Raw genomic sequence first — 72,089 nt, forward strand, 5'->3', positions numbered from 1 at the left:
ATAAGCAAAAAAATCACTTTTATCACTATTTCAAAGGTTCATAAATTATGATTTGTCATTGAATGTTTGTGAAAAATATTGCATTTATTAAAATGAAATTAATTTCAAATGAAAGAGATAAATCTACTGAATGGCAATGACTATTTTTTTATTAGTGTGTATTGAATAACAATAAAACGACACATATATAATAATTGGTTACATAAATACATTACATATGAATGAATAGGTGTCAGTTTTTCATTGTCAGAATATAAGAATGATGTGGGTAAAAATTTTCTGGGCCGCACACCCGTACCCTTTTCCTTGTTAAGTTACCCACCCCACCCCCTGTGAGTAGTTGTCAAAATATTTAAATGTTGTTTTATTAAAGAAGGGAACATGCTTGTATGTGTAGAATACTGTATGAAGAAGTAGTTTGCAGACATATATTCTATGTGAAGAATACTGTGCACAGAAGCATTTAGGCTTTTAACATAGTTTCAGGGACATGCGTGTAGTATTTCCATTATTGAAATTAAATATTACGATGTAGGATATCATGACTAAAAAGTATCTTGATAGGTAATGTTCTATATTATGACTTTAGCTTGCAATATCAAAATATTGAAAAATAGAGTTTTTTCTTATTAAATAATTAAGATCAGAATACTTAACGGAAATGTTTAAAAGATGACCCCTGGGTAAATAGAATACGTATTGCTTAATCAAAATAATATTACACAATTTTTCAGGGCGCAAAAAAAATTTGTTTTATTGACTTTGAAACAGACATTCAATATTTCGGACATTGTAAAATTTGGCTTAAGACATATATCTAGTACTCTGTTCGACTAAAACCTCTTGTAACTTAGATGTTTACAAGTGGATGTAAACCTAAAGCGTATTTGTTTTGTTTAAGGTGCGTTTTTATTTTGGATGAAATTTATATTATTCATTTTCTTAAAGTGCTTATTTCTAAGATAAAGGTATTTTTGTAATAGGCAAATTTGTATCAAGACAAAGTTTTTAACTAATTTATTTATGTTTGGAGTATATTAATGAATGCAAGGCTGCTCAAAATTGGTGCCCTTATTAATATTTTATTTATGTTTAAATAATACACGGATTTATATATTATCTTTACTATTATAACTTTTATCATTTTTTGTATTTATTGACTGGTGACAAGAGTAAAGGATGAATACTTGAAGTCAACTTGGTTTGTAACAGACCCAACTCCCCAACGTCGAGTTTCTTGACATCGCATAGTAATACACGTGAAAGCAAACTTCCCTAAAGAAAGCAAAATGGAAGCCAGATAAACGGAAACAATAAATTACGTAAAGACCCCAAACACAGTTTATATGTTGCTTTAGCATGTCAGGTTACAGATCAAGTTCGAATTGTGTTCTGGTCCGTTGATTATTTGCTGTTATGGTCGTTGGACTTGGATAATTAGTGCAAATACTCATATTTCTGCATTGTTTTTGTCAAAAACTCTTTTGCACATTTGTTTAGATTTTAAAAAGCGCATTCGACACAGTATGGAGGTCGGGGCTATGAAACAAATGCAGAAATATACCGTGAAAGGAAAATTGTTTAAGGTTCAGCTATAGTCAATATTTAGGACATTCTTTTATGATTTTTTTTATTCATAGTTTTAATAATACATTAAATTTAGCACTGAAACATTGCTATATCCATTTTAATATGCATATGACACACAAGCACAAGTCAAACTTAGGAAAACATGTTTTATAATTTCTATATAACATTAACAACAAAAATGTAAACAACATATTTTAGAATAAATCTGCGTCTGAAATTCATATAGTTCTTTTACTAAATGAATAATACGGTGCAAGCTAGCAATAATTTGTGACAAATTGCTAGATTTGAATGAAAACTTTAATATTTTATGTTTATTTGTGTTGATATTTAGCTTGATCATGGTAAAAAATATCTCAATTCATCTAAATTTAAAGAAATGGCAATTATTTCAAGACAATTAATGCTAGCTTGCACTGCATTATACATTTAGGAACAGAACTATATGAATTTCAGACTTCCAAACACAAAACATTAACGTAGAAATAATGAAAAGATTATAATAAAAATAATAAATCATGAGTAGATGTGGTGTTTTTTTTTTCGAATTTAATACAATTAGATGGAACCAAAAAGCGGCTAAACAAACAAAAAATAATAAAATAAAAGCACAATTCAGATACAAAAAACCCCAAAAAAACGATGATACCACAATTGACATCAGTTCAATCCTCTGCAAATTTTGCGAAAGAGCCTACAGAAGTTATCTGTATACATTCTACTGATGAAATAAATGGGTTCGTCATACCATACACTGTAGTAGAGGTTTCTTATTAAGAACTTGACAGACAATTATTTAACAATAACAAAAACATTCATTATACGTCTTGATATTACCATCGAAGAGGCTTATGGTGCCAAATATGGAATCTATGCTAATAAGACAAGACCAATCTACAAAGAGTAATCAAGGGAACCAAGGCTATAGCGGTAATCAAAAGAATGTAATCCAGGAACAAAGACCAGACATGGAAAACCGACATACACAACAAAGAACATGAAGTAATTAAAATCAAAGTAAGGAAAGCTAATGAGCAATTCGGACCCCACTAAAAACTGGGAGTATGGACCAGGTGCACCGGTAGAGTAAGCGTCCTCTGCTTTTCTAGAAATTTGTATGTAAGTACTTGAATTGACAACAATCAAAGCAACTTTTACAATTATTGATCAAGTTTGGAAATACTTTTTCGAAAGATGACATGGATATAGGCCAATTGAAAAAAATGGAAACTGCATAGATATTGTTAATGCGTTACCGACAAAATAAGCTATGAGAAAACATCTCAGGGTTTGGATAAAGAAGAAGAAAACATCTAAAAGATTTACTTTAAATGACTATAGCCGACACCAACAACAAAGAAAAAGATCTATCAATCTATCAATTGAGACAAATAACCTAATTCATGTCATGAATATGTCTTCTGGGTTTTACCTATTTTAGATTCATAAGGAAGACAGGCACAAAACTGCCATCGTCACTAAATGTGGACCATTCAAATATGTCCGTTTCAACTTTGGTTTATGCCATTGTCCAGCATTTTTTTCCAGAAGGTAATGCAACTCAACAAAAAAAAACAAACAAACAAGCAAACAAACAAAAGAAGTGATCATTACTTCAGAAGGAAGTTGTTTATTACGTCAAATTTATATCAGAACACGGGATATCAACAAACATCATAACATTTAATCTGTCAATAATAGCCGACACCAACAACCAAGAATAAAAGTACAGTCATTTATAGGTTTTACAAACTATCACTGATATCATACTCCAAATTTGGCCAATATTGCTTAATTATTACTTAAATTAAGTACAAAGTCAGAAAATTTGAATTGACTGATACTCATCAACAAGCATTTGTGTGTTATTTATTTGTGTGTGTGTTTTTTGATTTTTGTTTGAAGGTTTTGTATTGTCTTGTTTTTGTTTTTGTTTTTTATTTTATTTTTTTTTTTTGGTTTTGTTGTTTTGTTGTTTGTTTTGTTTTGCTTTTTGTTATTGTTGGATTCGAATTCGCTATCCTTTTCAGTGGATGTATACTAGTTTTTTCACACCAAAAATGGCCATGGAGGTTATGCCCGTAAAATGAAGGATACATTTAGAGATTTAAAGCATTCTTTCTTAATTAAGAGCTTAGAAATTTTTCACACTAAGGTGTATCACCAGTTACTATTGATGTCTTTTTCATTGACGTTCTACTCGTGGGTAATTTTTTTGTCTTTCCGTTCAATGGGCAAGTTCCAAAATTACTACAACTTTTTTGATTGATGAATGTGGCATATCTTGTAACCGGCTTTATCCATTTGCAAGCAAAATTTTCAAATTCTTTATTATTTGTAACGGACACTTTACCCTGTAGTTTTCGGTTAAAGAGCCAAAATAGGAACAACAATGGTTACGGATCAGTTGTTAGGTTGATTTCAAACGTAAGATAGAACTTACAAATTATTTAACATAAATACAACCTTAGTCAGAATTTACTACGAATATAGTACAGGAAAATATCCTGCCAAAATTTGTACACCATTTTACACTATAAACTGTAAAAGCTTGTCTCAAGATATGCAGCATTTACAAATATTGCAGGGATTATTAAAGGGTGTTTTAGATACATCCAGGCTACTCAAGATCAAATATAAATAAGGTTATGAATCATTCCCTGCATGATTATTAGATGGAATCATACTTAGTTATGAGAACCTTGTTATGAGATGTAATGCGTGGTACAAAACCTACCATAACCATAACGTACGAGTTCAAAAATAACAACTCCTCACTCAGTGGCCGATAAATAACAACCCCAAATGAATACATAATATCAAAGTACTCCAGCAATAATAGAGGTTGTCGGGCATGCTACATGTATTGTCTTACTTCGTACTATCCTTACTTTAATTTAATAGTTTAAACATATTTATTTGCTCAAGAATACAAGCAAGGAGCTTGGACTCAAGTTATAACAACATTATAGAGGTCTTCTCCCATACAAATACAAAAGATTACATGATTACAAAGAATGCATAATGACGTCAATTAGATATAACTAAAAAAACAATAGAAAAGGAACAGGTAATGCAAATTAACATGAACGATATGAAATTAAAACAAGGAAATGGAATACAAGGGGAATCTGGCAAAAGAGCGGGGTGGGAGAAACCTGAGATATAGTCATTTCATATATACATGTACACGCAGTATTATTCAAACCTTTTTAGTTTATTTCATAAAATGATGAACACAGGCAACAAATACTCGTGTTTTCAGCGCATGTGAGGTTTTCGTCACCAGCCAACAGAAATTCTATTGTTACGTTATAACAGCCTAGCAGTGCCAACAGAGAATTTCTATGTTCATTAGACAAATTGCATTCCATAAAATATCTTCGAAAGGATGTCCACAACTACAAGAAGGGGTTGGCACTACATTTATACGATATAAGTAAGCATTTAGATAACTGCACATGTTTCTTAGCCTGGTATGTATAACATTAACTTTCCTTTCATGAAAATTGAAGTACTCAGTCTCTTACTGTTGAATAGAAAAAAATTGACATTTCGGTACCAGTTAATCTGAAGTGGGATATGGTATAATCCGCACTGTTGCGTAAATTATACCATGAAGTATAGTTATTAAGTCTGGACATAAGATCACATAAGATAAGTATTGTGGACACAGTTGGTTATAAATAGAGTAAAATATGTTAAGACGTTTGAATCGTCTTCTATCTTCCAATAACTCCCAACCTGTTTCATAGTAAATCGATTCCCTACTGGCACAAATAGGTAATCCTGTTACAATACGATCAGCTGTAAGTTGCAATTTTTATAAATTGTTTTTAACATCAAGACCACGCCCGTCCCAGACTTCCGAAGTTAGATAAATTTTAGCAAAATATTTTCTACAAAGAACATATCTAAGTTTTCTAAGAACTGATATTGTTTTGCCAGCAGATTGCATAATATTGTTTAAATAGGTTGAAGATCACGTTGTAATATTCTCTAGGTCTAAATTCATTACACCTTTGATTGTAGAATACGATAGTTCAGAGTATGATAGTGATGTTTCACCCACAAAAAGTATGGTAAAATTGATGAAGTCATCAGCTAAGTCATTAATATAAACAAGAAAAAGCAAATGGCCAAGAGCGGAGCCTTGTTGTACTCCAGCATTTGTTTGTTTCAGAGGAGATTTATCAATTTATAATTTATAAAAGAAACTTTGCTCTCTGTTCGATAGGTCCAATTATAGAGGAACTGAATTCAGTCCTCTTACGTTGAAAGAGTACTTTAAATGTGATTTTATATCCGTCGACGGATGATATACTCACAAAGGATTTTCATAACATGAAAAAGCTTGCTGCAAAATATCACATTGTAGTTATCGATGACACCAATACAAAGTCCCGTGTTAACTTTATAAGAATACACCGTTAAGCATGGGCAAAATGTAGTTTTAGGGGCATCTGAGAAAACTACTGATTCAGTCGGATATAAAGACTTGGATACATAGTTCAGTTGTGCAAGTTTTAAAATTGTATTGCGTCTTTTTTGCAGTTGATATTCTTTTTTTCAATTATTAAACATGAGTAAATACAAAGGATGTGTAGCACTCGCCAGAGCCTATATATTTGAAAAGCATGTTAGAAACTGCAACTATCTCCTACACAGCCGCAAGAAAATGGTTCCATTGGCATACCCGTTAATACTTTGATCCAAAAAAAAAAAAAAATATCTCAAGCGCCGGATCCCAAAATGGATTAGACCGTGGACTAAGTCTATTATTTTTTGCATATTTGGTTCATTGTATTCTGCTGTCACTATGGTTTATTCCATTTAAAAAAAATTAAATAAAAATAAATCCCTACCTACCGACTAGACAACATTTTAGAATGGTGATCGGAAACATGACATTATTTTTTCGGCCTTGGAGATTTCTCATCAATTGACTGGAGTGCACCATTAAGTTGACCTACCTTGCTGTCTTTCATGCACTTGGAAGTGTTTATTTATCGCAAAAAGTATTTTGCTGGGTCAAAGATTCTGTAAATGTTGTAGGCTGTACAATATACAGCGTACAGATTACAAATTGGATCGCTAGGTCACGTAATAATGCATTTAATGAATTTAATAAATGAACGTGTATGACGGGTATGACAATATGCCCGGGGACTATGTAAACGCTGCAATGCTTTACACCGTACATGAGAGATCCCAAATGATAGCCAAAGGCGTTAAGAAACTCCTCTGCCCGTCATGTAATACAAATACCACATATAAATGCAAGCCGGGTCTAACAGTATTGAGTATATATGTAAGCACGAAAACGAAAATTAAACCAAGTATACGAACACTCAGCTGATGGTTGGCGTCACTCATATCGTATAAATGATTGGCTAATACTGTGTTACGATTAGGAATAAAAAAAAACGAATAAAATTTTTAAGAAATCATAACATCTCAGAACTGTTGAAATACAACTCAGAAGTGCTCTATTATCACGTGAAATGTCAAATCACAACAAACGTAATAATTCGCCTCCGAGCGATCGCTCAACTTGGGCCTAGTGGTGTTACAACTGAATGTAACAAATAACTCTGGGACAAACTAAGACTTGATCAAGGAAACAGGTAAAACAACATTAATAGCACAAATTAAATTAAAGGACACACACATAAACTAAAGACTATATACGAGCAAATGACTGCACTAAAATCTGGGAGTGTGTATCACGTGCATTGGTAGGGTAGATTGTATGAAATTTGGTAAATATTAATTCCTAAGGTAAATGTACCCGACTTGCTAAACATTCGTTAAACATCTTTTATGTATGTTTTAATAAATACATGTCATGTGTATATCTATAATTCATAATTATTTAACATTTAGGACAAAGTCTTCTTGCAAACTATTAAAAAAAGCATTCATTTCCAACGTTGGAAATATCTAGTAAATTGTTATGAATTATTCTAAAAAAAAAATAGTACTCATGAGCAAAAATAAAAACCACTGGATGGTAATATGTTCGAGAATGGTAGTTTTGTGAGCTAGAACTTTAAGCATTCTAGGCCGAAAGCATCAACACAATTTAGTGGGATTATTATTATGTAGATCATGATACCATTCATTCTTATATATGTGCATTGGCACATTCACCCAACACTCGGTGGTAAGTCTGTATACTTAGTTCGTGATGTAATCATTCAATATTCTAAGCGAGCGAGTTCTTCTGCTCGTTTTCATTTGAAGGGCGAGGATGTGATATTCTTTCGTTCAAATATTCAGCAGACTGCAGGCAGAACAACCACCTTCTATTTTCAAATATTTACGCTAACGAGAAAATATGATTCGAATGTAAATACGAAATATTCAAAATAGGGTAAATGTATGTTTTTTTTTTATTTTGATAGAAGGAAAAAGTGTTAGTTTAAAAAGTATTAACTTTCCAATCCCCCCCAAAAAATATTAATAGTACAAAGATTGTTTTTTTTTTAAAGCCGACGCAGAAAAAAAAATTATTTTTTTTTCTTATAATTTTCTACATTTCATATCAAACAGCATTTGGACAATGGGGAAACAGAATTACGATCAGATGACTTGCGTTTTATTGAATAGAACACCCAGGCGCTGTTCAACATACTACATAGGTCAAAGTTAATACCGTTTTGAACTTAAACGTCTCAAATTGGTATCATTCGATAGATAATTTATTGTTTTACATGAATAAACTGCAAAAAAAATTTCAAGAACGAATTTTTAAAAAAATGTTAAAAATATCATCCCTACCCGTACAAAGCTGGTCTCAATATCAAACAGAATTCTCATTCAGATCATACCGACAGTGTAGAACTCATATTTTAGGCATTCATAATTAAGTTGAAGATGTACCAAACATATTCAATTCTATTCGATCAATTCAAGCGCAAAGATTTTCCTTTTAGGGAGACAATTACTATAAAGTCGGAAGAAAGGGAATTTTCAGAATTACAGAATGTTCTTCTATATCACCTGTTGTTTTGTCTTTTTTCAGAATACCGTAGTTTAAACAAGCTTCTGTGTTATATGGTTCATAAATATAATGACTTAGCTTTAGAATGGGACTAAGTAATAATTAGGTAAAAAAATGCCACCCGAACCAAAATGTTAATTTTTAGCGTATAATCGATGTAAAAAAAACAAGTTGGATACTGTTGTTTTAATTATCGATGTATTCAACAAATACCTGCTCATTTTTTCTTCCATTTCATCGGTAATTGGCATTTTTTTCAAGTACCCTACTTCTAAATATAAATTGTGATAATATTGAACAGAAAAGACCAAATAAGCCATTTTTACTGATGTATAAATACTCTAGGGGTTTTGACATTGAAAAAATATATCAATTAAAGCGAAATATCTGCGAGGATGGGATATACATTATTCCTTTTACCCCCAAAATCCTATGTTACCGCCATTATTTTCGGTACTATTGTAAAGCTGAGACATTATGCTACATGAAGAAGCATACATATTTAAGTTTACTTCGTTCTGAAGAAGAAAATACTCAATAAAATAGATTTTTGCTTCAACCAGGTATAAAAAAAAGTAACCGAAAAATACCAAAATGCTTCAGTTTATATAATTGACGACAAAAATATTTGTAAATGGGAGGTAAAAGGGTACCTGAAATTCATAATTTGGTTGATTCTTTTGATTTCCGCTAGAACCTTGGTTCCCTTGTTTACTTTTGAACAAATCGGTTTTCTTGGTGCAGATGCAGGTTTGTATAATGTATATATATAATTGATAGAAAAATAAATGACCAGAAAATCATGAAATATCCCCTGATTTTAACTGATAATGGTGTCAAAAATAGCATCAATCAATTTCCTTTTATATCATAGCCCTGACCTCCATACTGTGTGGAATGCACTTTTAAAGTCTACAAACGTGCAAAAAGTGTTTTTTTCCAAAACTGATTTATTCAACGGGTCACAGTTTTCCTTTCCTCGTTTGTCTACCCCGGACTTGACTTTTTATGAGCAACTCGGTGGGTGTTTCTAGAAAAGCAGAGGCCGCTTACCCTACCGGTGCACCTGGTCCATGCTCCCAGTTTTTAGTGGAGTCCGAGTTGCTCATTTGCTTTTCTTATTTTGTATGTATGATTTTAGTTACTTTATGTACTTTGTTGTGTATATCTGTTTCCCATCCCTGGTCTTTGTCTCTGGATTGCATTCTTTTGATTACCGCCATAACTTTGGTTCCCTTGAGTATTATTTTATTACATTGATCACTTCTATCACTTCTCAAATAAACAACACATATCTTATTGATATCCAAAAGTGATATTTATCATGGAAAGAAGTTGAACCTAAAATATTACTGTATACTTGAATAATTATGAAAACGACCACAAGTATTTCCCTTGGGTTCTGACAAATAGAAGGGCCAATATCAAAACTTATACATATAGGCAAATTTCTCATTAGGATATGTTAGTAAAAACACTAAGAATGCAAATTTGTGAAAAATCAGATGGTTGAAAAAGACAAAAATAGTAGCAAAAGTTGTTGACAATGCATTTTCGACATATTTGTTGTTAATTGAAAACTTTAATTCGGGAATTTCCAAAGTAGCACCTTTACAACTATTACAGAGTAAGGTTATTAAGTAAGAATACATATTTTTGATAGTGTAAGATGACTGATAGTATGCTTTTTCACTAGAAAAAGTAACTTCTCTTGTTAATAACATCAAACATATGAACATTACACCATATACAGTTTATATAGCCACACATGTAGTGTAGCCTAGTGGATCTGACAGACGTACTAACGCTGCCATAAAACACATTATAATTAATTTCCAGAAATCAAAACGGTATTAACTTTGACCTATGTAGTATGTTGAACAGCGCCTGGGTGTTCTATTCAATAAAACGCAAGTCATCTGATCGTAATTCTGTTTCCCCATTGTCCAAATGCTTTTTGATATGAAATGTAGAAAATTATAAGAAAAAAAATTGTTTTTTTCTGCGTCGGCTTTTAAAAAAAAACAATCTTTGTACTATTAATATTTTTTTTTGGGAGGGGGGGGGTTGGAAAGGTAATACTTTTTAAACTAACACTTTTTCTTTCTATCAAAATAAAAAAAAACATACATTTACCCTATTTTGAATATTTCATATTTACATTCGAATCATATTTTCTCGTTAGCGTAAATATTTGAAAATAGAAGGTGGTTGTTCTGCCTGCAGTCTGCTGAATATTTGAACGAAAGAATATCACATCCTCGCCCTTCAAATGAAAACGAGCAGAAGAACTCGCTCGCTTAGAATATTGAATGATTACATCACGAACTAAGTATACAGTCTTACCACCGAGTGTTGGGTGAATGTGCCAGTGCACATATATAAGAATGAATGGTATCATGATCTACATAATAATAATCCCACTAAATTGTGTTGATGCTTTCGGCCTAGAATGCTTAAAGTTCTAGCTCACAAAACTACCATACTCGAACATATTACCATCCAGTGGTTTTTATTTTTGCTCATGAGTACTATTTTTTTAGAATAATTCATAACAATTTATTAGATATTTCCAACGTTGGAAATGAATGCTTTTTTTAATAGTTTGCAAGAAGACTTTGTCCTAAATGTTAAATAATTATGAATTATAGATATACACATGACATGTATTTATTAAAACATACATAAAAGATGTTTAACGAATGTTTAGCAAGTCGGGTACATTTACCTTAGGAATTAATATTTACCAAATTTCATACAATCTACCCTACCAATGCACGTAATACATACTCCCAGATTTTAGTGCAGTCATTTGCTCATATATAGTCTTTAGTTTATGTGTGTGTCCTTTAATTTAATTTGTGCTATTAATGTTGTTTTACCTGTTTCCTTGATCAAGTCTTAGTTTGTCCCAGGGTTATTTGTTACATTCAGTTGTAACACCACTAGGCCCAAGTTGAGCGATCGCTCGGAGGCGAATTATTACGTTTGTTGTGATTTGACATTTCACGTGATAATAGAGCACTTCTGAGTTGTATTTCAACAGTTCTGAGATGTTATGATTTCTTAAAAATTTTATTCGTTTTTTTAATCCTAATCGTAACACAGTATTAGCCAATCGTTTATACGATATGAGTGACGCCAACCATCAGCTGAGTGTTCGTATACTTGGTTTAATTTTCGTTTTCGTGCTTACATATATACTCAATACTGTTAGACCCGGCTTGCATTTATATGTGGTATTTGTATTACATGACGGGCAGAGGGGTTTCTTAACGCCTTTGGCTATCATTTGGGATCTCTCATAGACGGTGTAAAGCATTGCAGCGTTTACATAGTCCCCGGGCATATTGTCATACCCGTGCATGTGGGTCACGGTGTATTCGGGGAAATTAGTTGTCATGTGATCACGTTCATTTATTAAATTCATTAAATGCATTATTACGTGACCTAGCGATCCAATTTGTAATCTGTACGCTGTATATTGTACAGCCTACAACATTTACAGAATCTTTGACCCAGCAAAATACTTTTTGCGATAAATAAACACTTCCAAGTGCATGAAAGACAGCAAGGTAGGTCAACTTAATGGTGCACTCCAGTCAATTGATGAGAAATCTCCAAGGCCGAAAAAATAATGTCATGTTTCCGATCACCATTCTAAAATGTTGTCTAGTCGGTAGGTAGGGATTTATTTTTATTTAATTTTTTTAAATGGAATAAGCCATAGTGACAGCAGAATACAATGAACCAAATATGCAAAAAATAATAGACTTAGTCCACGGCCTAATCCATTTTGGGATCCGGCGCTTGAGATATTTTTTGTTTTTGTTTTTGTTTTTGTTTTTGTTTTTTGTTTTTGTTTTTTGTTTTGGTTTTGACGGCGGTGGTCAAAACAAAATATATTTAATTCAAGTGCCGAATCCCACAAGGGATTATCCACTACCAAGAGCACACTCACGGCACGTGTGTTGACAATAGAATCTAAATATAAACAACCAATATTTCTCTTTGTTTTCCCATCAAGGAGAGAAAAAAAAATCTATGGCTTTGTTTACTACTTTTCTTCTGCGAGACAATCGGCAGACTTTATCTTTTTTTTTTCTCAAAATAACAAATAAAAACTTTGGGGTAGGGGTCTGAAGGAGGGTCGGTAGGGTAACTGGAAACATAAGATATATTTAGGTTTAATAGGATGGTCCATTAATTACTCCAGCAGTTCCAGAGGTTGTCTAGCAAGCTGTTGAGGAATCTGTTGAGTTGGGGTAGTCCAATTAGCTGCTCATTACTTTAACATGAAGTTTCAGGCACTCTTTATTATACATATAGACATTATTTACACGTAAAAGTACAGTGTACATGTAAGTACATTCTCGAGGAGCTCCAACGATTTTTAGTTTTGCTATACATGTACATGTCAGACTGCATGTACTGACAACTCTTAATATGATTTTTATTATACCATTTTCTGTTTATGACTTCATGCCAATAAAGTAAAGTTTGTACATGTACATAAAAATATACTTTTAATCACATTCATACTTAAATATTTATTAAAAATGGGGTTTCATTAAGTATCAAGACATTAACACTACACACGTAGAAATAACCAAGTTTTGTTAAACTGCGAAGAATATTTACAGGATTAAATGAAACAGAGATTCTAGAGTTAATGACAGTGTTGTGTAGTTCTAAATGTACATACTTTTTGTTTGTTTGTTTGTTGGGGTTTAACATCCGAGCTGCAATATTTCAGCTATATTCAGACGATGAACATGAAATGGATGATAAAATGAACATGAAATGATGATGAAATGAAAAAGGGATGGGACACAAGGACAATGGGGTCGACAAATTTTGATTGTCACTTGAAATAGGGAGAGGTGGGTAGGGTCGGGCAATTTAGCCTCCTGTGGCGGAGCCCTATGGTTCCTACTCCGGGAGAATACCACAGTAGGGTTCTTTAACGTGCGAGGAACGTGGCATCTTTCCCAACACGGTGCATCACTATGGTTTTCGGTCAGGTTTTCCGTATTATAGCCTGACAACCCCAGCATGTAACACGCCAGGGGTACCCCATTCCACCACCTGGGGCACACATCCCAGTTGCTCTGTGGGCAGAGCGCCCTAGCCCCCGGCTAGGGTTCTGAGCACTATTTAGTCGCCTTTTACGACAAGCTTAGTGCTGCTGCAGGCCTATTCTTTTAACACCCGGACCTGCACGGGGCGAATGTACATACTAAGTCTTGTTATGTTGGTTCTGACACTAAACACTGACAGTGCATCTGGATATATTTTATACAGCTGCAAAACAAGTGCTATAGTATAGGAAACATTTTTCATGCTATTTAGAAGTTGATAAAATTGTTTGATACAAAATTTAGTTGAAATATTGATTTTTAAGTGTTAAGTGTGAGCCAGTATCGATGGATTTAGCCTTAAAGTCCTTCATATACCGGTATTGTAATTTTGATTCATAAGAATTTTGAATGTTTTCTATTGAGTACATGACTCTAAGAGGACAAACTCTACAGTTCTGCAGTTTTATTCTGTTTTGATATAGAGAACTGTTTAACTAGAACTGATGTAAAAACAAAGACCTTATATAATTCTTAGCAAGTCACACACACTGGCTACTAATTTGGTCCCAAGGAAGAGTAAATGACAGGCTTTTTAAGGATTAGAAATGGAGCATGCCAAACCCGGAATCTGCCCTTATATATATAATAGTGTCACCGCCAAAAAAATGAGGTCGTATATTGGTATGGTGCTGACAGTGGTGTCATCGTCGGCGGCGTCCATGATATCAAAAAATGCAAACACATTCATGACAAAACGTATGTATGTTCAAATTTGCTCTTCGTGCAATATCAGTCTGTGTCCACGCTTGTTTTTAGAACTTTTAAAACTAAATTGTATATATTGTGCCCCAATAAGTCCCCATACAAAACTTTATATCCGACTGAGCCTGATCAGTAGGTTTCCCAAATGCCCTTTTACAAACATCGATAAGACACATCAGGTTTTTAGAAACTGCGTTGTCCCATGCTTTACCGGCTGTCCTTATAAAGTTAACACGTGACTTTGAATTAGCATCATCTATAAAAACAGTATGAACTTTCGCTGCCAGTAACTTTATGTTGTGTTAATCCATTGTGGGTACATTGCCCGTGTGTCCTCCGTCAATGGATATAAAATCGCATTTTATATCTGGATTTTCCCGTTAAAATTTTGGCACGGTAATTCTCGAATCTCCACGAATCAAATGTAGCTTTACGTTTGGAAATAATTTCTTAATAAATTTTTCTCTCTCCAACATCACAAGATCGAGATGGACAAAGATCAAATGAAACAATATCTATTTGTCCACGGAAAATTAGTGTTCACTTTAAAGTTGAGTGTTAAACCCAGTTTCACATATGTGTTTTATCTCGTTTCTCCTGGAGATCAGATGATCAAAATAGACCTGTATTTGTGGCTTTCTTTGAAAGTTTTTCTTCGATAGTCCATCGTGACTATATGTCCCTCAATACCAATCTTTTTTAACATTTATATTGATAATTTTTTGATGATTTTATTGTGGAACTCGACAAATTTTCTTTATTATCAGATTAGAAAAAATCCATTTATTGTAAATACATGGTTTTTTAACCGATAATTTTTTTTAATTTCCTTATCACTTGGTCAATATTTACAGAAAATTTATTTTTCAGCAAATGGCTAATTTTTTCCTTTAGAGGCCAAACATTTTAGAATGTATTACCTGTATATTGATGTCAACTCTATGCAATAAAATAAGGTATATTCTTATTTGAATAAAACTAGTTTGGTACTTGTACCATTAGACTTGTTGTATCAGACAGCAGATAAACTTTTAGAAAGTTTTGCAACCATGATCAGTGATGAATTGTTAAAGATAGTTTAAATAGCACTTAAAATGATTGCTTTACTAAATTACCTTAACTGATTTGTTCAACGTGTCATGGTTTTCCTTTCCTCTTGCGTGTATCCCGGACTTGACTTTTTATAAGCAATTGGGCAGGTGTTTCTATATTATGTTGATACATGGAAAGTTGTTCTAAGTGATACGAATATTACATGGGTAGCATCATATGTTGATACAATGATTAAAAAATGCATGAACAGAACACATTTCATAATTATTTTAGTTTTATGGTGTAAGTCTGGAGACAAGAAAACTCTGAAAGATTGATCATTTTAGCGCCGAATGCTAATTCATTTCAGAGTAATTTTCTTACACAACCCACATTTTCTCAGGAAATAACCGTAATTAAATAATAACCGGCGTTAGAAAAACCGTAAATCCAGCTTTGGAACCGTAAACCTATGTTAGGGATAAGATACGGTGTAATTAACTGGTGTCAATATTCAGCTTGGAACATGTATCTTGATTTATTTTAATTTGAATAATTGAAAAACTGTCCAAGTTATTCAATACCCGCTTACCCTGCATGTTACATTCAGCAACAAAAATATGTGTATCTCAGACCTAAATCGAAAACTGGATCTATCGCAACGTCCAGTTTTGTACTTACATGTAAATTTCACACGACTATAAAATAAACAAAACGGCAGTATGGTGGAATATCCTTTAATTAAGTAACATGCCTCAGTTTGAAAGTAGAACAGGGCAGAACTTTACACATACAAGAACTGCTGCCAATTCAAAACAACTATTAAATACAAACAAATATGAAAGATGGAATTTTAGACAATCTGTTCAGAAAACAAAGGTGTGCTTCATTGATTTCCATTAAAATTTTGTCTGCATATGGTATTAGTCATACGACACAGATGTATTATTGATATGAGATAAATAAACTTCGTTGTTAGTACAGTATATTTAAGTTACCCCGTTTTACAAATGATATAGAACATGTCCCGACATAGTATACTATCCCCCCTGAAATAACTCTCAGAATACAAAATAGTCTGAGTGTGATCCCTTATGTGAGGACGGTTATAAATGTTCAGCACTGGCTAGAATGAAAGGTAACAATCATAATTTGTGTCCATACAAGGCAGAATAAGGTTAAGATTATGTATCTTTCAAAATGATACATGTATCGGTATATACGGCGAGTTACATTTTATGCTGTACATATATTACAAGGACAAATAGGGAACCAAGATTCTAGCGGAAATCTAAAGAATGTAATCCAGGGACAAAGACCAGACATGGAATACAGACAAACACAACATAGAACATAAAACAACAAAAAACAACACATACAAAGTAACATAAGTAAATGAGCAACTCGGACTCCACTAAAGACTGGGAGCAAGGATCAGGTGCACCTGTAGGGTAAACGTCCTCTGATTCTCTAGAAACACCCAACGAGTTGCTCATAAAAAGTCAAGTCCGGGGTAGAAGAAGGAGAGAAGGAAAACTATGACGTTTTGAACAAATCAGTTTTCATGGTGCAAATGGATACACCGTAACGACCCACAAGTTCACGATGACGACTATAAAACTTCTGTAGTGATGACTTCAATCTTGTAGCAACATAACCCTGTTCCAGAAGCCTAATTGTAAGAAGTCTAGTGCAATACAAAAAGTCTGCGTAGTTACGGCAAGCTCTGGTATAACGTATGAGTTGTGGTATGGAAACTCAATACGCAGGTGCTGAAGGGATGTTGCCGCACATAAAAGTAAAGTTGACAATACGGAATTGTTTGTCGTATAATTTGGTAAATAGTTTTACTTTACCATCGATCTCTAAGTATAGGTCAAGATATGAGGCTGACGTAATAGTGTCTGTAGTATCGTTTTTCTCAAATTCATTGGGGTAGATGCGATGTATCGGTAATCCCCGAAACTAGGATTGTTTAACAAAAATGTGTCATCTATGAAGCGAAAACTGAGATTAAAGGATCTAGCCAAACGATGTTCTTTCTTTCGGATCAGATCAACTATCGAGTCAGCCTCATAAGAGTGAAGGAATAGGTCAGCAAGTAGAGGAGCACAATTTGTTCCCACTGTAATGCCGACCGTTTGTTGAAAAACGCGTCCACTACACTGGACAAATTCCAGCATTCTGAAAACATCTTCTTTTGTAAATTTGGATGTTGATTTGGAAGTATTTTTTTACAAAGTATGGGGAATCTCTACCAAGAACTACATAAAACGCGGTGGAAAACGCGGATAATATCTCTACCAGCATAAACGACCGCGAATGAGGTAACATCGATAATCTAGTTTAAGTTAAGCTGTTTTAAGTAAAGTTTAAACAAAGTAAGTTCATTTTTTCTCGATTTTGAGAAGATATGGATTCTTTTTGGTATCATAGGACAGGGCTTATGGTAATTCTTAGTAATGTATAATGGAACATAACTTGTCGTCTAAACACCCCAAGCAGCTTGAGTTTTAGTTTTGAATGAAAGCTTTTCAGCCATAGAGAATAATAATGCATCTGTTTATTAACCCTAAAGAAGTTTGTTTCTCATGAACATTTGGTTCGACGCCCATTACTCTTAAAAAGAAACATCTGTTTCCATGAAATTGTTACTTGTGATCAGATTCCAGAAATGTAATATTCGCAGTTATTTACGCCTACGAATGTCTGGTCTGAATATTTTAGGTCTCACATGGGCAAAACATCGACTGCTTGGCCCTATAACTAGCCCATTTCCTCTAACTTTGATGCTACAGATCTTCGCCAGGTGTAGCGTGTTCTACTTCTTTTTCTCTTTTCAGGTGGTGTCCAGTGAAGTCCAATCTTCGGTGTTCTGTTCTGTGGCATTCTCATTACATGTCCAAGCCATCTCATTCTTATTTGCTTGATTTCTAATGCAATGCTCTTACTGTTGCATTTTTGAACAGGTCTTTGTTGCGGTTTATTTATCTAAAGCAGTTGTTGTGAAATGCCTTTACTTTTCTCATATAACTGTCAATAACACAATATTCGGACCCATACAGGAGAACTGATTTGACATAACTTGGAAGTTTGTCCTTAGGTTGTAGTTGTTTGACTTCCAGATGGCAAAGGCTGGGTGTGCTTTATTGAGCCTTGCTTCTATGTATTTCCCAGTTCCTTTATCTTTACTATATAACACTTCCCAGGTTAGTACAATCATCAACTTTTTCTAGAAGCTCTTTACTTAAGATGACAGGTCTGCTTGTGTATTGATTGTCATCACCTTGGTCTTCTTGGTGTTGATATTAACCCCATTTTGTTTGGATAAAATATTTAGTTTATCTGTGGGTAATGTTTCCTGAGACCTCTGCAATGTCATCTGCAAAGCCCAGGTCTTCTACGTCGCTAAAAATTGTCCATTGGATATTTCTCTTTTTGTCGTGTGTTGTTTGCTTTTGGGTCCAATCAATGAACATTACGAAGATAATATGTGATAATATACATCCTTGTCTATCTTGAGGAATCTATTGTTATATTGTCTTTTCACTACATTATACTACATTAAAGTTTGAGTGGTATATAAGTAAGTACATATATTTACTGGTATTCCATATGATCTTACGATGTTGTACAATGTTTCCCTTGAAGTCTTTGAAGTTGATTACCTCATGTCGATTTGCTTAATTCTGGTTGGTCCAACACGAGGGTTATATTTTGCTCTATCACATGCCTCAGTTTTTTTGTTTTTTGTTTTTTGTCTATTACCCTCTCCTGAAGAGCTAAAACGGTACGGTTCCTGTAAATATTAGGCACCAGTTCAATATTAGCAATTTATCATATATAACAGATATATAACATCGATAAATAAATGTAATTCAGCAGACGTATATTTTTGTAGTTACTATGGATCTGTACCTAAAAATTTCAAAATTGCAAGGAGGAATTGAGGTTGGAACTGGAAAAGAAAGTGTTCTTATGAGTATTTATATCACTATCATTCTCTTAGCTATAAGTTATTTATATAATAACACATGCCTTACAATACACTTTCAATAATATTACGAATGGAAATAATCTAGTCTATGCATCCCCTTCCTCTCCTAAATTCAGCATGTTCCGCTTTCAAGTCCATATCACCCATTTTATCTATTCTGTTCAGAAGTATTTTACAGAAAACCTTACTGGGGACTGAAAAGAGTGTTATTGCTCTCTAGTTGTCATAGATTTGGAGTTCTCCTTTTTCGGAAGTTTAAGTTCTTTACTCCAGTCATGCGGAATGGTTTCATTTTCTCAGGTGTACAAGAATATGTTCAGTAGTATTTTTATGATTTTATAGCACCTCAGCATGGATGGATGGAGTCATATTTGCTAGAGATTTACCATTCTACAGTAATTTGATGGAGTTCTGTACTTCCTCTAGAGTTGGCGGATCTATGTCTATTTCTAAATGTTCTTCAGCAATCCGGGATTAGCTGGTTCATTATATTTTGGACAATTCAATACCTCCTGGAAGTATATTATTGATCATTTATCCATGTGAAGCAGCTCCTTCGGCTAACATGTTAACATACTTGTCTTTTGTCACTTTTAGCGCTTCTTTTGTCCGCTTTAATTGTCTTTTTCTTTGTACACAGTTTGTAGTTGTTCTTGCACTCGTCGATATTTTTTTTGCTTAAAGGTCTTCATTTTCTCCCATGTACCAGAGGTTGGCCATTCTTTGATCTTTTTTTTGTTCTGTAACCAACAGTTTATCAGAGGTGTCTTCGTGCGCTTTAAATCTGTTTTTCAATTCCGGGTTGAATGACTTTTGGATGTCTGGGATCTTTAATTTCTCTATATTAAGCCTGTGATTTGCTTCTTGTTGTAAGGATTACTGCGAAGCTTAAGTTTTATAGTCACTGTTGAAACATGCTTCTCCATATATTTTAACATCTTGTAAAGAATTACGCATTTCTTTTTACAGTAACATGAATGGTTGATCTGATAAGATGTCCTGCCATCTGGGGATTTCCAAGTTTGATTTTTTTTTTATCTTCAAAGTTAAAATTTCCGATCTAACAGATGGAATTATCAACTCAATTATCAACACTGTTCGATTCTATAAAAATTTTTTTTTTTTTTTTTTTTTTTTTTTTTTTTGCTCACTTAAAAGGCATGCGGAGCGAGATAATTTTATACGTGAATTTTTTAAGTTGGGATTTATAAATATTTATTTATTTCAAAATTCTTCCAAATACAATTTCAGTTATTTTCATACCTTTCATTGCCAAATCACCTTGTTCCCAAAGAATTATCTGGGGGTCTTAGACAATATAAACAAATGGGTAAAAATGACGGCTTTTTGTCATTCACCAGTGTCAGAGCTTATAATCCTCCTAAGATGACAAATTCGAATGAAATCACCATAACTGGAAATGATGTCTTAGTTGTAAGTTGGTAATTCAACATTTTCTATTTTTTTTCTGTTTCTTCGTATGCTCATTTGAATTCTGAGATACAAATTTAATGACGACAACACACAAAAAATGCATTACGCAAGAATTAGGAACATTAGCCAATTTTCAAACAAAGCATGAAATCTGATTATCTGAAAACTTCCCATTTTTTTCTGTTTCTGCATCGTTAAAACCTTATAACTCTGATGTAAAGATATATACTCAACAGAAATCTTAAGCATATCTAATGTGCAGCTTTGTTTTTGGTATGGCGTTTATGTGCACCATATCTTGTTCTTTTGTCTATTTCTATGCAACCCTTTTTCTCTTATGGAATAACAGGTGATGCAATCATATTTGACAGACAAAACTCAGTGCGTTTCCATTGGATCTGTGCAATCAGATGACGTCAAACTTTGTTACGGTGTACCAGAGGACTCTGTTTTAGGACCTAAGCTTTTCTGCATGTTCGCAAAACCGGTCAGGTAAATTTGCAGGCGATACGTTATGTCATAACGCTTATATGCGGAAGATACTCAAGTTTATCAGATAATTAAACCTCGATCTCGCTTATCATCTTGAGAACTGCTTATCATATTGGATATCAGTGCATGTATGAGTACCAACATTCTTAAATCTAAGCTTTTCTGCATGTTCGCAAAACTGGTCAGTGAAATTTGCAGGCGATACGTTATGTCATACCACTTATATGCGGAAGATACTAAAGTTTATCAGATAATTAAACCTCTCTGGGACTGATCCGATCTCACTTATCGTCTTTAGAACTAATTATCGGACATCAGTACATGGATGAGTACCAACATGCTTAAATCTAAGCTTTTCTGCATTTTCGCAAAACTTGTCGGTGAAATTTGCAGGCGACATATATCACGTTATTACCTACCACTTATATGTGGAAGATACTCAAGTTAATCAGATAATTAAACCTCTCTGAGACTGGTCTGATCTCGCTTATCGTCTTTAGAACTGCTTATCGGACATCAGTGCATGGATGAGTACCAACATGGTTAAATCCGCATTGATGAGTACCAACATGCTTAAATCAAACCATGTCAGAACAGAACTGTTCGTCTTTTCATCAAAGCAATACATGGAAAAGTTCAGTAATTTCCAGCTTTCATTCGACGGAACAGTATTAACTAATATCTCTTGTGTAAAAATCTAGGTGTTTATTTTGACAAAAGTACACTCAGCATGGACCAACAAGCATCTTCTGTAGCAAAGTCATGTTTTCATCAAATCATCAAACTTACGTCCTGAAATGAAACACTTTTACGCCTTCCAAATGACATTCACACAAAACGCTATGGTGAAAGACGTTTTGACAAAGCTGAACTTACACTAGCGAACAACTTACTGCCGTACATGTGGAATGAACAGTCTTTAGACATTTAAAAAAAAGAATCTTAAAACTCATCTTTTTATAATCGCTTTTGCTTACTTTTTGTAAATTTTTAATACACTTGAAACCATTTTTGTAATATTTCAGTGTCAGTTTCAGTGTTAAAGTTTTGTCAATATACGAGCATACTCTTAGATTTCATATACATGTATCTATGCTTTCATTTTTTTTTCACTTTTTTACTGATTGTTCACTTTCAAAATTTTATACTTTCTTAATTGCTTTAGAATTTTTCTTTAAAAATTAATAGAGTATATACACGAGTTTAAAGGCAATTTCATAGTTCCATTGTAATTTAGTTTTGCTATTTTAAATTCTTTGTCATTGCTATATTTGTATTGAACATCTGTTAATTATTAGTTTATATATTTTACATAGTTTTTTCTTGTATATTTTAGTTCGTATTTGTATCAAGTCAAGCGCTTAGGGTAATTGTTTATATCATATAATAACACTACATACTTATATTGTCTAATAATAATAATAATAATAATAATAATAATAATAATAATAATATTTTGCAGGGATATGGGTAATATTTTTAGTATTTTAGGACAAACGGTGTCTTTATTTCGTCACCAGCGTCAAAGACGCAAAAATCTGCAAGGAAAGGTAGTTGAGCTATGGAGCAAAATTCGTTTATCATTAAAATGATAAAAGAAAGAAAAGCTTCACCAAGCGCAGCATGATACGACTGCAACATGTTGAACTAAGTTCAATAGACAATATAAGTTTTTGACACACGTAAACGTAGGGACTAACAGTTTATTATGGACACAACTATTGGTTATGAGAAAATTGCACAATACTTTGTATATCAATTGTAGTTCTGATTCTTCGTGTTTATCAAAAATAATCTGTAAAAAATGAATAAAAAGGTGAACCCATTTACCAGAAATGCTTAATGGTAGAGCAAATTTATGGGCATATTCTATTAAACCCTTGCAAAGAGGAACAATTTAAAAAAAATAATAGGATAAGATCGATCTAGATTTAAAACAAAAATACCGTCTTTTTTGTCCCTTTGACCCCATATAAGTTAAAAAGGGTAAGGGATATTCCAAAACTTATTGAAAAACGCAAGTAAGAATTTTCGTGAGAAATCTAATAAAAAACTCTCTGTTCAGAATTATATGAAAATATCTACATATATTTGCAAAATATAGGTGTTTAATTCCACTGAATAAATAAGTCTATTCTGCTTATAAAAGTCATGCTATTTTCGCTATTCTTTGCTAAATTTTCAAATAATCTTGTCAAAGACCAAAAAAAAAAGTTACACTCTGGGTATGCTTTGCTAATGAAAAAGGTGATCGATTGCATCCCAAGTACAAATGTTTACTTCAAAGTACAAAAAGTTACAGTCAGGAGTGTAACTATACTAAACGTATCAGACGGGCGGACAGACAGACTGATCATTACAGACTACAGAGTATTCGCCACAAATCGAAATATTTCATGCAGGGCGGATCCAAATATTAAACAAAACGGAAGGGGCTGTTCCGATTATCAAGAAAGTGGTTCCGGGCTATTATTTGTTCATTTATGGTCAAATCTTACACAAGATAGTAAACAAAATGGGGGTCAGAACAGCAGTATTTATAAAAAAAAATACCTTCCTTTTAATTAGACTGACATTGCGAGAAGGAATTAGTATGGCCACAGAAGATATTTTATCTTGTCTCCCTCTGAACAAAAAAAAAAGATCATAACCTTGATTTACATATTTTGGTACGGTTATCGCCTTGTGACATCGGAAAGAGATCCCACATCAAAATATGATTTTACTTAGACGATGGCATAGTAATTTTTGAAATGCGGATTCGGGCGGGTGTGGCGGGCGTGTGCCCCCTATAATTTGCACAGCATGGGTTGTCAAGGGTAGATTTAGGTTCACTTGAAACTTTAATTTCTCGCTAATTTTACCGCAAAAGATATCTACAATGCTTCCACTCATGAAGAATATTTCAAAAATATAACCTCAAAAAATTGTACGCCTCGCTCCGCGCTGCGAAATTTTAACATTGGTGTCTGTGTGACAATTGAAACACAGTAGGTATATAGAAAAGCTGGTTCCTCTTTTGTTTAATATTTTGCAATTTAGCTAGTTGATAGGTACATATATCTTATAGCAACATTACGGATTTCAACGACTCTGGCTTTAAGTTTGAATAATTTCGCAGACAGTTTAAATTCAACCCAAAGGTCGAAAAATTGAATTTCGACTTGAAATTTTAGAAACTGACTAAATTAAGGCCAACTAATAGTTTGTAATTCAAATTACAAAGCAGGACAGTTTTGTGTTTATTCATCTAGGTGTAACCAAGGATTTACATATATTTAATCCTTGGTGTAACAAGTAAACGGTCAAGAAACTCGCACTCTGGTGCGATGTCCCGTGTGTGTGATTTATTTGAAGATAATTAAATGTCGGTCGTATAATCAGATTGGTGACTTTTAATCAAAAGACTTCACAACATCAAACTTCTGTTTAGATAGTTAAATAGATCCGGAAAAATAATGTATCGTCTCCGTGGAAGTCGAAATCTTATTACAAATTTGACACTTCCGGTAATCAAACATCGTTTACAAAAAAACTGAAAAAGATACCGTAAAACCATTTGCTTGCTAACGTAGGTAGGGTACTGTCTAATTTTTAGTATTAGAGTACTCAAACATTAATATGAGACTTGTGAAACCTGAAACGCTCCCGAAGAAATTGTATTTGTATCATTTGTATATATTTGTAAAACATGAATTTCTCACAATTTCCACAAATTGCACAATACTAACGTACACGAGGCGCGTCCGTTACGATTCTGTGTGTTATTGACTGAAACTGGATGTGTGGACAATTAACCTTTAGAGGCTCCCTGTGCACGAAAGTGTGAACGGGCAGCAACTGCCTTTTATTATTCTAAAATAGATTACTGTACAATCATTTGCTTGCTAACATAGGTCAGAGTTGGAAATTGTAGCCCACGCGAGACTATCGGGCGGCCAAATATTAAATTTTAACGGCCCGTTGGTCGGGCTATTTTTACAGGTGATTAGGATTTCTCTTTTCTATTTTTTTCTATTTTTGTAACGAGTTCTCAGTATTACCTCATTCATAACGGAGCTTAAGAATCAAACTGATCAAGTAACGTTACATGATCACATGTTTTGACTCGATCTCTGCAGGGAGCGGGATAAACTCTTGTACGAGTCAAATCAGATCCCATTGGCAGAGTTTTATTGAATCAACCAATAGCGATCACACTTATAAAACAAAAATATTGACAGAAAGGAAACAATGTATTTGTTTTTGTTGAATTTGAAAAGTTGTGTTTTTACAACAATATTTTGGATTTCTCTCCCCAAAAAAGCGACCTTGATTCCAAGGAAAAGATTATATTGTATGATTCAATCTAAGCCAAAACGATTAATTGTTCCAAGCTTTAAAACAGTTTCAAATGGTTCATTTGTGACAACTCGCATGGAAAGTTATATTGTCAACTATGCCGTTCAGCTGTCTGGAGATGAGTCTAAGGATATTGACAGTGACTGAGTTTTTCAATTTGTTTAAAAGTAAAGTAACAATACATGAAATCAAAATTTAATTTTCATTTACTTAAAGCTGAACTTTTTAGATTGCATGCTGAATTACATTGTAGAACAAAATCTACCTGCTGTATGAAATGCTCTTTAAAGTCACCAGTAGTTTCTCAATTACATATGCACTTGTTGCAGTGTGTTTTCATCAAGTGATAAATCATACATGTAAGTCATACATATTACAGAACATCTTTAGGTTTATCAAATTATACTAATTTGTCACGCTAACACTTTAAACATCAAAATACATTAGAATCTGAAAAGGAAAATTGATTTGTATTTTATTGCATAAATTTTCGGGGCTTGTAAATTTTAATCAGGACAGGTAACTTTTTCATGTAGCCAGGCCTGTGGTCTGGTAGATATTTTCTATGAGATTCCTACCCTGCATAGGTAAGGCACTGTCTATTTTTTTTTTAGTAATATAGTGTGGGCATGTACATTGGCCATAGAAGCGAGCACTAAGAGATTCAACATTTTTTTACCTTTACTGTAAACTTTACAAGCAGTTCCTACTGTACCACTAAGTATGGAATGATAACTATTCTCCAAGGATGGTGGGAATATTTTACACAGAAAAACTATCCTTTGAATTGAACAATACAGTCAGGGCTATATTTTTGTCAATGAAGCCACAACAGTGGCTGAAATTTACCTAGGCATCACATGAAATCTTCGTTGTTAAGCAGTCATATTTTACAGTAGCACTCACAAGCATCCGCGATCAAGAACATAGTCAATTGGAAGGAGTGAAACGTGAAATGGAAACAATTAAAAATAAACATTCATAGTTTACTACTAAGGCCAGCATGCAAGAGAAATTTCGCATCTTTAATTTCATTTAGAAGTCCATATAATAAGTTTGCACTATTTGATGACTTGTTTCATCGGCTGGTTTGATCATGTGGTGACAGTCAAACATGTACAGTTGTCAGCTATCTCATACAAATTAATTTCTCAGGTGACATTAGAAGAAAAGTTGCTGAAGATGAAAGGGGCGCCATTCGGCAAACAGTTTTACTAATTTTAACGTGGGTTACTTCACAAAAGTATCCCTTATATAGACATCATTCTTTCCTATAGTTCCTGAGTTGCAAAAAAGTTCAGATTATCTTTAGTTTTTTCTGTATCTGTCTCTTTTGTTAATTAGTACCTTTGTGTCACCCTTCACCAAATGAGCATTGTGTCAAATTTTGGTATATTCTTTGATTTGTCAGTTTATTTCATGATGTAGATGTTAAACAGCCTTAGATGATATTAAAGAGACAAAGGTTCTTATCCAGAAATGTAACATTATTTCTGTGAAAATGTAATGCCAAACTGGAAATATGATGCAGAATGTATATGAGGATAACAGGTTTTGTTTTATAATTTACCATTTAAATAATGAAAATGTCTACTTCACTAAATAGTACTGATACTGCTACTGGTAAACTGGAAGTTGTTCTGAAAATGGATCCCTATAGGAAGAATGTTTTAAAATTTTAAGCTGCTATGATGAGTAGTTGCTGGTATTTAAACTTACAAAAATATAAAGTCAAAAGAAAGAAAACTAAGTCCTCATTAAATGAGCAGTAAAAAATGAATCCAACTACATAGCATAACTATAGGGAATATATGTTAAAATATCAAGCTTCTGTTATGAGTAGTTGCCAGACAAAAATTTTAACTTTCAAAATATAAAGTCAAAAATAAACAAAGTCCTTGGTAAAAAGGAAGTTGTTGTCAATTTTTTTAGAAAATATATCCTACCATATGACATACCTACACAAATAGTGTGTTAAAATTTCAAGACACTGTGATGAGTAGTTGCAGAGAAAAGTGCAATGAAACTTTCAGCTTTCAAAATAAGATAAATAAAAATTAACAAAAGTTCTCATGAATCAGGAAGTTGTCGAATTTTTCTGAAAATAGATCCTACTCTATGGCATAACTACAGGAAGAATTTACTAAAATTTTTAACTGCTATGATGAGTTGTTGCTGAGAAAACTGTGACAAAATTTCAACTTTCAAAATATGAGATAAAAAATAAACAAAGTTCTGGGTAAACAGAAAGTTGTTGTCAATTTTAAAAAAAAAATAAATACTACCAAATGGCATAAGATTTCAAGCTGCTGTACTGAGTAGTTGCTTAGAAAACTGTGATGGAAAAAGTGTTACAGAAACACAGACAAGGGTAAAAATTTATACTCCCAATCCTTCGGAATAGGGGTTTAAAAATTACTTTCCCTAGTTTAATGTTATACAATCCATTTTTTTATAATTTAAAAAGTGAACAGAGCAATTTATGAAGGCCTTCATTGATTCAGTACTTCAGTACTTTGATTTTCTAAGGCAGATTAGGTTCTTGACGCAAGTGGAATATCAAAGATAGAGATGCTTGTGCATGCAACCTCTCCCAACCTTTCCGTGAATATTTCATGAAGCGGGAAAAAATTAAAGGGATGCATTGAAAACGACTATATTTTCAATAATAAAACCACTGTATATTTTAAATAATAAAAATAATTCTTATCTATTTTTGTTTATTGATCCAGATTAGTGTAAATTCTGATTTTCTTGCTGTGCGACTTCTATATTATGGTTGTTTCTGCTGACTACCGAACTTAGGGTTAGGCTGATAGCTATCACTAGGGACCATCTCAATATTGCTATTTTCACATACATACACATTACTGTTGAGCTGACTGTGCTATCTATTAACATTAATACGAGACAGGTAAAACCTGAAGTGCTTCCAAAGGAACATAAATTCTTGCCACCATTCATTTTGAAAGCCATTTTTTGTTATTCTAATAACCTTCCAATACGGTTTAAATCTTCCTGATGTACAGCATATACATTTTTGTACACTCTGATTTGTTACACTCCAAAATGTCTTTAGGTCAAATTGTCCAACAATGGTAAAATTTATGGTACCTACACATAATATGAGGAAGACTTTTGCAATAGCTGGGATTGAAGCATTTAGTAGGTTTCCTGTTACATGTAAATAAAATGAATTTCATGTCATTTACCATTTTTGCTGAATTTGATTTAGGATAATTTCATCTGTGGGAGCCAGCAAAAGATATTCTAAATAGACATGATTTTATCAGTCAAACAGTTCTGGGATCAGCAATGAATGTTTGTTTTACCACAACCAGAAGTACATGTAGTTTTTTTTTAAGTTTCTGAGTTCCGGGTCTGTTAAACATGTTGTTTGTCTAACAGGTGTTTTGAGTACATTTTAAAGCTTCAAAAGATAGAGATGTAGCATTTTGCTTTTACGAAAGTTTCTGAAGTGGTCAGTACTATTAATTTTTTAACAAATAAATTTCTATACGTTTAAGAGCGAGGGCTCTCTTATATACTATGAAACGTATTTCAAGATTTCTTTTATTTAATTTTGTATTGTTTCATTTATTTCGATTTTATTTTGTTGTGATTCAATTCATTCTGTTCTTTTTGGTTTCTCTATCATTTTGCAATTTGTAAGTACCCATGAAAACTTATTATGTCATGGTTGTTAATATCCAGGCTATGATTGTTGACTGCTTTGGTCATCCCTATCTTGGAAAAAGCTCTGATTTGATTTGTATTTAATCATCGAAGTTAGCAAACACTGTATTTTACCAGACTGGTTTGGTTCTCAGTAGCATTTATAAAGTATATGCAAATGAAGCTGCCACAACAATTATGCTAGGGTTTTGAAACAAGATAAAATACATTTTGTTTACATGTACATTAAATTTGTCTATTTTAAATGATGTTCCTTCATTTCAAAATGATTCACAACATGAAAATTTGTAGAATTATTTTAAATCCACTGGGTGTGAATCACAACCAGTGCTGCGGTTTTGCATTTAATAGGAATTCTTCCAGCTCTGCCTTAACAGTAAATCAAAGTAGTTACATTATTGTACATGTAGCTTATTCATTCCCAGTCTCTATACATCAGAGACTAATCTGGAGGGAGAAATGAGCAACTACTCCTTGTTTATGCTCAATTCTCCGTTTGTTTTTGCAAGTGAGAAGTTCATATATGTGTAGATACATAAAAATGTCAATATTGTTATTTTTCAACTGAACTAACTAATACTTCTCCTTGTCATGATTGTCAAGATTAGGACCTGATACATGTACGTGTTAATTTCCAGATCATTGATGGTTATCAATAAAAAATAGTAAAATCAATATCTCCTCCCTTACATGTACTTGCTTATATGTACAATACACAATGTGTGGAAATGTCACCAAAACAGGGGTTGTCATGTAAAAGTGATTGAAACCTAAATAAACATGAAATCTTTATTGCCATACATTTGTACAGGAAAAATGAATTCTGAATCACAGCAGCTTTGTTAACAAATATGTAAAAAAATTTACAAGTACTCAAAATCAAATCCATAAAATATTTATGCACACAACTCCAGTTTTTTTTTTTGATTTATTTGTTTTATGTCATTTAAAATATTTTAAGGCTTATGACCCATTATATTAATAGTACTTGCAAGGTTTTAAATTAGTGGTGGTCAGAGATCCAGGATCCTATATTTCTTACCTCGAATTCCTGTCCTTTAACCTTTTTTAATTGACACTTTATTGTTCACTAGATTTTTCTCAAGTTGCTCTCTGATTTGAAATATTCAAAAGACCTGGAACGTCTATTCTTGAAAGTGAATTCGGACCTCTGAATTGTTTACCAGTAAATTGCATAACACAATATGTTGATTCTTTTCTAGACATGGCTGCTTCAAGAGATAGGAGGAGTAATGCAGGAAACAAAATGTCACGTTTATTGGAGGCAGAGGATGAAGATGAATTTTATCAGACTACCTATGGAGGGTTTAATGAGGTATTTAGTAATATATATTTATAATGCATGTACATTGTACTTTGTACATTTATTATTTGACAATACTAAAGTATTTTTTTATTTCCCTTCACTTACCTTATATATATTTTATTAGTCCACTACTGGCAACTTTCTCTAAAGGGTACTTTAGGTTTGCACCCCATCTGTCAGTCTATGTGTCTGTCGGTCTTCCACATTTTTTGTCGTGCTTGCAGATATACATTTGATATTTGGTACATAAAGTTGATTGAAATTAAGGGGAAGTACTTGCTAGATGCAAGATAAAATTCAATTTGCCTATAAAATTCCCTTGCTAAAATTTGCTTGTGGAATTCTATATGTACAAATGTATTATAAGTTCATAGTAACCCGAGAAACTTAGATTTAGGGAGTGTAAATTTTTAGTTCTTGCTAAATTTAGCTAATGGAAAAAATTCTTAAAAAACTTTATGAAAAAAATTTATGGAAAAAACTCAGTTTTCTGCACTTTTTCTGTCGTCATCTTGCATGTATATTTGATATGTTGTACATGACAAGTTACTAATCAAGTTTCAATTTTGTTCTGGGTTGTTGATTTTTTTAATGAGATATGGTCATTGGGTTTTGAAAAGTTATGCAGACTCAGTTACTCAACAAGTTATGTATAAAGTTTGTATTCTGTTCTCTTCAGGTAGGGTACTTTGTACTGTCAGGCAATACTTTCAGAATGCTTGTTGGTTTAATTTAAAGTTTGTTTTACATGTACATGATGTAAATTTGTCAAAATTCTCATAATTACCTTGTCAGTTCAAATTCTCAGGAACTACTGAACCAATAAGGGTAACTTCTCTGCAGCCTCTCAACAGAATTTTATGAAGCTGTTTTGTGGATGTGATCGATACTGCAAGTGAATCCAGTTTGCGTGATGGGGGAGACATATATGTTTTTGCAGACAAAAGCAAACTTTTATTTTTTAATACTACAAACTTGTAATAAGTCCTATCTTTTAAAAAAGATAACAGACGCAGTAAATTTTGTTCTTTTTACTCATATATTTCTACATTTCATTCAGGAAATAACGCATGGTATGCAATTTCAGTTTTCAGTGCAGTAAGGTAAAAAGCGAAATTATACTGATTGCTTCGGAAAAAACACAGAGCATGACAATGTGTACATGTATTTCATCCCCATGATTTTCCCCCTCAGATAAATTTTGAATTTAGGGTATGTACACATTATCAACTTTCTAGATACTTGTGTTATTATTAGCTCAACTTGCCGAAGGCCAATTGAGCTTTGGCCATAACTTGGCGTCCGTCAACGTCATCTGTTGTCAAATTGTTAACTACTTGACCAATTGGAACCAAACTTAGTATGAATGTTCTTAAGGGGTATTTGTTACAATCCTTGTGTGGGGAATTTTTATCTGGCAAAAAAACATGGCCGCCATTATTAAATATAGATCAAAGGGGTCAAATTGTAGAACTATTCAAATAACTCAAAAACAGTTGGATTTAGCTAAAATCTGCTTGGATGTAAAATTGTTCAGCATGATGAGATGGACCTATGCCCAAAGTTTCAGAAAGATCCATTGGCGAATGAATGAGTTATGGGTCCTGAAATGGAATTTTTCCCCTAAGTTTACATTCCCAATCTTTTCCTCTAAAACTACTGGATGGATTGATACAAAACTTTGCATAAATGTTATGTAGAACATGTTTAACAATATATATGTGGGGATTTCTAAGATCTTGTGAAAAAAATGGCCACCATTACTAAAATTAGACCATATGGGTCAAATTTTAGCAGAACTATGCAAATAACTCAAAAACAGTTTGGTTTAGCTAAATTCTGGTAGGGGTAAAATTGTTCAGCATGATGGGATGGACCTGTGCTGAAATTTTCAGAAAGATCTGTTGATCCCATCATGCTAAACAATTTTAATGAAAACATGGCCACCACTAATAAAAATTGACGACTTGTTGAAATAACTTGAAAACCAAAGGGTTTAGCCTAATTTTCTAGGGGGTAAAATTGATCAACATGGTGAGACCAGCCGATGCTGAAATTTTCATAAAGATCTGTTGCTCAATGTTGGAGTTATTGGCCTTGAAGAGAAAAAATGACAATACTGATAAAAATTACTGATACACAATTTTTTTATACTCCAGTAAACAAAGTGTTAGGAATATATCGGATTTACTCACTCTGTATGTCTATCTGTCAGTTTGTCTGCCATATTTGTTGTAACACAACTCCACTCCATTAATTTTGATGAGATTTTATGGCCATTGGGATTGTAAGACACAAGTCTATGCATGCAACTGCATGGAGGACAGAATTTATTGTCATATACCTGCAAAGGGAGGTAATTCAAAAATCTTGCATTATTGTTCCCATAGACTTCTATAGTGAAATGCATATTTTAGGGTTTTTAAAAAGGTATATAAATTGATTCAATAAAACTCCTCAGATCCTGCTAGACGGATTCTGTTTAAATTTTAAAGGATTATAAGTCACTATTTGTTGTTATGTTGCACTGTCATTTTGATTCAACAAAATTTCCATGAGTTATAGGACTTTGTTGAAATTATACATGGTACACTATAGAAACTAATATTGTAGGATTGTCTCATTTGTAGTTTATATTGCACGTTATTTTGATTTAAAAAATTTTACAGAAGTTATGGAAATTTTGCACTTTAACATTTTGAGGGTCTTTGGGACATTGCTACAAGTTGCTTGTATAAATTGCATTTTGTCTTACCAGTCTATGGGGGCCAAATATAAACTTCATCATGTCTGGTTGGATTTGGAAAGTTTTACCAATAATCCTCATGAATCTTACTGCTTTCAAGTTATAAGAAACCAAAGGGGGTCACATCCAAAAAATTTGTCTCTTTACTTTTTGGTCTGATATTTAGCCAACCTGGCTGAAGGCCATGTGAGCTACTGATATCACTGTGTCCATCGTCGTTAACAATTTTTCTAAATACTTTTACTCTAACACTACTTGACTAATTCGATGCAAACTTGATAGGAATGGTCATTTGGTTATCCTACATAGAACTGATGTGGGAATTTTTGATCCATTAAAAAACATAGCCACTGTTACTAATATTAGAACATAAAGGTCAGACAGAAGTTTTTCACATACATCTACAAAATGATCAGGTATAGCCAAATTCTGATTAGGTTAAATTATTTAGCATGAGATCTATCTGTGTTAAAATTTGCATGTAAATTTGTTTAGGTCTCACTAAACACTTCTAAAGTTTCCATTACTTTACATGGTAAAAAAGTAATTTTGAAAGTTTCACTGTGAATTCCCAGGACAAATGACATCTTAAAGTTGCATACCATTGCAAAGCTTGAAAAATATGGCTTTCAAATTCATTATGCTAATGGAACAATGATTGTAGAAATTCTTCACAAAATGTGCTTGAATAACTGAAAATGCACATTTTTACCTTTTCTGCTAACTGACATCATGGAGGCAAATTACTCAGACTTGTAAGCAATATTCATACACTTTTGTAGTAAGTTACAAATATGATTTTAAAGTACGCATTCTCAGCTTTATTTTGACTATTTTTGATCAAAATACACACAAATTATGCACTTAAAATGCATAGTTCTAGGTTCAGTGTGTTTTTGGTACTACTTACGGGGTTGGCCACTTGACCCAGAAGTGGTTAGTGAGACCTCAGCCATGTTTTCGATATCTTTTTGCTTCTTTATTGTTATTACTTTAAAAAGTTTTCTCGTCATAAACCAAGGACTGAATTTAATGAAATTTGATATAATTGTTCTTTAGATATGAGCTTTAGGAATTTTTATCCAAGAAAAAACATGACAGCTTTTACAAAAAAATAGCATGTTGCTTATCGGAACAGGTGAGCAGTTTGGTGTTTTTTTTGCTATTTTTAATGTATTTCTTTCAAATATTGTCTCCTCTGACACTACATGTACTTGACCAATTGGAACCAAACTTGGGATGAATGTTCCTTGGGGAATCCTGCATAAAACTGGTGAAGGGATTTTTGATCTGTCAAAAAACATGGCTGTCGTTACTAAAAATAGAACATAGGGGTTAGACGCATATTAAATCTTCAAAACCATTAAGTTTAGCCAAATTCTTTCAGTTGCTAAAATGATTCTTATTATAAGGCTTACAAAAGACTCCTAGGGATCAAAGTTGTCAGGCAAGTCCTTGTAAGAGTTATTGCCCTTGAAAGATGAAAAATGATTTTTTTTTTTACAGTTTTCAGCCAATATCTTGAAAACTATAATAGATTGAAAGGTACTTTCAGTTGCTGAAATAATCCTTATGACAAGTCCTACCAAAGTCTTCTTGAGTCAAAATTGTTGTACAACTTCTTGCAAAATTTATTGCCCTTAACGACAAAATTTAAACAGGTGAGCGATTGAGGCTCCTGTGAGCCTTTTGTTTTTGTTTTTTGTTTTTGAAATGTCTGAACTGCCTGGAGGATTTAAAATTTTGTAAGTTTGTCTCTATTTCTTATTAACCATTTTTACTAGAGTTGTTTTATATGACTTGAATTATTGTATGTACATGTATGATACAATTTAGAAGTTTGAGACAGTGTTGCCTTCTTGTAAGTTGGTTGCCAGGCTTTTTGGTATTTGTTGAAAAGATAATGATTTAATTTTGATTGACCCTCTAGGAAGAAGGGGATAATGATTTAATTTTGATTGACCCTCTAGGAAGAAGGGGATAATGATTTAATTTTGATTGACCCTCTAGGAAGAAGGGATAATGATTTAATTTTGATTGACCCTCTAGGAAGAAGGGGATAATGAATATGAATCTGAGGAATCTGTGACAGATGAAACAGATTCTGATATAAGTATTGATGAAGATGATGAAGTGAAGAGTGACATGGAAGATGATGATGGGAAGAGGAAGAAGAAGGGGGTCAGCACTAAAGCTTATAAGGTACTTATTTAGATACTTTATCTGTAAGCATTTGCATTCAGAACTAAAGCAGTCATAAATTGAATGGTGGTTTAAGTTAATTTTCTGTTTATTTCGTCAACATGATCGGATGAAACCATTCGTCCAAATAACTGAAGCAGCAATATGCAAATTGATTTTATTGAAAATCCATCCCCAATTAATGAAATTATCAATAAACAATATGCAAGTGAGACCCTAAAAGGAAAATCCACCCACCAGTGAAATTAACAGTTGTAGAATCAGTCTGTTATTGAATAATATGATCTTTACCATGAGACTAATATAGCAATCAAATAAGACAATGCAAGCTAAGTATATAATAGTTTGACCTGGATGTCATGACAAAGATAGTTCAATCTCGCCACCGGCCAGAATGTATATTTCAATAGTTTGACCTGAATAGTAACAGCCAAATTACTTTAAAAAAAACTCTGAAGAAATATATAGTTTGAAACAAATATTATTTTTCCCCAATAATATAGATAAGCAAAATTGTACAAAAGTGTTATAAGCTCCCGTAACCATCTATGGTTATTTAACCAGTCAGAATATTTTGTTGGAGGGTGAGGTGTTAGCCGAATCCCTCCAACATATCTACTCGCTGTCTAAATAATTATAGAAAGTCGATCACCTGGTAGCATATATTGTAAGGTGAATACATAAACATATTTACATAGTATTACAATATAAACTTTGTTCTCCATTTGTTCATTTTACAAAAGGAACCAGTAAAGAAGGTGGTAAAGACTGAAAAACCAAAAGAAAAGAAACCACCTAAGCCCAGAGTGTCAGCTGTACAGATTTATCATACACCAGGTAAGTTAGAACAAGTTTATTATACACCAGGTAACTTAGGACAGATTTATCATATACCTATGCCAGAAAAGAACACCCACTAAAGTTTTTCTGACATGGAAATTAATGGGATAAGCAATCTGTAGAAATGCCACCATTTAGTTTTCTATATCTGTAGGTAAGATACCATTTTTGATTTTTTTTTTTTTATGAAAGAATAATCAGTAAGTATATGTATATGTATGAATAATTTGTGTCAACAAATTGAGATGCTTTCCAGGCAACTAGCCTAAATCAGTAATTTTGAACCTAACTCCCCTTCCCAAATTAGCGGTCCTGTTGAGAGGTTTCTGTGAAAATCATTCAAATATTAGCATTCCATGCTAGTAACCATTTACCAAAATTCAAACAAAATCCATCAAAAATTGGAGGTGCTATCCATACAAAAATTTGCTTTTGACACAATTATAGACAGAAGTACATGTAGACTGATGGTTAAGTTACCACGACCACTCTTTGTGTGGGGTATAATAAAAATAACAGCAGTGTTGAGGTCAAGACAGGACATATTATGGTGAGCCTAAAAAGGCTAGATGTGATGTTTTATGAAGACATTCAGAACTGATATTTTTTTCTGTTTGTCCATGATGATACAAATGTTTTAATGTATTATTGAACATCACCATTATTTTATAGTTTCCTGGCAGTATCCTATGGAAATATATTTAAGATTAAATTGATGATAATCTATATGATAAAGACAATAATATTAATATTAAAATAGTTATTGATGCTGGTAATTTTTTTAAATTTCTCATATGAACAGTTTTCTTTTTTTTGCAGAGAAAAAGACTTTAAGAAAATCCACAGCAGATAAATCAAAAGATAGAGAAGATCGTGAAAAAACCAGAATGGCTAGAGAAAAGATGCTGAAGGAAATGGCTGCTCAGAAAAATGTCGCTGAAGTCCGAAGGTTAACACAGGAAGAACTGTTAGAAGAAGCAAAAATTACCGAGGAAGAAAATTTGAGATCACTAGGTAAATAATAGTTACACATTTCTTTTAACCATAAATTTAAATTTTCATGGCTGCTAAATTTTTTGCAATAAGACCTGTAACATTAAAATTAAACTGTAGTCAGTATTTCCTTTGAAGAACATTATACAGTGGGCTCCTGTTAATTGCATAGCCTTTTTGTCAGAAAAAATGTGGAATAAACAGAAATAATCATTTCAACGGAAAGTACCTAATATATTCATTGTTGAAGCGGGACATATTCTATAATCATGTCTAACTAGATTCCTGCCATAGTGTCTACTCAAATGAAAGAGAAAATATTGGTGTAAAAACAAAGTTCTTTAGAAAACTGAGGTATTTTACTAACGATGTATTGTTGTTTTACCTATATATGTATATTTTTGAATAAATTTTGAAAAATATTTATGCAGTTAAGAGGAATTTTCTAATATATGTTATGCAAATATGAGGAATGTTTACATGGATAAGATTGGAAATGTTTTATTTACTTTGAGTTTCTATGCAATTAACAGGTATGCGATTATGTGGAAGCCACTGTACTTAGTATAATTGTTTTGGGAATTTATAGGTACCATATTTTCCGGACTATTAGTCAATGTGGAGTATAAGTCGAATTGCCTAATTTTGACAAAAATTGACGAGAAAAAAAAAAACATAGATAAGTTGAATTTGGCCGATAAGTCGAGGGTCAGGCGTGTGCATTTATATCGTAGATGTCAACGGAGATCTGAGTTGAGCGGTTCTGTTTTTTTCACAGTACATTATTCCCGCGATGTTACCTTGTATAGTATATATGAATTAAATTAATAATTGTATTTATGTTAAAGTGTACTTAGTCCGCCAGTTCAGTTTTTTTTTTTTTGAATTGCGTGTCAATTGTTCTGAAGCCTTAAATCATCAGGTGTACGAAATCGTAAACATGTCAAGCGTGGGTACCGATACGTGAAATTAGCAGGAAATTAGTTTGTTGAATAGGTCATAATTATGAGTGGTAGTTAATGAACGATTACTTGGTATTTCAAAATACAATAAAAACAAATTGTTACCTTTAAATTTGGTTGCAATTAGCCAATTAGATAACACTTTAACAAGAGATTAGACAAGAGACGAGATTTTATTGATAGCCTCAGTCACAGTAGGTGTACAAGAGGACAACAAAAAAACAAATACAAACATGTACATACATGTAAATAAGACAAATACACAGAACAGTCAATATCATAAAATATGTGAATACAAGCAGATTCACATTTGTATTTTAACACATTCACTTTCATATGATATTAGCAATTTTTCGTAAAAAAGCACACACTCTTTTGTATAATTGAACATTACAAATAGTCAATAATCCACCAAATTTACTCATATTCGGTTGCTTTGAGTAGTAATCTGGGATGTAACGAGATCTTAAATACTTAACCGTTGGATTATTACACTGGAAGAATATGTGAAATTACAAAGACTACATATTCTGTGACTCCATTGGACTCCAGACCACCTCCCAGTTTCTATTGGTAGTTTTAAGTTGAATTTTGTCAAATGAATACATTCTGTCGGGACATATTAAAGGACTGATAACTCCTGAACACTCGATAATGTCTTACCAGTAAAAAAGAGCTTTTTAAACGTATCTTCTAGACTTTGTTTATATAATTTAATGGTTTTATCATTTTTATTAACATTGTCGTATTCATTCATAAAGGATACCGGCACTGATCAGTAATTTTCGAATTCAATCACCGATTCGACTGTTTAAGTTATAGCTTTCGTTGATTGTTTACCGAAAATTTTGAATTTCAAAAATGAAATAAACAAATCTAATGAAATGCATTGTAGATGAACATTTTTTCTAAAAAAATCCTTATATAAATCAAAATGGATGATCAGTCGAGGCTGACACTTTCTTGAAAAAAAGTATTGACTTGTAGTCCGTAAAATACGGTACTTGAAAGTAGATAGAAACCACGAAAATTTCCTACTTTATCATGTGGAATTAATTAAAATATACTGTTGTCACTCAATGGAGGCATTTAAAATGACAAGAATGTTAGTGCAGGACTCTCAAGCTTTCAACAAGCTATGTGAGATTTAGCAAAATTTTGAAAAATCAAAGAAGGAAAAATTAAAGATCAAAGAAAGATGCGGCAAGATCAGCTTCAAATTGCATGCATCTCATGCAAATTTCATCATTACAGGCCACTTAGTGGCGATTACAAAATGGAGAGAAATATTACAATGCATTGGAAGAATTTTTATTGAAATATTTATGTTAATGAGTATGAGGTACACAAGAAGTTCGCTACAGTAATGCATGACCTGGGTGTGAAACTAACCCACTACCATTTGCATTTTAACTTGTCATTCCATTTCCAATTCTGATTTGTAAAAGTTAATGCCATTTTCCAGAGGATTACAAGAGATTAGAGTTGGAGAAAAAGAAGAACAGGATTCAAAAGCAAATCAACAAAGGACCCATGATAAAATACCAATCATTTACGATGCCATTAATTGAAGAATTACCTATGGAGACAGAAATAAATGTTGATGAAATGTAAGTACATTAAATGTGTTCTGTTTTTAAAAAAGGAACCAATCTTTTTATTCTCATACGAACCTGGTTATTCAATATTCATCCTCAAGATAGAATTTTTAAACAGAAAAATAGTTGTATGGCCTAAGTACACACCTTTACTCTTTATTATATGATATATTTATCAGTCAAATACCTGTTTAATGATATCATCCATCCCTCCATTTCTTGGTCTATCTGTTTTACTTTTGATTCCCAGTTACTGATTAAAGGACTGTTCGACCAATGCTTTATTCTAATGCACAATGATTTGGACCATAAAAATCAGGTAAAATGACTTATGGGGTATCATGCATTTTATGGATCAAGTGTAATGACTACTTCAATAATCTGAAACTTTCGGATAACTATGATAATCAGATAAACTTTCAAGCTATTAACATTTGGATCAATGAATCCATGACTAGTAACATTAAATTTGTAGACACTACACTTGTAGTATAATGACAAAATATGTTTTTTTCTGTCTATTTAGAAATGAACCACAGAAGAAATCAGAAGATGTATCAGAATTATCAGAGAAGTGTTCAAGGACATTTATTACGTTCACAGATGAACAAACATTCAGAGAGCTCTTTCCACAGAAGAAAATGAAAGTTCCCCAAAGACAGTATTGTCCTGTGACAAAACTGCCAGCGAAATATTTTGACCCTGTAACACAAACCCCTTATGCTACAAAGGAGGCCTTTAGATTAATAAGAGAAGCATATGCTCAGCAACAGGCCAACAGGAAGCGGAAATGATTAATATTTGTTGAAGTTTTGCCACTTTGTGTTCATTATGATGACTTCAATACTTGTCAAACAACATAGAAGGATGTGTATATTGACCACTGTGATGAATTAAGTAGTGTTTGTCAGTTCATTAGAGCATTTGCCACTCCATACCTTGATGATATACATTTTTAGAACAGATATTTTGGAATAAGTTTGATAAAATTTTTATACTGGCATTGTCAAGTTAAGAATCAGAGCTGATTACTTTCAAATGTAATTGATTCAGTCAGGATCACTCATAATCAAAATGTAATCTACAAGTAATCATGAATGCACCACTTTTTCAATCATTATGATTACCCCATCCCTGTTAAGAATTACAGCGAGTAATAAAGTTTACTTAAGGGAATAGAGATTAAATGACAATCGTCTGATGAATTTCCATTTGTTAGTTGGTGGGACCATTGAGAGAGGTTTAATCTTACTATAAAACTTAGAATTCCTATGAAATGATAGAAAGTTTACATCTTGAAAAATGTCCAGTTACTTTTCATCAAATAGTGGTCTACTTCCTGAAGTTAAGTTTTAAAATTACTTGCTGTATTGAAGCTCTTTAACAAAAATTTACACATTGTTCATACACAGGCTGTTTAATAGTTTCTCAAGTATACAAAAAAAAATGATCTGTATGAGTATGATATGCCTGTACTTTTTGCTTAGGCCAAAACAAAAAAAAAACAAATTACTTTAGTATATCTCCAAACTAAGTAGAGATATGAAAAATTAATATGACCCACTTCCTTCAGCTTTAAGTTTAACAACAAAATTCTGGAGCACAGCATGAATACATACAGTTAATAGCTTAGGAAGGTGGCAGCAGTGTACTGAAGGGAAGAATTCATAGAAAGACAGTTGAAGGTTTGAATAATTCAAGATCATTTCTGAAATCAGTGAGTGGATTGTAAGCTAAGTTGGTCACAAGCATTCTTTGAGTATGTACTTAAACATTATGTTGACAATGCTGATGAGTGTGAGTGAGGTCCTATTTTTAGAACGTAGTTGCATTTTTAAGCTCACCTGGCCAATGGCCAGGTGAGCTATTGCCATCACTTAGCATCCGTTGTCGTTGTCCATCCTCATCCGTCGTTGTGGTTAACAATTTTTTAAAACTCTTCTCCTCTGAAACCACTTGACCAATTTGAACCAAAATTGGTATGAATGTTTTTTTGGGGAATCCTGCATAGAACTGATGTGGGGATTTTTGATCCATCGAAAAACATGGCCGCTGTTACTAAAAATAGAACATAGGGGTCAAACAGTAGTTTTTCGCATATATCTCCAAAATCGTTAGGTTTAGCAAAATTCTGACAAAGTAAAAGTATTCAGCATGATGAGATCTATCTCTGGTCAAATTTTGGTTTTTAATCCGTTAAGTCATGTTGGAGTAATTGCCTTTTTTCAACGATTTTTGCTATTTTTAATGTTATTTCTTTCAAAAATCTTCTCATCTGACGCTACATGACCAGTTGAAATCAAACTTGTTATGAATGTTCCTTTGGGTATCCTGCATAGAACTGATGTGGGGATTTTTGATTTGTCAAAAGACATGGCACCTGTTACTAAAGATAGAACATAGCGGTCAGACAGTAGTTTTTCACATATATCTCCAAAACTGTTATGTTTAGCCAAATTCTTTCAATAGCTGAAATGATCCTTATTATTAGGACTACATAAGTCCTCTGGGATAAAAGTTGTCAGATGACTCCTTGTAAGAGTTTTTGCCCTTGAAAGGGGAAAATGTCTTTTTTTAAACAGTTTTCAGTCAATATCTTGAAAACTGACAGATTAAAAGAAATTTGCAATTGTTGAAATGATCCTTATAAGCCCTACCACAGACTTCTTGAGTCAAAATTGTTAGACAACTTCTTGTTAAATTTATTGCCTTTGAAAGGCAAAATTTAACAAGGTGGGCGATTCAGGCTCCTGGAAGCCTCTTGATTTTTTGGGGTTTTTTTTTGTTTTTTTTGTTTTTGTTTTTTTTTGCTATTATTGTTATTTCTTCCAAGAATCTTCTCCTCTGACACTACTTGACCAATTGAAGCCAAACTTGGTATGAATGTTTCTTAGGGTATCCTGCATAGAAATTATGTGGGGATTTTTGATTCGTTGAATAACATGACTGCCGTTACTAAAGATAGAACATATGGGTAACAGTTTTTCGTATATATCTCCAAAACTTAGATTTAGCCAAACTCTTTTAATTGCTTAAATGATCCTTATTATTAGGCCTATAGAAGTATTCAGGGATCAAAGTTGTCAGACGACTCCTTGAAAGATGGAAAATGATTTTTTTTACAGCTTTCAGCCAATATCTTGAAAACTATTATGATAGAAAGAAACTTTCGGTTGCTGAAATGATCCTTATGATAAATCCTACCAAAGTATTCTTGAGTAAAAACTGTTGGACAACTCCTTGTTAAATTTTCACGTGAAAGACAAACTTCGACCAGGTGAGCGATTCAGGCTCCGGGGAGACTCTTGTTAATGATGTCCTGTCAATACCTTGATAATTGAAATTGTACTACTGGGTGCCGTACCACAAAAGGAAGGTCAGAATTGATTGTGGGGTATATTTCTTGAACCGTGTATAAGTAAGGGTTCATAAACAAGCATTTTCTTGATTTCGGGACAATAACTTGGCTATAAGTGCATTGACCCTTTGAAATTGTAGTACAAGATGTCATACCACAAAAGGATCGCTTGGATTGATTTTGGATGTTGTTATTTTAACTGACAAGGAATGAGGGGCATTTATATACAATGTATATTTATTTTTGATGTATATACAGATAATCTCTTGAATGAAAGTAATGGAAATCTTGTACCAAAGGTGCCATACCCCTAAAATGAAGGCTGGGATTGATTTTAGGGTTTATGCTTATTAAAGAGCCTAAATGGGCCACTGTAATTTTTGTCAAATTCTTTTCCTGTTTAAAAGAGTAACCAAGGTTATAGCGATAATCAAAAGAATGTAATCCAGAGGACAAAGATCAGACATGGAAAACAGACATACACAACAAAGAACACAAAGTAACTAAAATCATACATACAAAGTAACAAAAGCAAATGAGCAACTCGGACTCCACTAAAAACTGGGAGCATGGACCAGGTGCACCGGTAGGGTAAGCGTCCTCTGCTTTTCTAGATATATTTAATCGCAAGTAAAATTGATGTATCAAGCTTGAACGGTGTGTCCATACTTGCCCCCAACTGTAAGGTTTGACCTCTGCGGTCGTATCAAGCTATGCCTTGCGATGCATTTTATTACAGGGCAGCCACGAAGTGGCGAGGTACTACATGTTATACCCTCCGAAAATTTGCGTGTCCGTCTGTTCGTCCATCGAGTTCCAGAATGATAACTTGAGAACGGATCAAGGATATATATTTTTTTAAACTTTGCACAGGTATTTAGTACCATACAATACAGGTTAAGTTCAATTTTCAGCAATATCCAAAATGTATATTAAGTTAGGCCATTTTGAACATTTTGTTACCGTTTTCGTCATCATTACGTGGCAGGGTTTCTCTTAATGTTCCAATCATTTAATGATCTATTTTTTGTTTTATTTTTGTTTTTGTTTCGTTTTGTTGCGTTTTTCGCTTCTCCCTGGAAAACTATGACTAAGAGGAAGACACTTGAAGATTATGAAGTTGGTAAGTTTGATGACACTTATCTTTCTGAAGTTATCATACTTCTGCTTTTGCCCTGGAAGGTTATATGTCCTGTTTTATAAATTAGTGTGTATATGTACGTCTTTCGTGAATAAAAAAACCGATACGAACATATTGAAAAAGAACTTTAACTCTTGAAATGCCACTACAGTTCGAATATAAATCTTTCCAATACGTGCATATGCATCTTGAAAAGTGGAAGCCCTTCTTTTACTTGATAAGCGATACATGCTATTTTAAGCTTTTAGTTTATTAAGTGCTATATCCCTGTTTCATCTTTGTGAAAAAAATAGAGAATAAAGGACAATTTCAAATTTATTTTTTTTTATTTAGAAAACAAGTATAAAAATATAAAACAAATATAAAATCAATATAACAACATGTCATGTAGTAAATAGCACTGGCGATAAATAACAAACAACAGCACGAAATAAACATAACATACAGTTAACTAGCTTACTTATGTAGCGGCAGTGTTCTGTAGGCAAGAGATCACCCGAAAGACCTTTAAATCACATGCTTATTGGTTCATCGTTAGGTGGAGATATAGTAGCAGAGTTCTCATGAACGCGAGCAACGGCACACGTACAAGACACCGGGATGTGTTTGATAAAAGATTCGTATTTCCAAAGTCCGTCCACGCACACAGTGGTTCTACGTAACATTTTAACAGGCAGGGTGACTGGTTCACAGACCTGAGTACCACTTGGACCTTTCTCTTCTAAGCATTTAGTACATCGACAGTTGGCTTCTGTTCTCTCCCTTGGATAGTAGGTCTGATTCACTCTAGTCACATAGTAATATGGACATGTTGAACGGTGATAGAGTGACGAATCCACGGCCGACTGTAACATTGAAGAGTCGACCGGACAACTTCTTTCTCCGTACACTTTTTCTCCATTTAATGTAGTTAGTTTTAGTCCATTAGTTTGTTCAGCTAGCAACGCTAGTATATTGCCCGTGTTAAGGTTTTTCCACATATTTTCCAAAACTGTTGTTGCAGGATCTTTGCAACTGGAAGGAAGTGGCGTGGATGACACGAAGACACTGTACGAAAGTACTCCGACAAAGCTAAGTTGTAGAATCTGAAATGATAAAAACATTTAATAAGAAGTTTTCACTCATAATTTTCCTGGACAAAATTAAAGAAAAAACATCTTTGAAATGAAACCTGATGGATATTATCTAACCATAATTAACTTATATTACATAAAAAAAACAATGTTCGAATGAAAATAAGTTCCCCAAGAGGTATATATCACTTAACTGAATGGCAGTGTCGGTAAAATTATGTGTTATTTAAAAAATCACCATAGCTTATGTTGTATTTGCTGTACTTACCCAGCCGATATTATAGACTAAATTTAAAAAATTAATAGATGAAGTGCATACTGGTATAAATCTTACTACATATGACTTATGTGATAATGTACAAAACATCGCATTATATTATGTCTCTTTCACCTACCATGATCTTAACAATCAAGAGAATCTTCAAAACTGAGTTGAGAATTAGGAAGAAGGCATCATATTTATATAGTAGAACCCAGGAATTTTGAATTTGGTGCGCGCTACACGTCATTCCGGGTAAACTTCCCCTGCGATCTATATTGATTGACAATCCATAATTACCTTACCTGTAAATTAAAGCTTATGAATGAATTTAAAGTCCAAACATTATGAATTGAACTAGGAAGTATTCACCCACTTCACTACCGTGTTCCATCAACATGTCTCCTCTTCTAATTGGTCTATATGTTGCTTAAATGGACATTCATTGTTTCAGTAAATGTCATTTTATCGTCACTCAGGTGGCTAATTAGCTTTAAATCTAAAAATAGTGGTATTAACACCTGTGTTTTTTGTAGTAAACACTTTTAAAACATACAGGAAATATCAATATTAGAAAAAAGAAAAAAAATATTTTAACAAATTTGAATTAATTTTCATTTTTTGACCGAAGGAAATAGTGGGATATTGTGTAAGTTATTGTCATGTCTAGTATTTCGTGGAAATGTACTTATTGGTGGGCTTTTCATATGCGAGAAGCAGCGTTCTGAAAAGGAAGTATGCAGTAGTGTCATAAGCCTGTGTAAAATGTATACGTTCCACATTTGAAATTTCCCTTGGCGTAAAAGTCAAATTATTGTGCTTTTTTCATTTATCATTTCTTCATTTCTTTTGTTATGACATTCCTTTTTTTAACACACCTTCACTAAATCAAGAGAGATGAAAAAAAAAACGTGTAGGCGACGAGAAATGTTAGACCCTAATGGTATATTACTGGTAAAACAAGAAAAAGGAACCGTCTTGAACCATTATACGGAATAGAAGTTGCGAATTACTGCAAGCTCTTAACAACCGCGTGTAAATTTTGGTCGTATAATTGGAGCTTTCATCGATATCATAGTTGTGTCTGAACAATGACTGAAATAAAGTGTATAGATCATTATGAAATTGTAACACGAGATGCCTTACAACCAAAGAAAGGTTTGGTTAGAATTAATGGGTTTTTTTTTAAAACTTAAACGGTCTAGGAATAAGGAGTAAAAAAGGGATTAGAAACCAACTCTTCCTTTATTTCCGGACAATTAGTTGAGTATAAGTTAAAACATCAGTTGACGGCATACCATCAAATGCAGTTTGGGATTGATTCTTTGGGTAATGAAATGAATCGTTTAGGATTTAGGATGAAAAGGGGCAAACATTTACTCGGCGGCAGGACAAAGTTTGAGTAAAAGTAAATGAATGTCTTTGAAAGAGTAATAAAGGGAACCAAGATTCTATCGGAAATCAAAAGAATGTAATTCAGGCACAAAAACCAGACATGGAAAACAGACTAACATAGCAAAGAACATAAAGTAACATAAATAAATGAGCTACTTGGACTCCACTAAAACTAGGAGCATGGACCAGATTCACTGGTAGGATAGGCGTCCTTTGTTTTTCTAGAAACACCTGCCGAGTTCCTCATAAAAATTCAAGTCGGGGGTAGACGAAAAAGGAAAGGAAGGCTATGACACGTTGAACAAATCAGTTTTCATGGTGCAGATGGATATATCGTAACGAATCACGAGTCCATGATGACGACCATAAAACTTTTGTAGTAATGAATTTTGTAGCAACATAACCCTGTTCCAGAAGCGTAATTTTAAAAAGTCTAGCGCGATACAAACAGTCTTCGTAGTTACGACAAGATCTGGCATAACGTATGTGATATGAAAACTTTATATGTAGGTGCTGAAGGGTTGTTACCACAGATGAAAGGGAAGGTGACAATTCTGAATGAAAAGTCATCACGTTTGTCGTAAAGTTTGGTCAATAGTCTTCCTTTACCATCGATCTCTAAGTGTAGGTCAAGATATGAGGCTGACTTCACAGTGTCTGCAGTACCTTTTATCTCAAGTTCTTTGGGGAAGATGCGATGTATCAAATCCCCGAAACTGAGATTAAAGGGTTTAGCTAAACGATAGCCTTGCTTTCGGATCAGATCAGCTATAAAGTCAGCCTCATAAGAGTAAAGGAATAGGTCAGCAAGTAGAGGAGCACAATTTTTTCCCATTGAAATGTCGACCGTTTGTTGAAAAACGCGTCCACCACACTGGACAAATATGTTGTCGATCAAATATTCCAGCATTTTGAAAACATCTTCTGTATATTTGGAAGATGATTTGGAATTATTTTTTACAAAGTATGAGGAATCTCTACCAAGAACTATATATTTGTATCTAGGTGTACTTTTTTTTTTTAGAAACAACGATGTATAATGTTTTTAAGTCGGGATTTTAACTGAGTATGGGGAATAGAAGTATACTGTGTTGAAAAATCATAGAATTTAATGCTGATATATTCTGATAATAATCTGGAATTGAGGGTCTCCAGGAGATATTTCGAAATTTTAAGGATCCACATTAAATTAATACCACTTCGGGAGTAACAAGTGTTGTGGTAGGACTGAAGTCCCTCTTGACAGCTGTGAGTACATTTTGAAGATCCAGCTATGTAGCGTTGTTTGTATGGATTCTTGTGGGGCTTATGAATCCAGTACAAAGACGGTAAATCACAATCGTCGTCTTTGGTAGAGAGACTAAAAGAGGATAGCACAGATTTACGGTTTTCCACTATCTTTTCTTTGGAGAGTGTATTGACAGTATAGGTCTTATCACTGCTATTATTTTCTACGTCTACCTCTGATAATAAAGATTGGAAGTAATACGTTTTTCAGGCAAAAACAATGTTGTTTTGGACTTTGTCTGCTGGTACGACAATATATTTGTCATGTATAGTACACACTGTTTTTTGCTACATCGGGGTCTTTGAAAACTGATGTAGCATTTACACTCATTGACCTACTTAATACTTTCATTCGTTGCAAAATTAAAGACCTCACGGTCTTTACCCACTATGACAAAGAATCAATGTCTTCTTGTTCTCGTTTTATTCATTTTCTTGTGTAGTCTTCCACGGCATCCATAGTAACTTTAAAGTTATAATTCCAATTTATGGAGAGTGGTGTGTGCCACAGAGTGCCATATCTCCAACGGGAGATTTGCGCTAGAGGTTGACCTGTTTTGTCAATGAATCGGGCCAGAAAAAGGCACGATTTCTCGTCTTGTCAATTTTTTTTTCTGTGTTCGGCATCTAAACAGAATGTTTGGTTCATTCCACAACGCCAGTTCTGCTTACCGAAAGTTGCTTAGTTGGCATTTGCATTCGAATGCCCGACTCCATTCAAGCAAGTCTTCTTACCCATTTATAGATTGACAATGTCAAACATTAGTCGGAATCCAAATGCATAGCTGGGTCAAACTCGACTTTCTTCAAATGTACAGGGTTTAACCTATACGGTCGTACCAAGCGGCGACTGCAAAACATTTTATTTCAAATTTGCTGGTTCTTCAAGCGTTTTAACAAAACTATAATAGTAAATAGCTGATGGATAGGTCAACATCGATGTGTCACAACCATTGATCGTGGTAAAAAATTCTTACAGGTTAGGGAAGTTCTATACAGATACATTGTTCATGGACAAAGCTTTAAAAGTTACGTGTTTAAATATACATCTTATTCATGATGAAAGTTGTATCTTTATTTTTACCCATATTCAGATGTTTTTGTATAATATATTTTGCACCATTAATGAGAACATCACGAAAGCATAGACTCTGTCGAATCCCTGGAAGGATGTTTATTATATGGTAGTGTAACAACGTCCCGTCGCAAATTCGGAAAGAAAATATTCAAGAGATATGGTTTAATTCATGATTATCATATTAGTATATCACCAATATATTGCCTTATGATAGATGTGCACACTTGAGAAATAAACTACACCACGACGTATATAGTGAAATATTATTAACGACATGTACAACAGTTCTCACGGTTGTAAATAAACCATGTCGTGTCATTCATAAATTGAACTTACATTTTAAAGCTTGAAGAAAAGACGTAATGGTTTATTTGGTTTTTTTCAATTACTCAAAATTACCAAAACACTGAGGATGTCTAATATTTTCAAATTTGTTTTACAACTTTAAGGTCCTAAAATGCTCAGTGAGTATCGATTATCATCTTCAAACAAGTGCTAAAAAGTATTTTAAAAAGTGCCTGTTTATTTTTAGTCTTGCGATGTTTCTCCAAAAGGTTAATGTATTATATTACAATATGCGATGACAGAAAAATATTATAGGTAAAGATTGGTGGTATAATTGAACAAGGAGTCATTCGGAGGCAGATTCCGTCTGATTTCTCACCGTTTGACTGCCTGTTGCAGTTTTTTCACAATTCTGGCAGGGTTGTCTGTATAACATATTCATTGTTTTTTGTTTTCTCATCTATTCTCCATACAAACGAGTGTTGCATTCAACTTTTGTAAGAAAATAAAAAAACGAAAAAAAAAAATAAATTCACCAAAATTTGTTAATGATAAAGGATAGAACACATGGAACGATTCCCTGTCACATGCACTTGTAGAAATAAGAATTTCACATTTATAAATCGCTGTATCTCGGACAAGGAACGATCCAAACTAAGGAAACACCGCCGTAAAAACAGGCCCCCAAGGTTATATAACTGTCTTTGTAAGTATATATTAATTACTTTGGAATTCAAACATTATCCTTATGATCCATATTTACATTGAAAGGAAGGGGAACTTAAATATTGTTTAAATCAAGGAAGGTAATGTTTGAATCGTCATTAGGTGATTTTTTTCCAAATATTTTCCTACGTTTAAATCTATAACTGTAATCCAATCGATATATAAATCGATATGCCTGATGTGACCTAGATGAGTTAAGTCTATTTAAATTCAAACTGTTATGGGAAATCCCAATAAAATATGAAGTCAAGTAGAACTTCGGTAGGTCTAAAACCAGGGACCATAATATGTTGCATTTTGCATTTATATCACTGCATGTCTTTCACTGCCATATCATAGACGTTACTATTTTGTTTATTTTTGGGAACAGGTGAGGTGGGCTCTGTAAGATATTATCCATTGGAGTTTTCATTTTTATCGTAATCATTTAAATGCCTAAAGGCAAAATGTCCAAGTAATAAAAAGTTGAATACGACTATATGATGCAAGTGAAAGATACTAGACATATGAAATATGGAACCAGATTAGCTGTGCGCTATGGTTAAGGTGAAGCCCACTGACTCCGCACAGAAGCACACACACACACACACACACCTTTTTTTGAAATTTGCATCCGCCATTGAAAACTTTGAAATACCCTTTCCGCACCTTTATTTGTAACTAGAAAACATGCAATTACGGTGATTCCTAAGCGACATATCTTTATTTACAAACGATCTTTGTTGACAGGTTATTTCACAATATTATGGTTAGATTTAGATCAAGTGAAATTACAGGTAATTAATAGAAATGGAAATTACAGCTTAAATTTCAAACGGAAAATTACTGAGAACTGATACTGCTGCATGACAATGACATATTTTGAAGTTGTGAAATAATGATTTTTATAGCGGAAAAATTATAATCAGTGAGTGATACTGGCATCATCATGGCTAACCGGATTCCATGGATTTTTATTTTTTTTTATTTTGTTAAAAGTGCATTGACTAAAATCTCTATTTAATTCAGCCCCGTGCAGGTCCGGGTGTTAAAAGGAATAGGCCTGCAGCATCCATCTCACCTGACTAAGAGTATACCATTCAGTCAAGCTCTTAGGCTAAGACGCATTTGTTCAAATGACGAATCCTTAAAGAAACGTCTAGGTCAACTGAAGAACAATTTAAGGAGAAGGGAATATAGATACATGACCATAAATGAAGGGTTCCAAAAAATTCACAATATCCCAAGAAGTAGTCTGTTACAATACAAGGCAAAGAAAAAATGTAAAAGAACCCCTTGTGTTCTAACATACCACCCCTGCCTTAAAAACAGCCACAACACCATTCGTGAGCACTGGGCCTCTGTCGAGAGAAACTCAACATTGTCCAGTCTTTCCCGAACCACCTATGACTGCTTTCAGACAGCCAGACAGTTTGCGTAGTCTACTTGTGAGGGCTGAAATATCTAAGCCCAACTTGACTCCAGGCGAGAGTCGCTCCTGTGGTGACAAAAGGTGTAAACGTTGCAACCAAATGAACCACTCGTCATCATTCACCAGCACAGTCACGGGGAAACGCTACAAAATATCTTGCAACGTGCACTGCAAGAGTGCTTATGTAATATATTTGCTCCATTGTCCCATCTGTGGCCTTCAATATGTTGGTGAATCTAAACAGCCTTTTCACAAGCGCTTGAACGGACACAGGAGAGACCTAAAAAAAAGCCTTTACTCCCAGTGAGTCAACATTTCAGATTACCTAACCACTGCCTCGATGATTTCAACAAAATGAAAATCTTCATCGTGGAACAAAACACGATCTGGAGCGATCTACAGAGAGTGAAGAGGGAGGGATTTTGGATAAAAGAACTCCGTGTTTTACACCCACACGGAATTAACAAAAACATTAAGTTCTTCCTATTTTGTATAGTTTCTTATAACAGTGTTTATAAATATTTTTAGTTTTATAGTTCAGTATTCAAGATCAACACACAACGTGTGTCTATAGCACAATGTTCAAGATCTTTGTTACTGTCGGTAAAATTTTATACGTCACAGGTATTCACCTGATTAGGTAGTGAGTTGTGTTCACAGACCATTTACTTTCATACACACTCAGTTTATTTAAGGCACTGAAGAAGGTCATTTGTTGACTGAACATTTTGCCCATTATATATTTTATTATAGTGTGTTAACATCTTTATCGGTATCGTTGTACAATCGCGATGCAAATTTTTGGCGTTCCCTCCGCGGGACTCGAGTGGAGTCTATATAGCCTAGCTGGCCGAGTGGTCTAGGGCGCTGGACTTTGTGCAGGCGGTGTTGCCATAGATGTCACAATGATACAAGTTCGAGTCCCGCGGAGGGAACGCCAAAAATTGGCATCGCAAAGGAGTAAATCCACTAACTCTTGTTTCAGGCCTACTATTTTCACGAAATTTCAACTTACAATTTGAAATTTTCTAATTGCCTTTTTTAAAGCTAAAATATTATCTGAATACTAATATACAGAAATTACAAGCTATTGGGTCATAATTTAGTCACAAGGAGGGTACAAAACACTACTTCCACAAAGTTTTCAAGGAATTTTCACAAAAATGAGAGGATTAGGGATATATTTTTTAATCCAAAAATATAGAGCGCAAGCTATGAGCAACACAATCTTTTGTCAGAAGTTGTGATAGTATAGAAGGCTATTTTTGTATAAATATCAAAGAGTTCGACAAATGCGCTCTATATTTTCTACATAAAAATGTCTCATTAAATAAGCTGTTTTAAAACAATTCGACTTTATTTTCTGATTTTGTTTTATTTTCATCTACAGTTTTAGTGAAACACAATCATTAACAGCCATGAAACTTTGTTTTTTAACGAAGGCATATATTCAAATAGTAAATTATACAATTATGAAATTTATTTGAAACATTTTAGTTTTTGGGGCTGATTTTGACATTTTCTGAACATACTCCTTTGACAGTTCTAACATCGTTGGGAGTTTTTCAGACCATTCTATACGTTTACATATCTTCCCTGTATCAATTTGATCTGATGGGGCAGTGTAGCGAATAGAGTCGTCATATATATATATTATAAAACATTAAAGAATGCACTTAAGTTTTGTTTCTATTTCATAGCGAAAGCCGATGGGCCGATGAAGAATCCAGGTGTTATGTCTTCATATCAACGAGTTCTAACGAGACAAGTGGCGTCGTTATCGTTAACGCCCTAAGACTGGACAATTCCGTAGTTCACGCAAGATGTATTAAGCGATACAAGGTTTTACAAGCATTGCATTGGTTATGATGTATGCACACCTATACCGATGTTTCTGATTTGAAATAGGATTTGACATTTTACAGATCTGTTCATCCATAGACATTGCTTTCACAAAACATATGCTGAAGCTTATTCACAAAAGCACCAGAAGGTTTAAAAAATCTATTGAAAATGCCTAAATATAGAAGAAAAATAAATTTTAAAAACTTGAAAGATATGAAAATATCACTATTTTTGTGGTTAGATCATTTTTCGTGGAAAGAAGGGAAATTTCAATTTTGGTTTTAAAATCAGCACAAGTATATTTTAGACTTATAATCGGTCCACGTAACGTACAAACAAGAGGCACACAAGAGCCAAATCGCTAACCTGGTCCACTTTTCGCCTTCCAAGGGCAACAACTCTTACAAGTAGTAATCTGACAACTTTGAATCTTTTAGTAAACTTAATCATAAAGATCATTTCACCAATTGAAAGCTTTTTTCTGTCTATTATAGTTGTTTGAAGGATATTGGCTAAAAACTGCAAAAAAAAACCCTAATTCTCGCCTTTAAAGGGCATCAACTCTAACAAGGAATCATCGGACAATTTTGAGTCAAAAGCGACTTTTGTAGGACTTAACAAAAGTATTATTTTAGCATTTAAAAGGCTTTTTTTCTTTCTATTATATTAAGATATTGGCTGAAAATTGTGAAAAACGTCATATTCGCCTTTTAAGACCGAATAACTTTGACCCAATGTACACTTAAGTAGAGTTCTTCAAGTTGAAGAAGGAAGGTCACAGTTATTTTCCAATATCTCCTAAAGTTTTTGAGATATATGTTGAAACCGGTGATTTGACACAGTGGTCTAAAATTATCAACGGTGGCCATGTTTTACGCTTGATCTATATAATCGATACAATTTTTAAAGTAGGTACTCTAAGAATGTAATAATTCTCTGAAAGGTTTCAGGGAAGATTTTTAAAGAAAAGTCAACGATGACGACGAAGACGAGTGTCAAGTGATGCAAAAACTGTTCGGAAACATGTATGATAAGGATTAATAAAATCTGTCATTTTAGGACGCTTAATGAGTTTTAAAAAATGTTTGTCAATGAATAGTTTGAGACTTGCAAGATTTAAACAAATTTTCGGTTTATGCCAGGTTCGATCAGGTATGTTTTACTGACTACAAGTAGGAATCTATCACTCAACGTTAACTTTGAATATCATTACTGACGACAATATGCATCAACCACATTTAATTTAAACAGGAGTTTGTTTAAAATATAATGACAATCTAGCTTTTGCTTTTCACAGTTTTGAGACAGCATTGAACCTATCCAATCTACATCTAGTAATGTCGTAAGACGGTGTTTCCCTAAGAGCAAGTTCTGTAAGTAGTTTACCAACGACAGGTGCAAGTTTGAAACCATGACCTGTAACATAACAAATATCAAAGATAAATACAACTGATATGGTAGTTAGCCATGATAGGTATATGTGAGTATATACATACAGTGACGTAATATTTTAGTGTTATATCTGAAGGGGTAATACCGTTTGTAACTTTGCAATAAGTCCTCCGAATTGTACTGATAATCTGGTATTGGTTTATTTCATGACTGACGAGATGACACCACGAAGCTTTTCAAGGTTATCTAAACTTCCTGAACTAGAATATTCATTTTATGCATTAGACAGTTTGGGTTATTTGTGTTCCGTATAGTTTGTATGTAGATAAATATACACAGTTACTTTTAAAGAATCTTTTTTTATAATAAAATGCATGCTCTTTGGATAATAAAGACAACATTTTATGGCATTGATCAGGAATACCGACACCAAAACATTGACTACTTCAGATTTTAGCGCATAAATATATTTTTTTTTCAAAACTTCTACACGTTTATAATTTCTTGAATGTGATTTTTTTTTCATATTGAAGCGATCATTTATCATCTCACAACCTAGTTTTACAACTTCTTAATCTAAAAGTTGACATTTCAACAAAATATAAACACTGTTGTTTTATGACAGAGTTAAACTATTCAAACATCATGCAAAATAAGACATTACACCAAGGTACGTACCAGAGAACCCTGCCCCTATAACCACATTTTGCCATAATGGATGTTTATCTATTACGAAGTCCTCGTCAGGTAGCATCTACAGGTAAACGTTACGTTTCATTATTTTGCATTCTGTCTTCCTGTTCAATCTAATTGTTTTATGTACTATATGTTTGTATGTTGAAGGTCAAACCAGAACAGATACATTACAAGTCACATTTTTATTTCTACCATAACAAGTGCGTTTGAACCATTTTTACATATATAAAGGTTTTGCAATGCTGATCGGCATCTTTGATGTTGCCAGATAGAATTTTGTTTTTTTTATTTCAAAATATATAAAATTCTTGTTTAAACACATTACATATACCATCTCCATATGTCGTGTGGAGAAAATATTCTGAAACAGAATCAAATATTTTGAAAAAACAGATTTGTTTGAAAGAAAAACAAAACTTTAATAAATCCTCCGTTTCAACGTAACTCAATATAAGGCAGGTAAGAGGACGAAGTTGAATAGCCTTTTACAGTTTTACATCAACAAGGATATTTTTTCTTCATAATTTAACAACACTAAGGTGAGCTATAAACATTTATGAAGAAAACCAATATCCTATAAAGACACGAAACTAAACAGATAATTGCTTTGTATTACACGTTTACTTCCTGTCAGACTGAAATCAGGCGCTCGGTGCTTCTAAGGTCAAAGGTTAAATTATAACTGACTACCATTATGAGGACTGTCCTCTATAATCGTTTTAATCTTTTACTAATTCTGTTGAAGAAATGTATAGTGCAGTCCGACCGGACTATATTTTGTTCTAAAAAGTAAGAGAGCTTATTTTCCGTCAACCAGTTTTTTAATTCTTTTTTCTTTCATCACACTTGTAAAACATCTTGATCCGTCGGAGACTAGACGTTTTTCAGCCATATTACAGATAGTTCAATGCTAACCGATTATTTCATCTTTAAATGTGAACTTCCTGCTCTAATACAAGAACACACAGAACACATGTGTATGATATTTAAGAAGTACATTTTCATCTTAAGCAATGTATTAAGCTTGATATGTCGGTTCTATGGCACCTAGAGGAGGTGCAGTAATATGCTATGCTTATTTTTGGACTTGAAGCATACACAAAACTGCCGAAAAGGCTTTGGGTAGAACTAGCTCACTCTGTAAATGAGAGAGAAGAGAATCCGATATATATATTTATTAATAATTATTAAAAAGGAATTTAAAATCTATTTGAATTAAAGTCCATCTTATACCTGTAAATGAGAGAGAAGAGAATCCGATATATATATATTATTGCAAACCAGATGTGATTAAACTGGCTACAACACCTTTTTATACCGAATCATCTCCGTCTCTGCATTCCGTTTATAATCTACTAATTAATAATCTTATTCCTTAATAAACGTCTTCATAAAATTTTTTTGAGTTGCTTAACTGCTCTAAATATTAAGTATTATCCTGTTTCTTTCTTGTTCATTTGTAAACATCCTTTTGACTACTTTTCAATTTTAATCCTTAGAAGATATAATCTTTAAGTGAACTTTGATTTATACAATTGATTTCATAAAATTAACAAAATGTTCAACATTAAATATTCCCAAATATGAAATATGCAAAAATATATCATCACAAATATATCATTATGCAAATCATAGTACTGAAATTACGAGTGCAAGAAGTCGCTAACAATATTAGCAATTCAAAAATAAAAATCGATTATTCAAATTAGTGACTATTGAGATATGAATAAAATATGAAATAAAATGTCAAAAGAGTAATCAAAGTTACCAAGATTCTTTCGGAAATCAAAAGAATGTAATCCAGGCACAAAGACCAGACATGGAAAACAGACAAACACAACAAAGAACAAAAAATAACCAAAATAATATATACAAAGTAATAAAAGTAAATGAGCAATTCGGACTCCACTAAAAACTGGGAGCATGAACCAGGTGTACTGGTAGGGTACGCATCCTCTGCTTTTCTAGAAACACCCACTATGTTGCTCATAAAAAATATAGTACGGGGCAGATGAAAGAGGAAAGGAAAACCATGACACGCTGAACAAAACGGTTCTCATGGTGCAGTTAGATACACCGTAACGATCTACGAGTTTTTGATGACGACCATAAAACTTCTGTAGTGATGACTTCAATCTTGTAGAAATATAACCCTGTTCCAGAAGCGCGGTACGGCAAGCTCTGGCATAACGTATGAGTTGTGAAATGAAAACTCCTTACGCAGGTGCAGAAGGGATGTTGCCACAGATGAAATGCTGAATGAAAAGTCATCGCGTTTGCCGTATAGTTTGGTCAGTAGTTTTCCTTTACCATCGATCTCTAACTGTAGGTCAAGATATGAAGCTGACTTCACAGTGTCCTCTAGTATCCTTTATCCCAAGTTCTTTGGGTGGATGCGATGTATAAAACCCCCGAAACTTGAATAAATGTCAAAATTTTGACTAAGTAATTCTTTAAATTTCAAATTTGATCTCAAAATTTCGAATGTTTATATAGATCTATGATGACAAGTACTTGGTGAAGCGGGTGCAAATGACCGATGGCATACGACATCATCATGTGTACTGTGTACATAGTGTGACGTGATCGACGATATGGTAGCGTTTCATTTTGACTTCGGTTATTGGAAAAGTGTGAACACATTACCTGATTTCTCGACTCATTGTATATACACAAGGTTGAACAATGACATGATTTAAATTAATTTTGAATGACCATCGCGTTATACCTTCTTATCCGTTAATCAATGTGTAAAGTATGATTTTCTTATGGCAGATGGAAGATTTATGTACTCACTGTATATATACAAGGTTCTATAATGGCAGGTTCCGGATTAAGTGTGGGAAAGTGATCTGCGACGTATTGTCTTATACGTGTAAGGACCCACTGCTCATCAACATCGTCTCTGTTATTCGGATTTATATCCGGCCCCCAATGAAGACACATCTGTAAAGCATTGCAAAACAAAATACATTAGAAGATTTTCCGTTTAAATTCTATCAATGAGAGGCAGATAATGCTATCGTACAGGGAGCGACTAGAATGGTCTTAATTCATATATTTTGAAAAGGTACATTTTATGCTGTAAAGGTCAGAGTGTCTGCAGTCGTCAGTTTTTAATGTGAATGTTGATATAAACGGAATAGTATTTTTGTAACTTAAAATAGCTTTGTTAATGAAGCATCGAGTTTCTAGGATGGTACATTGACCAATTGAGATATGAGAGACTTCAAAGTTTGCAATATTTATATGATTGATATTTTTGTATTGCTTCTGAAAAGCTTTTTTTCAATTATTTCAAATCGTAAGTGCGGACTTTTATACTCATGTTTACAGCTTTGTTTTTATTTAATAATAATAATAATAATGATAAAAATCAAAATCAAAGAGAACGACCACTCTGTTTGTGCCTTCGTCAGAACGACCACTCTGTTTGTGCCTTCGTCAACTACTTCCGAATTATGACATTTCCGACATAAAGATTTAGAATTTATATTTTGAAAAGTGACATTTTATGCTGTAAATGTCAGAGTGTCTGCAGTCGCCAGTTTTTAATGCGAACGTTGTTATAAGTGGAATAGTATTTTCACTTCGCCCTATAGCTTAATTACTTATTTATAATTCCAGGTTTTTGATAAGCTCTGTACCTAAGAAAATGATCGTGAAATAACTTAAGATTAATCTATAGGGTTTACACACTTTTACATAGCCTGGATATTCCATGCTAGGTAATCCGTACACACTGTATTTCTCTTCCACTGCATTATTCTGGTAAAATGTTGGAAATGTCTTCATATTAAATTCTCCAGGGTTCTTCTCTTTCCAATAACAAACACTGATTCTTATAGGCTAAATAAGATAAATGTGCGAGAAAAAAATGTAGAATGGCAGGATTCGTATATAATACAGATGATTTACTATCCGTACCAAACGGCTGCATAAACATTCATATATTTCTTTAAGCATTTCTTCAATAACCTCAAACCCGATTTGTAACGTTATTTGTAATAATTTGTATGATTGTAATTTGCCACGTGCTTCATTATAATTTCGCAAGTAATGCTTATAGCGAACTTTTCCCAACGTAGTCGGTATAGTTTCGCTTTTTACCATTTGACCTAAAGGACGCCCTTCTATGGAAACGCAAGTAACCGATCGCAATTCTGTTTCCCGATTACTGATAACTTAGTGGCGTTCGAAAAAAAGTATCGAAAATTTGTAATTGCGTTGCATGTGTTGTTTTCCTGAAAGAAATGTAGAAACTTGAAAATAAAAAATAAGAATATTTACTTATAGTGCTTAATATAGTATTGTTAAAATTTCAGGAATAATGGGTACTTAGTTTGTAAGTAATGAGTACTTAGTTTGTAAGTAATGGGTACTTAGTTTGTAAGTAATGGGTACTTAGTTTGTAAGTAAAACATACAGTTTTTTTGTTCTTTACCACTAATACATTAAAACCGTCAACACATTAATTTTTTTAAATGCCCTACTTCGATAAATACCTTTAATGGAATACTTACTCCAAGTTTTGGTAACATTTGTGCAGCCCAGGGTCCTAATGTTAATATAATATTTTTACATTTGTAGGTGCCTTTATTTGTTTTAACTATCAATATTGATCCTGGAAGAATATTTGTGAAGACTTCGTTGTCTTTTATAATTCCACCAAGTTTGCAGTACTGAGCCTAAAAGTGAAGTTTGTATCCGTACATATAATACAAACAATTTAGAACCTTGTTAAACTAAAACTAACATGCAGCATTACGGTTAAAACAAACTTTAATATACATGTGTGCTATAATCAAATGTTAAAACTCTAACCAATGCATGCTGTTTAGGAAATGGTTTCTATTAATAATAGTTAACAATAGTTTTCCGCTTCCGTCGAATCCAGCAAAGAGTTCAAGACTTTAAGGTAACTTAAAAAGTTGAAATTTTAAACATTAAAAAAGATATATAAAAAATGTAATGATTTAGATAAGTTACTTGAAATGCTGCTAGTGCTTTGTCTGCCATCAGTATTCCAGCACATTTATCAAGGATGAACCTGTAGTTGTCGGGAAAAATCATCCTGGGATATCGTCGGACTAGATCTTGTTTGCTTAAAACGTCAACTGCCATTCCGTTTGATTTGGATAATTCCATACTACCCCTTACGAAAGGGTTTTCCGAGGGGCCAGTGAAGAGCATTCCCGTTTCACTGAAATGGAGTTCAAATGTTTTTATGGTTTATATATAATTTTCCCTTTCACCATGACTCCATTTTGTTACTATATTTTGTTCCTACAATAATTAAAAACGGTTTTCTGTTCGCATTTTTTTATTGTTTTAACTTTGAAATACAAAAAATCATAAACAAATCGTTGTTAGGAAAAATGAGCAAATCAAATGTGTATCTTTTTATGTACTGGTATACGTAACTGCATTGTTTCCAATTGAACATCACATTTCTCAAAGTAATAATAAAGATGTAGATATTTAAGAGGGCGTCCATACAAAAAGCAGGCAGTGGGTGGCACATGACAAATTTTGTTTTAATGTTATTTCATGTAAAAAATGCATCCTTTCTACTGTAACGATTAATTAGAAATAAATTACAGAGAAAGCATTGAAAGTGCAATAGAAAAGGGATATGACTTTCTTTTTGTGCAAAATTTTGTTGCTTTGTAAGGAAACTTTGAAGTAATTTTCTTAGTTATCCATTGTCAACCACAAACAAATATTTGTACTATTTAACAGACATATGATATAAACATTACATTGAAACAAAAAAATCAGTGGGATAAAATTTACTATGTGCAACCCATATCATAAGAACTGCCTGTATTTTGCACGAAGCTAACATAAGGAACTTAATTCTTTTCTCTCTCTCTATCTCTTGGTTTCCAGCGATCAACAAAAAAAAAAGTGAGTAATAGATTGTCGTACATTTTTTCTGTTGGCATATTGTGCTTTTTCTTTTGAAAAATCATCAAATATATAAAATATTTTAAAAATATGATTTCATTAATAAAACACTTTTGATATCACACATAAAAAGTAATTTATCCCTATGACATCAAATTAATGGAGGTATAAAAGCGTATATATTCCCAAGCACTTGTTTACGAAATATGTAAACCATATTTCTTTACACACTAGTAAATCAAGTATTTAAGGGTAATAGATGGTTCTTATTTGTTCATTTGTTCTACATATGATAGAAAAAAAAACATCAGCAGATTTCCAACAAAAAGCTAGTATTATGTATAAACATTTGTATTGAACAGTATTGTTAACATTTACATATTTATAAAGGTCGATTCTTGACACATTTGATTATTATCATCAAATAATGCTTTATCTTGTAAATCGTATGATATGAAACTAGTACCAGTATAACAAGTTTTTACATAGCATCTAGCTTTAAAGGTTATTTATGGCTTAAGCATACAATTATATCGTCCATCGTACTTATAAATAGGACATCACTTACATAATGTGTAGTCATTTGGTTACACATAAGATATTCAAAAAGTTTTGCATGGTGTATCTTGATGCATCATTTTATATTTAAAAATACAGGACCATGGATAACACGATTTAATGGTTCGATAGACAAAATTTTAGTTGTTTATAAAAAAAACTACACTTCAAAGTTAGTGAAACCACTTAGTTTGAACATACTGGTAAAATTGAGTGTTACTTTCTTTTTCCAACAGACTCCACGCGCTGTAAGCCTCTTCCATCATAACGGCATAGTGAGAATATACTCCATAGGCCTTCCTTGTAATCCTTGTCTGTCCATGTGAACTTCCTCTATTGTGGGGTATTGGGAACTTTAAAAAGAAACAGAATGTAGATGGGTTGTAAGCCATTAGTATTACTCATGTTAGTTGACATGCTACTTAAAATTTATTCAATCATTGATTAGGAGATAGATTCGTAACTACACACACACACACACACACACATATATATATATATATATATATATATATACATATGTAATCAAGTCTAAACTACACCCCAAATCTAGAATCGATGCAAAGTTGCAAATTTTCTATGCAAATTTGGTCGCTCCCTCAGCGGGATTCGAACCCCTTCTCTTCTCTGACATCTATGGCAACACCGCCTGCACTAAGTCCAACGCTCTATACCAATAGACCAACTTGGTTATATAAAAATATACCTTTCGTTAACCGAGTGATACTTCCTCGTAAGTAAATCTAGAGCGCGAACGTAACTGAATAGGACAACCTCTGATGGTATCGAGTAATACAATAGAGAATTTGTAACAGTATACAAATACAGCCACACCAAGTATATAATACTTATAAGAAGTCTAATGTGGTGAGGCAACTCTACCATCTTACTTGCTAGTACATTACTATGTAGATACATAGCATTCACGGCGATGATCAACATAGTATATGAATACAAGGATGCATACATATATACAATATGGGTACATTGTCGAAAATTATTGAAGATATGTGATGAGGCGACGGAACGGGTAGGAAATGCGAGGCCGAATGTTGTAAAGTCGATTTAAGAACATTAAAGTTTTGAATTTCACGAGGAAGATGGAAGCTGACTTGTTTCTGTTTGGTATATGGCAGTAGAGTTCAGGGGTGAAATTTGTGTTTAAGCAGTAATAAATCCAAGACCATAACAGTTTCCTGGTCATTTGTCTCTTCAAGAGTTTTATCATGTTGTAGTGCTTCAATTTCTTTAAGTGGGGACCAGTTTATGTTAAACCATGACGGACACTCTGGCTCCGAGTCCGACATGACTGAAATGACAGGGGAAGTCGTCTGCAAACTGATAATGAATCAAATCTGAACGAGATTTGGGATTTGCCATATATATGACGGTGAAAAAAATACAAACAAAATCATTATTTGGTTTACATAAAATCTTTTATTTCATTCAGATGAAAACGTCACAAAACAGCAAAAAAAGATTAACCGGATACACAATCGCAATTTGTTTATATCGTATCTATGGTGGTGGCCATGATTAATTTACGCATACCAGAAAAAAGTAGTTCCGCCTATCACGTGAGTGGAAGGAGCCAGAAAGTCGATAACCTGCTAATGTACGGATACAGCAAAAAAATAACCGTATACCTTTATTCGTTTAACAAATAACCTCATTGTAGGATAAATATATATATAATCAATGATAATTATACATATATATATAGAACGATGTAAACAAACCTGTTCCAGCAAAACAGATGACTTGCCTCTCTTAGCCAGCTGGTAAGCCGTGGCTGAACCTTCTATCCCTGCTCCTACCACTATAACGTCATATACATGTGCATCCATCCTCTCGAGATTTGACAATTGTACGAAATATTTACCTACCTAACAATCTTATCAATAACAGTATATACATTTATACAGCATACGACAACTTAAAAATCTTAACGCTCTATAAACGAATATATCAAGTACAACCTTGTACAAGGGGAACTGTTTTATCATTTATGCGAATCTAGCAATTGTATTATTGAAAAGGTCATTGAGTGAAATAATCTGGGCATCGTAGATCACTCTCTTTGAGATTTTTTTAGGTTTTTTTTTATTTTTATTTTTATTTTATTTATTTATTTTTATTTGTTTTGTACGGGTCGACTAATTAGTTTACCCATCGTATCGTTATCATTAGTACCTTTTTTTCGAACTTTCCGCCTAGTTTTTGTTGTCTTTCCAACATAACCATTTATACGTAGGAATATCAGCTGAAATCATCAAACTTTGCAAAGATTGTCTAAAAATTACTAGCTCCGAACATGTTCACCCATTGATGAGGGAAATGTTCTATACAGCATTTTATGAAAGGGTAATCTAGGAAACTAATATTCTAAATGGACATGGAAAACAGACACACAAACAACAAAGAACATAAAATAAGCAAAATAATACATACAAAGTAACAAAAGTAAATGAGCAACTCGAACCAGGTGCACCGGTAGAGTAAGCGCCATCTGTTTTTTTTTCCAGAAACGCTTGCTGACTTGCTCATTAAAAAGTCAAGTCCAGGGAAGACGAAAGAAGAGTATGCCACGTTGAACAAATCAGTTTTCATGGTGCAGATGGATAAACCGTTACAACCCACGACTTCATGATGTCGATCTTAATACTTTTGTAGTGATGACTTTAATCTTATAGCAACATAACCCTGTTCCAGAAGCCTAAATGTAAAAAGTCTAGCGCAATACAAAAGCTATGGCATAACGTACGAGTTGTGACATGAAAACTCCATCAGCAGATACTGAAGGGATGTTGCCACATGACTTCACACATTTCATAAATTTAGAACTACGTAAACAAACATGTTCCAGCAAAACAGATGACTTTCCTTTCTTGGCCAGCTGGTGAGCCGTGGCTGAACCTTCTTTCACTGCTCAGGCCACTTTTAAGTCATAAACATGGTCTTCAGGGCTACTTGGCTCTAGTTTCGTTTAGAAAATTGTTACTTTCTTTTCTAAATTTAAAACTTCAGATTTATTAAGTCTTGCGTAATACCAAATAATTTTTAATTATTCAATTTAATATAACATTTGTTTTAACCAAAATATGCCGTGCAGTAGCCGTTTTCTTATAAAATTACAACTTTATAACTAGTAGTTGTGACAACAATGGTTCGACAAAATTTCTGAACATTTTTGTTGTAATGGTAACACGTTATCTGGAGGCTCATTTTGTAATATATAATTGTGATTGATATTTTTGTATTTTAGTCACACATTAGTTTCAATAAGAATATACCCTTTTCAATGTCAGGAATATTTTTATCAAGCAAATCTTTATCAAGCCACAATGAACTTACACTTGTATTTTTGACGTTCCTATTTTGTCTTTTTAGAAGGTGGTAATGCTGTTTGTTAATAAAACATTATAGAATAAGTACATAACCACTGTATAATATACCCGCCACACTGCTGTAAAAAGTATAAACTTGAGTTATGTTGTAAATTATCTTTGAGTCATAGTCCACCTTCGACATAGATGAACATTTTTTAAACTTCTGCTTTTAATACTTAACCTGATAAAAGTCTTCATCACTCAATTGTTATCAAATCTCGACCATAAATTATTGATCGATTGTTGATTCGCCGAACAGGGCAAATTACGGCAGTGCATTTAACAAACATGAAACGAAAGTCTCATCATGAAACAGTTCATTATAAGTAAAATATTTATATTTAAAAATGTATGTTTTAGGGTAGGTTTAAGAAATAAGAAAAGGAGACATAATTTTAAAAGCTTAAAAAAAATGAAAAAAAAAAACAAAAAATATATATCAAAAGACAAGATTTTATTAAATAAACAAATGTCGTAAGAATTTGTAGAATAAGGGTACTTTTCGGTTTGTGATAGATAATTGCCAAAACAAAAAACATAACTGAACGAACCAGAACATAACATAAACTGTAAGAGATTATGAGCAGTAATCATTTTAAGTGCTATCGAGATTGCTAGAGCTTCAGCTATAAAGATAGAATCGTTTGATGGCAATCATTCAGTTACAACTCTGTCATCCCTGATACCAGAAAAAGCAACTCTTCGCCATCAGTACATATTTCAAAAATCTGTTATTTGCATTTAGTTCAATCTTTTTTATGTTCTGAGAGTAAAGGATTGGTATCAGACTTTTGGTACCCAAGCGAATCAAAACCAAATGTAGGGTGGGAAGTTCCCATGGAGGGAACCAATAAACTCAACTATAAAATAAGATTTATTAATTTTGTTCTACTTTTTATCTTAATACTTACTCTACTGGTGCGTATAAATCTTGTAACCACAACCGGTTTTCTCAATCACGTATGTTTTTTTTACTATTTGGAAACAAAGCCTACTTTATCGATACTTCAACAATAAGAAATCTAATTTAATACTCCGTCAAAATCTATATTAACTTAAAGAAATGTCCATAAAATTGTTTATAATTGAAATGTTTTTTAAGCTCTACCAAAAACATCAGACCTAGTGTTTCTATTATGGTATACATGGTGCAAATATTTTGTGTAACATGGTTTCATAATAGTGTGTCAATAATGTCAATTGGTCCGCAGTCCGCATTTCGAATAAAGGCTAGAAACCACTAATTCCACTTCCCATAGGCTTCCATGCTAATTTCACAATATTCAATGGCTTCTCTGGACTTTACCTTAACTTTAACCTGCAGAGGACTATATATCAGCATGATTCCACATATGTCAGCTCACAATCCTCAGAATGGCATGTGGGGTTAGCAGACTTGCAGTGCAGTACTGGTCACCGGAAGTGAAGGGTCTATAAATAGCATGGGAAATCCCAGTGTTTTCACAAGATAGGGGTATATTTAGAGACCATTATGGAGATTAGGCTTCACATCACAAGAAGCAAAATGCACATATAAAATGTACAAAAATGTTTTTCCTTTCAGAAACTGTTTAATTTTTTTTAAATAAGATGAGAACTTTTTTCACAGCACTATGAGGAACAGGGGTAATTTCTGCGTAGGACTATTTTTGCGTACGTTCCAAATGCTCATTGGTTGAATTGGAGGTCTTTAACCTAAACCAAAAACGGAATAACATTTTGATTTAGAACCAATTCCTTAAATCCTTTGAATAGCTTACATTAGAAAATAAATTAGTAGTGAAGTAATTTTTGTACAGTTTTTAAGTTACCTGGTTTGGAGTAATTAACATTTTTCATAAATCGCTTCGTTGTTAATATGTATAATTGGTAAATCACAAGAAACATTCCTTACACGTCTCAGTTTTTGCAATATATATTAATATGAAATAGTACCGTTTAACAGTAGTTGGCAACACTCAAAGATACAAGTAAAAATAAATCGAATAATAATCAAAACAAGGGTTGAGGATTATCGAAACGAAACATATTTACGTCTGTTTGTTTAAGAAAAAATGTTTCTTGAATATGATTTAACCATTTCAGCATTTAATTGATATATATTTTGTTCTTCTTTCTTCTACTGTTGGAAATGATCACTTCACAATAGCAATTACCAATAAAAACATCTAAAGACCGCACTAATTCTTCAGTTGATGGCAACTTTCTAATTATTTGACTTGTTCAAGAATCGAATAGTTCTACAACTGATGGCCACTCCCTAATACTTCGATTTATTAAAGAATCGACTAATTCTACAAGGTGAAAGGTCGTATGAAGTTTCTTTTTCCATCGCCATTTCACACAAAACTTTTCCAACAACTGGTGCTAACTTGAAACCATGACCTACAAATGTCCAAAAAAGTCCTTGTAAAACGAAATAGGTAAATATTTTTTTGTTTGCTATTAGTTTCCTTATTTATTTCCTTTTGTTTGTGTTTTTGTTTGTTTTAATGCTGTTGGTTTTTTTTGTTTAGTTTGTGTGTTTGCTTTTGCTACACATTTATTGATGTAGTATCATATCATATATTGCTGAATGGTCAGATTAGCAAAGTCTGATTATTTGTAAATAATAAATAAAGACTTGACACTGTATCGAAAAAAAGAATACCAATTAAAATAATGTGAAGTAAATATTTAAAATACCTGAAAATCCAGCACCAATGATAATGTTTTGCCATGAAGGGTGTTTATCTAATACGAATTCCTCGTCTTCTAGCCACTAAAAATGATGCATCCAAATTGTAAATCGATATTTTAAAAATTCGAAGACCGAACTGTTCAGTTCTTTGCACAGTTGATATACTTCTTTTCCAGGTGTATGATATGCTAGTACTTCGGAAAAATACTAGATAGAGCAATATCTAGTACCATCCCATTTAAAATTCTCCTGTTGAAAATGACATTTAAAGAACTATTTGTTTGTGTGCATAGAAAAGAAATGGGTTTTACATTTGAAAAGAGCTGATAATACTGCATGACCTTGAAACGAGTAGGTAAAAATTAAGACTCGTCATCAGCAATGATATATACATGTATGTCCGAGTTGCTCATTTACTTTTGTTACTGTGTATATATCATTTTAGTTATTGTATGTTCTTTTTTGACTTTGGCCCCTCGATTACATTCTTTTGATTTCCGCTAGACTAATGGTTCCCTTGATTAAGTCCTATAAATAGGACTTAAATTCTTTTTAAAGCACCATAACAACAGTATAAACGAACTTGCAATTCAAGTTATTATCTTGTCTGGGTTTCATTAAAAACTCGAATTGAGGATTTCCTCAAATTATTTCCTCTACAGAAATTTCGACGAAATTGAAAATTCGATGAAAAATTCAAGGATTTGAGGAAAATTTCAACATGAGATTGTTTAATGAAACCGGGCCCTTAAACCAGGTACAAGTAGTAAACATATAATACTAAAGCTAAAATCATACTTACTGTGTAAATACAAGTTTCAACAATACTAGGTTCTGGAACAAGATTTGGGAAATGTTCTTTTACGTATTTGGTAATTTTTTCTAAAACCCATTTATCATCTGTCGCATCCCTGTTGTCTGGGTCGATATCGGGGCCAAAGTGTAGACATACCTTCAACAATTCTTTGAATTACTTAGTATTCAAGGCTATAAAAAATCATGTCTTTGGTATACTTATTAAAATGTCAAAAGGGGTATGACTTTCCCTAATGTAACTGTGATCACATAACATTCCTTCGACGTTAAAGTAAATCTAAAACTTTATCATGTCAACTGGACTGTAGTCTCTTAAATCATATAACATTCAGGATGTTTGCTCTTCACACTTTTGTATATTGGATTATTTTTAAACTGCTCATTTGCTATGAAACATTTAGAAATTATTATCAAAGCGTTTGTATGCTTTTTAGCTGGAGTTTCCACAAGCATAACACAGACTCAAATAGATGGTAGAGGGTGCCAATTTTGTATCTGCAACCTATCCTGTCCCATTTGATGGACTTGTATGAAAAGTTTATGGAGATATTCATGTTGATATATTTACAACCCCCGGAATCACTTGAATCACCTTAACATGCCCTGGATATTCTTCACTTGGTAAACCGTATACACTGTAGTCGTCAACTCCCGGATGTTCGACAAAAACTGGAAAATTGGCAGCACCATATTCACCAGGGGACTTCTCCTTCCAGTAACATACCGTAATTCTGATTGGCTGTAAACAATAAGAGAAAAGTTTCGCGTTTGATGAAATTAATAACACTACCCTTACGTATAAACGTTTGTTTTTGTCGACAAGACACGCTAAACAGTGTTTGTCTTTGTTTTATTTGCCTTTTATCTATGAAATAGAACTTTTCCTTATTAATGACAATTTCTAAACAGTCATATTTTAAAAGACAAAGCGTGGAATGAACTTGATACAACGAATCCGAAATGACATCGTTCATGGTGTTGTTTGTTTGTTTGTAGTGTAACCTTTTCTATTCATGTTTTGGAACTTCTTATTTACAAAAACTCACTCTAAGAGGCAAATGAAGTCCTAAAGGAGGAAGAATCTTTTTTGCCCAAGGGCCAACTGTTAAGACTAGACTTTTACATCTATATGAAGATTTTGTTGTAGTAACAGTTACAATATTGCCTGGTCTGATGTTTACCATAGGTTCTCCGTCGCGTAAGTCGCCACCAAACTTTTGAAACTGATCCTTTATGGTAAAAGATAAAACAGAGAAATTAGCTTCTACTAATTATAAAGTTATTTGTAAAGTAAAAAGGTTACAAGTATAAATAAAAGTGAATTTATTCAATCCTTTTTCCGACGCAGTTGGTATTAGTTTGCTTTTTACCCTTTGAACATAAAGACGCTCTTCTATGAAAACGCAAGTCAGCTGGTCGCAAAACTGTACCGAAAATTGAAATTGCGTGCCATGTATTACTGTCTTGAATAAAATATAGAAAATTATAAATAAAAAGAAAAAAGTTTTACTGCGTCGGCTATCTGTTTATTTTTTAAAGAGTACTTGCTATCCATTCAATGACTGCACGAGACAGCTTTTCATTTTTCCCAAGCAACTTCTAATACAATAACATTTACATAGACGCACTTATAAAAATGATGCATGCGGATGTAAAAATTGCCATGTAATACCAATAATTACAACGACGACAACATGTTTTCCTCGTTTTACCTGAAAAGCTTTCAAGCATTTGTCTGCTCTCAGTATACCCCCGCTATGGTCAAGCACGAAACTATACTCATCAGGGTAAGATATCATCGGGTATTTAACTTTTGCTTGTTCTGAGTTAAGTATTTCCATCGGCATGTTGTGTTTTTTCATCGATGCAATGGTACTATTGACAAATTCGTTATTTTGATCCCCTACCGATATCATTCCAGTTTGTCTACATTAAAGAAAAAACATAAAGAAAATTATAATACGGAGAGAGAGTGTTTTCTTAAGTAAATCATGCCTAATAAAGTTATGTAAAGAGTATAATGTAACATTCCTGAAAACCGTGCTTAACCTTCAGCTTAATCAAGTTTTACTTTCAACCAAAATATTTCAGTTCTTATATTTTTGAGGTGAAAGACATCACTTTGTCAAGACAGCATACCTATAAAGTTCTGTTCTATTTTCTCTTTCCAACTGATCCCACAGTTTAAACGCCTCAATCATCATGAGAGTATAATGTTCCGCTGAACCATACGCTTTCCTCGTGATTCTAGACTGTCCATGTGAGCTACCTCTACTGTGCGGCAAGGGAAACTAAAATATAAACAATAATGTGAACTTTTTAAAAAAAAATATATCTTGCATAATTCAGTGTACAAATATGCGCAGCCAAATAGTCCAGTCAATCTATCGAACTCAAAGCAACTGCAACAAAAATATTTTGAAATCAATTACTGGAATATATCCTACTTCTATAATGTAAGAGGTTGGAAGTCCGTTCCTTCATACCCCAACCTCTTACTTTCGAACGCCATATTGCAAAATGCTTGTTCCGGCGTTCTTTTAAATCGGCAGAATAATAGTAAAAAATTACAATTGAAAGTATTTGTTTTACGGTTTTTTAACTTAAAAACGGAAGAAGGTGACAAAACAAAATGATTGACCTACCTGATGAGAGATTCCAGCAATCCTTGAAATCCTTTGCAAAAGTAGT

General features: G+C 33.2%; 4 protein-coding genes across 8 annotated transcripts in view; 1 reads left to right on the forward strand and 3 right to left on the reverse strand.

The window, feature by feature from the left end:
- The first annotated feature begins 24,886 nt into the window (after nt 1-24,886).
- LOC148629287 (vacuolar protein sorting-associated protein 72 homolog) lies at nt 24,887-43,834 on the forward strand. 2 transcript variants are annotated; one of them, XM_088547392.1, is made up of 7 exons: nt 24,887-24,969; nt 30,655-30,767; nt 35,554-35,706; nt 36,450-36,543; nt 37,366-37,560; nt 39,967-40,111; nt 40,626-43,834. In XM_088547392.1, exons 2-7 carry the CDS (start codon nt 30,657-30,659, stop codon nt 40,891-40,893), a joined length of 966 nt encoding a protein of 321 aa, XP_088403518.1. In that variant the 5' UTR covers nt 24,887-24,969; nt 30,655-30,656; the 3' UTR covers nt 40,894-43,834. The 2 variants fall into 2 exon arrangements, with proteins under 2 accessions (XP_088403518.1, XP_088403526.1); XM_088547400.1 differs by having other exon boundaries at nt 24,897-24,965.
- Nucleotides 43,835-44,905: 1,071 nt separating this feature from the next.
- On the reverse strand, nt 44,906-46,180 carry LOC148629288 (interleukin 17-like protein). Its single transcript, XM_088547415.1, has 2 exons — nt 46,067-46,180; nt 44,906-45,683 (listed from the first exon to the last, which is right to left on the reverse strand). Exons 1-2 carry the CDS (start codon nt 46,178-46,180, stop codon nt 45,111-45,113), a joined length of 687 nt encoding a protein of 228 aa, XP_088403541.1. The 3' UTR covers nt 44,906-45,110.
- Nucleotides 46,181-55,181: 9,001 nt separating this feature from the next.
- LOC148629289 (peroxisomal sarcosine oxidase-like) lies at nt 55,182-64,445 on the reverse strand. 3 transcript variants are annotated; one of them, XM_088547435.1, is made up of 8 exons: nt 64,253-64,445; nt 62,715-62,866; nt 61,035-61,248; nt 60,551-60,733; nt 59,745-59,894; nt 58,842-58,991; nt 56,028-56,103; nt 55,182-55,373 (listed from the first exon to the last, which is right to left on the reverse strand). In XM_088547435.1, exons 1-8 carry the CDS (start codon nt 64,358-64,360, stop codon nt 55,249-55,251), a joined length of 1,158 nt encoding a protein of 385 aa, XP_088403561.1. In that variant the 5' UTR covers nt 64,361-64,445; the 3' UTR covers nt 55,182-55,248. The 3 variants fall into 3 exon arrangements, with proteins under 3 accessions (XP_088403561.1, XP_088403554.1, XP_088403571.1); XM_088547428.1 differs by lacking the exon at nt 64,253-64,445 and adding an exon at nt 63,698-63,832; XM_088547445.1 differs by lacking the exons at nt 60,551-60,733; nt 64,253-64,445 and adding an exon at nt 63,698-63,832.
- Nucleotides 64,446-67,801: 3,356 nt separating this feature from the next.
- Nucleotides 67,802-72,089, reverse strand: part of LOC148629290 (peroxisomal sarcosine oxidase-like) — a 5,408-nt gene continuing 1,120 nt past the window's right edge. Inside the window, exons 2-8 of one of the 2 annotated variants that reach the window (XM_088547458.1) lie at nt 71,538-71,689; nt 71,111-71,324; nt 70,445-70,627; nt 69,991-70,137; nt 69,385-69,534; nt 68,588-68,663; nt 67,802-68,287 (exon numbers count right to left, since the gene is read on the reverse strand). In XM_088547458.1, coding sequence (XP_088403584.1) covers nt 68,163-68,287; nt 68,588-68,663; nt 69,385-69,534; nt 69,991-70,137; nt 70,445-70,627; nt 71,111-71,324; nt 71,538-71,689 — 1,047 coding nt within the window. In that variant the 3' untranslated portion in view covers nt 67,802-68,162. The other variant, XM_088547468.1, reaches the window with a different exon arrangement.

The sequence above is a fragment of the Perna viridis genome, chromosome 1 (assembly GCF_037379345.1).
Source record: "Perna viridis isolate PV_CMFRI_1.1 ecotype Kerala chromosome 1, ASM3737934v1, whole genome shotgun sequence".
Taxonomy (NCBI): domain Eukaryota; kingdom Metazoa; phylum Mollusca; class Bivalvia; order Mytilida; family Mytilidae; genus Perna; species Perna viridis.

What these genes read in the sequence shown, in the direction of transcription:
- LOC148629287 (XM_088547392.1), top strand. Translation starts at nt 30,657, where the DNA reads ATGGCTGCTTCAAGAGATAGGAGGAGTAATGCAGGAAACAAAATGTCA. An exon ending in ACAGATTTATCATACACCAG is followed by an intron (nt 36,544 to 37,365) that starts GTAAGTTAGAAC and finishes TTTTTTTTGCAG; the next exon opens with AGAAAAAGACTTTAAGAAAA. An exon ending in GAAATAAATGTTGATGAAAT is followed by an intron (nt 40,112 to 40,625) that starts GTAAGTACATTA and finishes CTGTCTATTTAG; the next exon opens with AAATGAACCACAGAAGAAAT.
- LOC148629288 (XM_088547415.1), bottom strand. Translation starts at nt 46,180, where the DNA reads ATGACGTGTAGCGCGCACCAAATTCAAAATTCCTGGGTTCTACTATAT. An exon ending in TCTTGATTGTTAAGATCATG is followed by an intron (nt 45,684 to 46,066) that starts GTAGGTGAAAGA and finishes TTATCATTTCAG; the next exon opens with ATTCTACAACTTAGCTTTGT.
- LOC148629289 (XM_088547428.1), bottom strand. Translation starts at nt 63,820, where the DNA reads ATGTCGGACTCGGAGCCAGAGTGTCCGTCATGGTTTAACATAAACTGG. An exon ending in AGTAACACTCAATTTTACCA is followed by an intron (nt 61,249 to 62,714) that starts GTATGTTCAAAC and finishes ACTCCATTTCAG; the next exon opens with TGAAACGGGAATGCTCTTCA. An exon ending in GAGTAAGTATTCCATTAAAG is followed by an intron (nt 59,895 to 60,550) that starts GTATTTATCGAA and finishes TATCTTATTTAG; the next exon opens with CCTATAAGAATCAGTGTTTG.